Below are 72,089 nucleotides of genomic sequence, written 5' to 3'. Positions count from 1 at the left end.
ATCTTTAGCCGTCTCTCTGTTGGTGATCTTTTCGTATTCGTTGTATGATATAGCATTTAGAAGTATTGTTCTGGCCTTGTGATGATTTTTGAACTCACGTTTCTGATCTTCTGACATTTTGCTTCTGGGAACTTCAGCTCCATTTAAGGTTGGAGGTTTGTATCCATCTGTGACAATGTCCCAGAGGTCAGCATCATAACCCAGAAAGAAACTTTCGATTCTATCTTTCCAGTAATCAAACTTTTCTCCATCAAAAACAGGAGGCTTGGCATTGTAAGAATCTTTCTCATTTGAGTGGGCCATTTGTTTTTCTCGCACTGGATCTCTCTACACGGTTAAGTGTTTGATTTGAAAATCAATAACAGAGCCGGAGCTCTGATACCAATTGAAGGTGAGAAAAACAAGAAAGGGGGGGTTTGAATTGTTTGAAAAATAAGCGCTTTTGCAAAATGAAATCACACAATGATTTTATACTGGTTCGCTTATAACACAAAGCTACTCCAGTCCACCCGGCCAAGGTGATTTCGCCTTCAACAAGGACTTAATCCACTAATCTTGAAAGATTACAAACAACCCCTAAGAGAGAAAAAAATCTCTTAGTCCTCTCAAGTCTACAGACTACAAAGAGTCACTTGAGGAAATCAAATAAAAATTAGATACAAGATGTGTAATCTAGAGTGCTTCTAAGAAAGCAAATATTACAAACTTAAGAACAAATTTTTCACTTGATAAGCAAAAGCTTAGTGAAATTCTTTGAAGAACAAAGATGTTTTTCTTGAGCGTGATATAATTTCAGTATAGTTTTGGCTAGTGATTTCTTGCTGCTGAATGTTGATTTCTTCTCTATTTATAGGAGTTGAAGTAGAGTTGAAGTAGCGTTGAATCTGTTGGATATAGAGATGTAGTTACGCCATTCCATTAATAGCTTCTGCAGTAGACTTTTTCTCTTAGAAGTGACTACTTACCACAATTAGTATCTTCTCTCTTGGAAGTGGAGATTAACGTCTCTTTCTAATTGAGGAAATCCATTTGCAGAACTTTAACTTGGCTTAAACGTTACTTCATCATGATTAACAATTCTGATTAGAGTCTTCGTGTATCTGGAGAAACTTGGGATCTGGCTTCTGATGTTATTTCTTGAGAGTTCAGATAGTGCTGATAACTTCCAGAGTTTACAGAGGGCATTTGTTCAGAGTCAGAGCTTCTAGACTTTACTTCATGTTCAGATGCTTCTGATACTTTGTAGTTTTGTCCAGAGTCAGAGCTTCTTGAAACGAGATTCCTCTTTAGATGCTTCTGATACTTGAGATTTTGCATCTGATCTTGTTTTGCATCTGATGACATCATCAGATTTATTTCTTCTTTCTTTAGAACCCTGCACACTTAGAAACTTTTCGTTAGGGTGCCATTTTTGGTTTCATCCTTTGTTATCATCAAAATCATGGAGTCTGTTGTAGAACACTTTTTGTTCTTACAGTTTGGATATTCAAGAACTCTAGGATCCAAAGCTTTGCACCATTGCTAACCACTCCCTGCAAGCTTCTCAAGTGTGATCAGATCATGTTTGAAGCAAGCAACCTCAAGTTCTGCACAACATTGAAGGTAATTTCAGAAAACTTCATCTCTTCGATTCTCACTCAATTCTCATCAATTCTCTTAGATCTTTGGTTGTCTGAAGTCCTACCAATGTAGGCAAGAAGATTGAGTTGCTTAGAGGTCAAATCAAAGCAACTCAGTTGACACACCTCAAAGTTCAACTCCTCATATCTTTCTATATATGTGGAGTTAGTTAAAATTGAGGTCAGATTCGTGCCCTACGCCATTTTTTCTTTTAGATCATGTCCTCCTTTTTTATTTTGGTGATGGTTGAGGGTGGACCAGTCCAGTGAGGTCCATCGGAGAAGAAGACCGGAGCTCTGGCTCCGACGGTGCATTGGCACGTCTCCCAACCACATGATCCATTCAATTTGTTTTAATCTTAGCATTGGTTTTGATTACCACGCGTGTGGCGCACTGACTAGGTTCCATCATGGATCGCGCGTTTATGTACACTTGATCTGCCACCTCAATTAATGAGGGAGATCAAGCGGCTCACGTTTTTTTTATTTTTTTATTTTTATTTTTATTCTTTTGATTTTCATTAATTCATATTAATTTTAATATTGATCCAAAAAATATGAGAGTTTCACCAAATATTTTCAAATAATTTCCTCTTTCATATTTTGAAATAAAATTAGTTTTTGGATCCTTATTAATATTTTTCATGATTTAATTGATTTTGTGTTTATTTTTAATTGTTTAAAAATACTTTTAAGTCTTTAAAAATTCTGAAATTTTTTCTCCAAGGTCCTTTGACTTTGTTTGACCTATGATAAATCTCATGGCCATTTCTTTGGTGTTTTGATGAGGTTTTAGGAATTTGACAAACCATATTTAATTTAAATGCCTTATTTTAGTATTTTTAATTTGAATAAATGCCAAATAATTGTGTTGACCTATTGTGATGGTTTGTGTAAGTTTGACTCATGTTGTTGGGCCTTGGTCAAGGTTGATTTGACTTTGTTAAGTTAATATCATTGGATTTAGGGGAGTGATGGAATGTACATTCCATCTCCCAAAATGAATGAATGATATTAATTTTGTAAAAGTCCTCCTTTGACCAATTTGAGTTTTGATCCATTCCCTTCCCTCTTCATCTCATTGCCTTTCTTTATGCATTCATCTCATTTGGCCTATGATATCTCTAAGTCCTAAGGCTAGTTGATTGCAAAATCAACATAAGTATGGATGAGATTAGGCCACCTCTTTTGCATATTATTTTTGTGTGTGGTATGTTTCATGAGCATAGTCCATTATACTATGTCTCTAACATGCATTAACACCAAAATTATATTGCCCGACCTCAAATAGTTGTGATTTCTACATAAGTCCAATTACGATTGCTTAACATAGCGCTAAATTTTTGACACAAAAAGGCATATCATTCTAGTTAGTGAGATTGTAAGTCTCCCCTCTTTCATGGTATTGTGTGGAAACTTTGCCTTTTTCCCTTCCTTTGAAAGATGTCTTAGCTCAAGGATCCATGCTTGTGATAAGTGGGTTGAGTGTTCTCCAAAGAATGACTTAAAATGAAAAGCAAAAGCAAAACAATACTAACTCCTAAATCATTAACAACTAACATTTAATTTCAAGTCCTTTATTTTAATGCACTTTAATTTTTAAGTTCTATTCATTTGCCATTATTCATACCATTCTAATTGTTTATGTTAATGTCATTTTCCTTTTGTCCATTTGGACCATATTGTGTGATATATCTTGCTTGTGTATATTTTGTTTGTTTGTGTGGTCTTGGACCATTAATGTACATAATAAAAACAAAAACCCTAAAAAACTTTTGTGTGGACTGTTGACTTGATCTTGGACAAATTGGACTTAGAATTTAGGAAACCTCCCTATGCTAAAGGACTTTGCCAATACCAAATTTTGTGAAACCAAGTGATTGCAATTTGAAACTTCATCTGATACATCATTCAAGATCCCTCTGAGTTCATCTGCAACATGATCATTGTGAAGCTGCTATTTTGAACCTGTGACTTGTGGAATTCATCTGCTACATGGGCTAATTTTGAAGAAGATCATGGAGTGGATAAGCTTGGACGTGGCTATCTTTATTTGATGCCTTGCTCTTCAAGTTAATATTGTATGCATTGTTTGTTGCTTGATTCTAATATCCAAGGGAATTTGGGGTTTCTATAAGACATTCTTGTCTATTGAATTGCTACCCATCGGTCAGATCTTTTCAACTCTTAACTTTTAATTTTGTACATAGGATTAGTCTCTTCATCTCCTCCCCATTTCTTTAATTTCAAAATCTCTCCCTCCTTTTAAAAACTTCTTTGTTTGAACTTGTTATTTTCTAAATTTTGACCATTTTGCAAAAACTAGAAACTATGGCCTTATGCCATTGCATTTTCAAACTTCTTTTCTTAATCAAACTTGTAAATAGACTTAACTATACTTGACCTAAACTTTCAAAAGCCAAAAAAGAACTAACTCATTCAAACCATTTTCAAGCCTTTGTGCCTTTTAAACTTAATTTTGTTAAAAGCAATGCATCCACTTTGAAACTTGTATCACGAACTACGAGGTTTTGATCCCTCATTTTTATGTTGGTATGTAGGCACAAGTCCAAAGGTCTTGTCAAACACAAAAATATAATTAATGAATTATTTTCTCATCCCCTCATTTTATTTGTTTGTAAACATCATTTTGTACAAAATACATATGCACACGAAAAAGGGCTCCCTAGGAGTACCTAGGACACTTTGGGTGCTAACACCTTCCCTCTATGTAACAAACCCCCTTACCTGTAATCTCTGACATTTTATTAGTTTTGATTTGAAAACTTCTTACTTTTGGGTTTTGTTAGTACTTTTTCCCTTTTCTCTTGGAAACAACAAAAGCGCGGTGGCGACTCTTGTTATTTGGTGTCTTGCTTATCCATGGCTTGATGATCATGAATTTACCGCTACAAAAATTAAGTGGCGAATCTGCTGGGGAGTAGTCTCCAGTGGGTTTAGCCTACTTTTTTATGTGTATATAACTGTATATATTTGATGTATGTGTATTTGTTTGTGTGATATAATCTGCTTGCTGTACTTGGTGATCTCTGAGTGGTGAGATAAGTTCTAACCCGAACTTGAGTGCAATTAAGATAGGAGGATGGTATAGTCATGTTCAACTTGTGTGGAGGAGTCCTTAACAAGTTGGCTTGAGATCCATCTGCTCAGTGGAGACCCTTTTTGATTTGGAAATGTCACACAAGTATTAGTGGTTTGGCGTTACTATCTCTAATTTGGGTCCGAGAAGCTGAGGACCGTAGAACATTTACCACTTCTTGGCCTATTTAGGATGTAGTGCGGAGGCTGTTCAAGTGTAGACTTGATAACAATTGTTACACGATACTACACTCAGACGAGTTTCTCTTGAGAATATTATGGGTCGATGAGTCAGTCATCTTAACCTGTAATATCCGATAGATGGAATTAAGACTCTGGGAACTTTTTAGAACATGATCTACAGGTTTTTATCCTTAGTTCACTCCTTTGGGATGGTTCTTACCCAGACTCCATGCTCGTGACTTACAATAAACCCTTGATTCTTGGTTGATCCAATCAAGTCTTGTCAATATCAATGGAACCTGGGTGTTGATAAGGTGTATAATCCACCAAAATGGATGATTGATCTTGACAATAACTTGATTCATCCCTTGACCTTTGTTTGTTGCCTTGTGTGTGATCCCTTATTTGTGATTGTTGCATTCATGCATCCATGCGCATCATAACATTCATCACATTGGTCTTCAAGGGATAACAATTCTCCACGTCATGTCCGGGAGCACCGTAATGATATACGTAGTGAAGCTCAGGCTTGTACCACCACTGGGGGTTGGTAGGTACAGCGGGAGGGTCTCGTGGAGTAATTAACTTTCTATCAATCAGAGACGGATAGAGTTCAGCATAAGTCATCGGAATTGGATCAAAGGTGACCATCTTCCTCTCGTAGCTGGTGCTGGTGTTGTTGTTGTTTCGAGGCTGGTAGGCCTGCTGTTATGGACGCTGTTGTTGTTGCTGATATTGCTGAGATTGTTATTTTTGATAATGTTGGGCTTCTCTGAAAACAGGTGCTATATGAGCCACCTGATGCTGGTTGCTAATGGGGCGGGCAATCTTCCTCTTCACAGAGGGTCTTCTCTTGACATGGGAAGACACAACATGTGCCTCTCCCTCCTTCTTCTTTGCAAAACTTCCATATCTCTTTGCTAAAGAGCCTTCATCTCGAGTCAAACGTCCTTCACGGACCCCCTCTTCCAGTCTCATTCCCATATTCACCATCTCGGTGAAGTCTGAGGGAGCACTGGTTATCATTTTCTCATAGTAGAAGGAACTCAAGGTCTTCAAAAAGATCTTGGTCATCTCTTTCTCCTCAAGGGGTGGCACTATCTGAGCTGCCAACTCGCGCCACCTCTGGGCGTATTCTTTGAAGGTCTCTTTCTCCTTTTGGGACATTGCCCTCAACTGGTCCCTATCAGGAGCCATATCCATATTATATTTATATTGCTTGACGAAGGCCTCGCCAAGATCATTGAAAGAGTGGATGTTCAAACTTTCCAGACCCATGTACCACCGGAGAGCGGCACCGGACAGACTGTCCTGGAAATAATGGATGAGCAGTTGGTCATTATCAGTTTGCGTCGACATCTTGCGAGCATACATCACAAGATGGCTGAGAGGGCATGTGTTTCCCTTATACTTCTCAAAGTCAGGTACTTTGAATTTAATAGGGATCTCCACGTTGGGCATGAGGCACAACTCAGCGGCACTTTTACCAAAAAGGTCTTTCCCCCTCAGAGTCTTCAGTTCCTTGCGAAGCTCAAGGAATTGGTCTTTCATGTCATCCATCTTCTCATAAACATCTGGACCTTCAGATGGTTCAGAATGGTAGATGGTATCTTCAACTCTTGGTAATGTGTGCACAACGGGCGGTGGCACTGAAAGGACCGGGCTAGATGCCGGCAAAGAAGCAAGAGTAGGAGTAAAACCCTCTGGCACAAAATTGGCGGGCATTCCCCACGGGAATCCGGCTGGCATAGATGGCGCAAAGTGGGCTGTTGCAGCAGGCACAATAGAAGTTACGATCTCAGAAATGACCGTCCTCTGGGGAGGAGTTAAGGGTGTCGGAGAAGACTGGCTCTGGGCAGCCATGAATGACTCCATCAGGGCAGTCAATTTGGCTACCTCCTCCTTTAGCTCGCGGTTCTCTTGTTCCAAATGATCCATCAGTTTCGATGCGTTGGCTCTAGTGTAGTACCGGTGAGTCAGCTTGTCTTCAAAATAAATGAAGAACACAGAGTTAGACCATAGGACAAGAAGCCTGGAGCAAAACCTGCTTATGCGTATGATGCATGCAATGCTTATGCATATGATTTGTTTTTATATCAGAGGAACTTTAGGGTTCTATTTGCAAATATTGGAAATATTAAATATTTATCACATATGGAAATATCTCATCAATAATATCTGGAAATATTTTTACACCAAAGAAGTACAGTTCCGGTAACCAAATATAATACAAGAGAGAAGGAAAATGATCATCCTATGGATCCCTAGAAGCAATCATCTAAAGCTCTAGACACAGGAAGATAAGATGCACGAAGCCTCTTCACCTCCTCCTCATAGGCTGCCTCCATATCTGCCTTCTCTTTGGCGAGCCGATCGTACTTCCTCTTCCAAAATTTGGAAGACTGAGGAAGTAGGGAAGTCCATGCATCACCAGGATTATCAATAACCTGATGCTCGAGGAACTCTATCAAAGCATCCTTCTCCTTGATCTGCTGAAGCAAATCCTCTCGTTCACGGATCCAAGCACGTGAACGGTCTTCGTCTCTCAACTCCTCTACTCCTTGGTCAGGGAGGGTTGAAGGCCCAGCCACAACCAAAGGTGTAGGTCTCGGGTACTCGTAAGGCATGAGGTATTCGGAAGCTCTCCTCCTAACCCAAGAAGTATAAGGCTCCAAGGCGATACAGTTCTTCGGACCTAGCTCCTTCCTTCCTTTCTTATGGATCTTGCGCCAAGCGCGGACCATCCTGCCCTTCAAGCCTTGGGGATCTTTACCCTCCTGAAAGAACACACCCTCTAACAGAATGTTATTGGGTTTATCCTTTAGGGGGAACCCAAGCTGACGACGTGCCAAAATAGGGTTGTAGTTAATCCCACCACATGTACCAAGAAGAGGCACATTGGAGAATTCACCACAAGAGTCGATAATCTGCACACCATCATACACACGGTTGTACCAAAAGATATCATCATTGGTGAGAGACATAAGTCTCGTGGACCACCGTAGACATCCTTTGTTCTCCTTGAAAGCGACCGTCTGCGGCAAGTGAGAAATAAAAAACTTGTACAACAGCGGCAAACAGCACACAATGGTACCACCACCCTTTGCATTCCTCATATGCAAAGAAAAGTAAGTGTCACCCAACAGAGTCGGAATGGGATTAAGAGTAGAGAAAATCCTAATAGCGTTCACGTCCACAAACTTGTCGATGTTGGGGAATAACACTAGCCCATAGATGAGAAGTACAAATATGGCCTCAAAGGCGTCCTCACTTATGGCCTTCCCATACATAGTAGCTTGAGCAATGAGGAACTCAGAAGGGAGACCTTGAATTCCACCTTTGGTAGTCATATGAGCACCAACCAAAGATTCATCTATATGCAACATATCAGCTATCTCTCGAGAAGTAGGAATACTCTCTAAGCCACTGAACGACAACTGGTCTAGAATAGGTATACCCACAAGGTAGGCATACTCCTCAAGTGTAGGCAAAAGCTGGAAATCCGGAAAAGTGAAGCAACGGTACAAGGGATCATAAAACTGCACCAATACACTCATCATTCCTTTTTCCACTTGAGTAGTTAGAATGGATAGAAGCTTCCCAAAACGAGCTTTGAAACCCAAGGGTTCTAATACATAGGATGTCAAATTCCTTAGCTCTTTCAAGTCTGGTTGTCTGAAACTGTACTTCTTTGTATTCCTTCTTTGTCTTTCCATGTCTGAAAATTAGCAAATAGACCTCTTAAGTTCCTTGAAAATTTTCTCATTATTTGATGATATGGATGCAAATGGATGCATGAATGCATGGATGCAACAATCACACTCAAGGAGCAAACAAAGCACACCACACAAAGTTCATAGGATGGATCATGTCATCCTTAATATCAATCATCCATTTTGGTGGATTATGGTTTACACCTTATCAACACCCAAGTTCCATTGATATTAAGGATACCCAAGAACGGATCAACCATGAATCAAGGGTTCGTTGCAAGTCACGAGCATGGAGTCTCGGTTAAGAACCACCCAAAGGGAGTGTACTAGGGTTTAAACCTGCCAATCATGTTCTACAAGAGGTTCCCATAGTCATCATCCCATCTTTTGAATATTATCGGATAAACGACTACTCGTATTCCAAAAATATTCTCAAGAGAGACTCTTATGAGTGTAGTATTGCGTAACAATCGTATCAAATCTTACACTTGAACGACTTTCGCACTACATCCTAAGAATAGGCCAAGATGGGCTTGGTAAACTAAGGTCATTGGCTTCTAAGGTCTATATTGGAAAGAGTAATGTCTAACCACAACTACTTGTGTGACAGTATTGATCCCAACATGACCTCCACCAAGTGAATGGGTTTGCAAGTCAACTTGCTGAGGAATAACTCCACACAAGTCAACAAGACTGTGCCATTCTCCTATCTTAAGTGCACTCGAGTTCGGGTATAGAACTCATCTCACAAAGATCACCAAGCATACAAGGAATTAATATTCAAGCAATTCAATCATTACATACAATACAGTAATCCCAAATTGCACAAAAATATGTCACAAAACAATATACAATACAATACAACACAATATGAAAAGTAGGCAAAACCCACTAGGCAAATGATCCCCAGCAGAGTCGCCACTTTTCTGTAGCGGGGTACTCGTTACCATTAGAGATATTGACTAAATCCAAGGTAAACCATACAAGTTGAGTCGCCATCGCACTTCTATTTATCCAAAGAAATGGTTAGAAAGCGAACAAAAACCTAAAAGTTTTATCGAATCAAAAACTAGAAAAAATGTTAGAGATCTGGGTAAGGGGGTTGGTTATGCAATGGGAAGGTTTTAAGCACCCAAAACATCCTAGGTACTCCTAGGGAGCCCTTCTCATATTGGTTGTAAGGTTGGTATTTTGTGAAAAATTATTTGTGCAAACATGATTGAAGAGATGAGGAAAGAATATACAAGTTTATTTACATTTTGTGTTTGGATGGATGAAACACATTGCCTACGTACCATCTTAAAAAAGATTAGGATCAAAACCTCGTAGTTCGGGGTAAAAATCTCAAAATGAGTTGGTGAATTGATTGGTCCAAAAGCCTTAAGGTCTTTTGTTATCCAAGGGAGAAAACTCAACCTAAAACCACAAATGCACCATGTGAGGATAGCTTCAACATGCTAGTGAGGGGTTAACCCTATAATAAGCATGGAAGACTCATTATCCATCACTAAGGATATAGGTGAGTATTACATCTACCTCAAGGATAACTCAAACCTAATAGCTAAAGGTTATGAAAAAGTTTTGATAAGAAAGTGGCCATTGAAACCACAAAAAGACATTTGAATGAGTTACATTTACCAATGAAATGTATGTACAAAATATGGTCAAAGTTGGCTTAGAAGTTCAATTCAAAATACGTGTTATGAAAAGTTTGAAAATCAAAAGCATAAGGCTTAGGTTTCTAATGTTTGAAAACAAATGTTAAATGTTTGCACAAACGTTTGGCTTGGGTTAGAGTGGAGGGAAGAAGAAGAATGGCTAAAATCCTAATCATACAAGAGGTAAGGGATAAGAAACAAGACCACAAATGGACTTCCTCTCTTGAGATCATATTGATGATCTAAGTAGCTCCCATCCTTTGGAATGTGCAAGCAAAATAATAGTAAGCTCAAGCAATCAACATAATCAAACAAACTCTTGGAGAGTTCCTCAATGGCTCTTAGATCTCTCTCTTAGAAGCTCATGGCAATGGTTCCTCACTTAGGCTCAATGTTGGAATCCCTAGCACAAGAACACACACATTAAAAGGTTCTATCAAACAAATCAAGAATGAACAAGCAAGAGTTTAGAAATTGGTCCTTCCAAAGTTCTTTTTAGCATTTATAACATTCTAAAGGCTCAATGCCTAGTTGCTCTTTGACTTCAAATTTGCATAGGGGAAGTCCTAAAGTCTAAGTCCATTTGTTCATTTCTTTGCATTTGGTCCACAACAATCAAAACAAAACACAAGCACAATAATATATACACAATTATGTGCTCAAGTGAGCAAAAGGCAAATTGCATTAACATAAACATGTGCTCAAATGAGCAAAGGGAAAAGCAAATGAATAATATGTACAAGAATAGTAAATTGCATAAATGTAAAGAGCAAAAAGTAAATGTTAATAATTAATGATTAGTGTTAGTGGTTAGTGTGCCATAAGGCAAATTTAGCGCTATGTTAAGCAATCGTAATTGGACTTATGTAGAAGTCACAACTATCTGAGATCGGTCAATAATAATGTAGGCAATAACACAAGTTATAAGTCTTGATTAGTGAACCAAGTTCCAACAACTTGCCATGCCAAAAAGAAGATGACAAATGATCTTGTGTTGGTTTAAGTCCTTTGCATGATTCAAGAAGCAATCTATCCTTAATGCAAATCCATTCACTTGATCAATTGATCAAGATGAATTAGATTTGAATCAAGGAAGATTAAACCTCCCTAATCAATGCTAACTTATCAACCTTTAACTCATTGATCAAAAAAAGAAAAGAAGAAGAAGAAGAAGGATAATGGAAATGAAGAAAATAAAGTGCATTAAGTAAACTGGAATGTACCAATCCACAAATGTTGACCAAATATAGGGAAGATCAAGGTCAAACCATAAAAAACAGAAGTGAGATGAAGATTGGAAGTCAAGAAATAAGCAAAATATTTTTGGCATTTTTAATATTTGAAAATAAACTTGAATTAAAATATTAAAGAAAGGTCAAACTTCAAATTCACTTCAAATCAACTTTGAAAAGTCCAAGTGAATTATCCCAAGTTCAACAAGGTCAAACAAAGTTTGACAAAAAATTTCAGCATTTTTAAAAGTCAGAAACTATTTTTAATCAATTAAAAATGAAGAAAAATAACCTAATTGGACTAAAATCTCAAATAAATCTCAAATCAATTAATAAATTGATGAGAATATTTTTCATAGATCTATCATCATTCAAAGAGGTTGAGAAAATATTTTTTGTATTTTTTGAATATCAAAAACTATTTAAAATGAATTAAAAATAACCAGAAAAGAGAAAATTATTAAAAAAAAAGCAAATGATAAAATAAAAAATATTAAAAATCATTTTTAGAAACTAGAAATTAAAAGAGAAATAATGCAATTGGTCCCATATTTTTTGGACCTATAATAAAAGAGATATGAATTTTTGAAAATGAGATGGAATTAAAAAATAAAATGGAAAATTCAGAAATTAGAAAAAACCACGTGCGTTGGATGGATCCTCATTAATTGACGTGGAGGATCTAATGGCAATGAGCTGCGCGCGTACCATATTTCAAGGTCAATGAGAAACATAATGAATTAAATAAAGTCATAAGATCTGATGGCTAAGATATAAACTGGAGATCAGATCCAAGGGCTCACAATTGATCTGGCAATGAGACGGTGGCCAGCGCCACCGTCTTCTCCGGTGAAAATCAAAAAACACAGAGTTTCAAATGCTAACTAAAATGAACGATCCAGGCACCATTCGAAAGGTGAAGTGATGTATATCACTCCTATGCCACTCACTTCCACTCTAGATTCCTATTAAGAGAGAAATCAGAGATGGAAGTTTGGTGGTGTTCAACTGAACTTGCTCGATTCCAACAATTAAACACACAATAATGATGCCTCTATAGAGAGGACTTCAGACAACACAATATCAAGGCAAATAGAGCAATGTATAAGGAGATTCGAAGCAAAATTCAGTGGAGCAAAACCTTTGGATTGTGAAGAATTGAGTCACTCTCTTTGGTTCCTTTTGCAAACAGAAACTTCAATAGATCAAATGATGAAGGTCTAGGAACTTCAGATCTGAAAATTCAACCAAATGCAATTGAATTTCAGATCTGAATTTTTGGAGAAAAATGAACTTGTTCCTTTAGGTGTATGGCTAGGGATTCAATTTTGCAGCATTTCAGGCGCCTTCAGGTTGGAGAATTGTGAAGGTAAGGCATGGTATTTATAGATGGAGAGAGCTGAATGCATGTCAAATGGATTTTGCATTGCATGGGCTTGTGTGATCATGTGGAAGGCCCAATGAAGGCTGAAACAACCTACTGAGTTCATGTGAAATGCAAATGGACGTGTACATCAAGTGTAATCAGCTCATGCATGGCAATTGAATTGAATTTCACAAAATGCACTGAATTTTTCATGTCTTCAAAAATCATACTTCCAAACTCCAAATGCAACCTTATGAGTAATGGTTAGAAAGCTTGTTGCATAAGGAACAAATGATATGTTGATCAAAATTCCAATTGGGCCTTGAAAATTAGTGAAATTTAAGCTTGAAGTGTAGGGTGCAAAACATGCATAAGTGAAGTTTCCAAATTTGGCCAATGTTCAAGCCCTTATGTCTCAATAATGCAAGCTCCAAATGATAAAATATTCAACATGAAAATTGGAGATCTTTTCAAGAAAATCAATTTGGACTTAAATTTTGCATCATTTGGATTTTTAATGAAGAAGTTATGGGGACTTGAAGTTGGACTTTTTTACATTTCAATGCATTTGGCCCAAAGTGACCTATAATCTTTTGCATTATCACATGTATTTATTTTGATATTTTGAAACTTCGCTCAACATAACATTTGAATTAGACACAATAATATTTCCAATGCATTTGGTCCCACCTCAAAATCATGAAAAATGAATGAGTTATGTGCTTGGGAAGTTGACCCAAAATTAGGGTTTCAGTCAAAATGACCTATAATGTCTTGGAATGGATGATGATCTTCCAAGCTTCAAATAAAATTTTGATGAACATGAAAATTATTCAAGTTGTCCTTAAGAACATTTTTTCTCTTGGGATCATCTCCATTTGACCAACACATAAAAAGTTAGGTCTCAGGGAATTTCAAGATAGTCAGATAAATTGACTGATCAACTTCTCAAGTCCACAACTCATACCTTGATGAAATGATGATTGAGGGCACTCAAATAAGTTCAAATATTCATGGAATGATAACTATAGAACTTCCCTTGATTGTATTTGACCATGGGTTGAGGTTGCTTCAAGAGTAAGGCACAGTTGATGATCAAATGAATTAGGGTTTCCTTGGGAAACAAACCTCAAACCGCTTGACTTGCTTTGATCAAAATGACGAATTGAGATACTTGGGAGACATATTTGATGGATGAGAGCTTTGGGAACCATTGCCATGCTTGCTTTCATCTTCTCCTGACCATATAAATGCCCATAAGATCTCCTAGAAACTTTTAGACCTTGTGATTGCTCAAGCTACAAACAAGAAATGTTGGTGACATATTTTGTGCTTTTGGTTAGTAAATACAATGAGAAAAGAAATGATATACAATTCAAGCATGCTTGGTGATCTCAAACCACTCACAAGAGGTCCCACCCAAAGGCAAAGGGAACCAAGATGCTCATGATCCTTGAGGCTTTGCAAATGCAATGTTATGATGCTATGAGGGATCTTAGGGCCAAAATTGGGGTCTTACAGATACATCATTCAAGATCCATCTGAGTTCATCTGCAACATGATCATTGTGAAGCTGTTATTTTGAACCTGTGACTTGTGGAATTCATCTACTACATGGGATAATTTTGAAGAAGATCATGGAGTGGCTAAGCTTGGATGTGGCTATCTTTATTTGATGCCTTGCTCTTTAAGTTAATATTGTATGCATTGTTTTTTGCTTGATTCGAATATCCAAGGGAATTTGGGGTTTCTATAAGACATTCTTGTCTATTGGATTGCTACCCATCGGTCAGATCTTTTCAACTCTTAACTTTTAATTTTGTACATAGGATTAGTCTCTTTATCTCCTCCCCATTTCTTTAATTTCAAAATCTCTCCCTCCTTTTAAAAATTTCTTTGTTTGAGCTTGTTATTTTCTAAATTTTGACCACTTTGCAAAAACTAGAAACTTTGGCCTTATGCCATTGCATTTTCAAACTTTTTTCTTAATCAAACTTGTAAATAGACTTAACTATACTTGACCTAAACTTTCAAAAGCCAAAAAAAACTAACTCATTCAAACCATTTTCAGGCCTTTGTGCCTTTCAAACTTAATTTTGTTAAAAGCAATGCATCCACTTTGAAATTTGTATCACGAACTACGAGGTTTTGACCCCTCATTTTTATGTTGGTGCGTAGGCACAAGTCCGAAGGTCTTGTCAAACACAAAAATATAATTAATGAATTATTTTCTCATCCCCTCATTCTATTTGTTTGTAAACATCATTTTGTACAAAATACATATGCAGACAAAATAGGGCTCCCTAGGAGTACCTAAGACACTTTGGGTGCTAACACCTTCCCTCTGTGTAACCAACTCCCTTACTTGTAATCTCTGACATTTTATTAGTTTTGATTTGAAAACTTCTTACTTTTGGGTTTTGTTCGTACTTTTTCCCTTTTTCCCTTGGAAACAATAAAAGCGCGTTGGCGACTCTTGTTATTTGATGTCTTGCTTATCCATAGCTTGATGATCATGAATTTACCACTACACACTGCCTTTTAAAAAAATTCAATGAGAAGTTTTGTTAACTACCAATTACTGGGTAGATAACAGAAAAATGACCAGCTGGGAAAAAGGATAAACAATTACCAGTTACTGGGCAATTGAGCAATGATAATTTGCTGGAGAAAATAAAAGATAACCCGTCGGGGAAACGAAAGTAAATTCGCTGGGGAAATCAAAAACTTAAATTACCTTTTACCGATTACTGGGTAAATTAAGATAGGTAAAATACTCAACATAAAGAAGAATATTACCAGTTACTGGGTAATAAACTCTTGAAGGTCCAAAAGATCTATCTAGGTAAGAACTAGAAAGAAACGATCAAACAAGACTCAACCCAATGAGGATATAACTCAAGCGGAAGAAGGAATGACAAACTCTTTCTACTTAAGGGGTTGACACTCTACATTGAAGAAGGACAGACACACCACATATGCATGGGGAAATGACATCACCAAAGTTGGGGATCATAAAAATCAGGTCAATACGTAAAAATGCACAATGAAATATCTGATTCTACGCTTATGCATGTATATGCATGAGTATGTATATAATTATGCTGACAAACGAGCACAAAGGATACAAACATGAAGATCCAATCATGACAAATAGATACTCGGCTAATCTCAACAAGATGGGAACACCAACTAGAGAACCTGCTAGGGATGAAAATAAATCCTTGAGGATATAAATCCTATCTTCAAATATGGAATGCCTTGGCGATGGTACATAATCATGTACTCAAGGAACATTGGGGATATCATAATTCAAATTCAATGCTCAACTCTGGTTGGGGAAAAACATAGAGAACATGCATCCGACCAAAACCTGTTGAAGACTTAGCACTCAGAGGAAATAAAGAATATATATATATATATATATATATATATATATATATATATATATATATATATATATATATATATATATATATATATATATATATATATATATATATATATATATATATATATATATATAGTAGTCACAAGGATTAAAACAAATCCAACTTCAATACTCGACTCTCAGGAGATAAGGAATAACTACTAGGGGATAAGCAATGATTGACAAAGATCTTGCTTAAAGCTCAAACTCTCTGAGAGAGGAGAAAATATAGCTTGGGAATTCGCATGAAACGAAAGCATTGTTGAAGATATCAACTAACATGCTAAGGATAAGAGAGATATGTTGAGGCCTCACATCTCAAGTTGAGGGATATATATATATATATATATATATATATATATATATATATATATATATATATATATATATATATATATATATATATATATATATATATATATATATATATATATAATTCATAGCTACAAGTCAATGCTGCGGGGGATTTTAGGTCAATACCATATCAAATGGGAGACAACCCTACAGGGGACGGTTACACCAATACTGCTCAGAATCAAATATTGTCTGAATGAGGAGATCTTTCACCAAAAGAGGAAACTCTGTGAGGAATCCATGTCACAACAAGAGGCAATACTCTGAGTGGGGAACCGGTGAGAAGACAAACTCCAACTGGATATTTCATCAATCAAGATCAACTTTGTGGGGAATAAAATTCGTCAAGACAAATCATGCATGGGGATTATCTCTAACAAAGAAATAAACGCCACACGGGGATGCAAAATGCAAACATATTCCTCAAAAATAAAATTATCAGTTAAGACTCTTCTTGGGGATTGAGAAATAAACCAATTCCAAGGTACCAAATATCAACCAGGCTTTACAGGAACTCGCTAAGGGAGAAACAAATCCACGACTATGCAACAACCAAATAAAGGTGTGATGGGGATCTGAAAACCAAATAAAGGTTTTACTAGAGATCCATGATTCAATCGCAAAATATGCAAGCCGAGGATGAAAATCCATAAAGGCTCTCAGCTGGAGAAAGATTATGAACTATAAGGATAACAACACATCATCTCTACTAGGGAAAAACAAAAAATTGTTTAGGGAGAAATCACCTTCAAACATTGCTTGGAGAAGGCAACAATGCTTCACACGTCAAGACTTACCGTTCTCAGATTGCTGTTGACATTCCTTTTTCGAATTCAATGTTCTTAAAGTAAATGCCTTATTATTTAATAAAAAAATTATTATTCATTGATTTATTTATTTCAAAAATTATCATCATAAAAATACAATTTTATTAAACAGAAACAAATAAGAATATCAAATAATTGGATAAAGGCTCAACTTTATTTAATAGAATGGTAGTCCGCAAATGGCAGGACTCCATGGATCTTTACAAAGTTTGAAAATGGTAATATACATGGAAAAAGGATACATTGAACACAATGACCATTACTCTCCCTACCGACTTTGGCATCCACTAGTGTTTTGTCCTTGGTTGAGAATGATGAATCAGAACCAACTAACTGACAATGTTGCTTCAATGTAGGGAGAAAAATTATGATGTGCTATTTTGAAATCTTTGTAAAGCTCTTTCATTATATTGTTATTCAAGTTCGATCCATTATCAGTAATGATCTTACTTGGCATACCATATTGGCATATGATATGATTCTTGATAAACCTCATAACAACTTGCTTAGTTAAACTAGCATACGATGCCGCTTCAGCCCACTTCGTGAAGTAGTCAATAGCCACTAAAATGAACCAATGTACATTTGATGCCTTGGGCTCTATCATGCAAATCATATCAATTCTCCACATGGAGAAGGGCCATGGAGAGGAAATGACATTAAAAAGTGTCAGAGGAACATGAATTTTATCCGCATAGATTTGACACTTGTGGGATTTCTTCACGTATTTGCAACAATCAGATTCCACTGTCAACCAATAGTAAAATGCTTTCAACATCTTCTTTGCCATAGCATGTCCATTGGAATTAGTACCAAAGGAACCTTCATGGACTTCAGTCATCAATAGGTACGCTTCGTGTCTATCCATGCATTTGAGCAAAACCATATCAAAATTTCTCTTGTAAAACACATCACCATCCAGGTAGAAGTTGCCAGCCAGTCTTCTCAAAGTCTTCTTATCTTTCAAAGATGCCTCAAGCGAGTAAGTTTGACTTTGGAGGAAACACTTAATATCATGGTACCATGGCTTATCATCTTTGATCCCTTCAATAGTAAATACATGAGTTGGCCTATCAAGGCGCATTACAGTCAGCTTAGGAACTTCATTCCAAAAATTCACAACAATCATGTAATCTAACGTTGCAAGAGCATCTGCCATCCGGTTTTCAACTCGAAGGATATGGTGAAACTCAACCTTTGAGAATAAGGTTGATATCCTCCTTGCTTAATCTCTATATGGTATCAAACCTGCTTGGTTTGTCTCCCAATCACCTTTAATCTGGTTAACAACCAAAGTTAGATCTCCATAGATGTCGAGATATTTGATTCTAAGATCAATGCCTTCTTCAAGCCCCATAATGCAGGCTTCGTACTCAGCCATATTATTCTTACATTTGAAGGTTAATCTAGTTGTAAATGGAAAGTGAGTGCCTTGAGGAGTAATAATCACTGCCCCAATTCCATTACCATATGAATTAACAACTCCATCAAATACCATGCCCCAACAAGAACCAGGTTTTGGCCCTTCTTCAAGCAATGGTTCATCATAATCTTTCATCTTCAAATACAATATCTCTTCATCCGAGAAATCAAATTGTACTAACTGATAATCATCAATATGTTGGTCAGCCAAATGGTCAGCCAAGACACTACCTTTAATCTCTTTCTGAGCTCGGTATTCAATATCATACTCAGATAACAACATCTTCCAACGGGAAATCCTCCCAGTCAAAGCAGGCTTTTCAAATACGTACTTGATAGGATCCACCTTGGATATCAACCAAGTAGTATGATTCAACATATACTGGCACAAACGCTTAGCATCCCAAGCCAAAGCACATCATGTCTTCTCAAGCATAGAATATCGAGACTCACAATCAGTGAACTTCTTACTGAGATAGTAAATAGAATATTCTTTCTTACCAGATTCATCTTGCTGACCAATAACACATCCCATACTCTCTTCAAGCACAGTCAAATACATGATCAACGGTCTTCCTTCAACAGGCAGAGATAGAATCAGAGGCTCAAGCAGATATTCTTTAATACTATCAAAATATTTCTGGCAATCTTCAGTCCAATCACAAGATTGATCTTTCTGAATGAGCTTGAATATAGGCGCACATACGACAGTCATATGCGATATAAATCTTGAAATATAGTTCAAGCGGCCGAGAAAACCTCTGACTTACTTCTTAGTTTTAGGCACAAGAATTTCTTGTATTGCTTTGACCTTGGCAAGATCAACTTCAATACCCTTCTCACTGACAATAAAGCCCAACAACTTACCAAAGAGGACACCAAATGTACACTTATTGGGATTCAAGCGTAGTTTGTACTTCCTCAAACACTGGAGTAACTTCAATAAGTGCTCAATATGCTCATCTTCATACCTTGATTTGGAAATCATATCATCAACATAAACCTCAATCTCTTTATGCATCATATCATGGAAAAGAGTGGTCATGGATCCTTGGTATGTTGCACCAACATTCTTCAAACCGAAAGGCAACACTCAATAACAAAATATCCCCCAAGGTGTAATAAATGTGGTTTTCTCCATATCTTCGGGTGCCATTTTTATCTGATTATAACTGGAAAGTCCACCCATAAAAGAGAAGACATTGAACTTAGTTGTATTATCTACCAACATATCAATGTGTGGCAGAGGAAAATCATCTTTAGGACTAACTTTGTTCAAGTCTCTGTAATCGACGCACATGCGGACTTTTCCATCCTTCTTTGGAACAGGCACAATATTGGCCACCCACTGAGGATATTCGGAGGTAACAAGGAAACCAGAATCAATCTACTTTTAGATTTCTTCTTTGATCTTCACTGCCATGTCAAGATGAGTTCTTCTTAACTTTTGCTTGACTGGCAGACATTCTGGCTTCAATGGCAATCTATGGTCCACAATATCGGTATCAAGACCTGGCATGTCTTGATAAGACCAAGCAAACACCTAAGATTACTCTCAGAGAAGCTCAATTAACCCCTTCTTAACCTCTGGATAAAGCTGTGACCAAATCTTGACCTTCTTGATATCATCTTCGGAGCCCAGGTTGACCAACTCAATTTGTTCTTCAAACGGATGAATGGTTCTTTCCTCATGCTCAAGCAAGCGAGATAACTCATCAGAAATGTCTTCATCATCACTCTCTTCCTCAGCTTCGAACACAGGGAAATCAAAGTTCGGAGAGGGAGTAAGGTCATTATTTTCAATGGGTTTGAGAAGCAACTTGTATAATGATTTGATATTTTGATTTTAGAAATATGAAGTGTAAATAGATATTATGCAGATATGGGAAAAATTATTGTCTGTTTATGTTTTTTGTGATTATTGTTTTCAGAAAAAAGCAAAAAGTAAAAACAACATAAATATGGATGAATAAAATCACATTTTATTGATGATAATTGAAAATGCCTGACAATGTTTTCACTTCTCTCTTAGGCATAGGAGAAGGATTTTTCTTTAAACAATAAGGTATATTACTTTGAAAGATGAATTATAACAGGAACATCAACAACAACCCAATTGTTGCAAATCTGTCCATGCGTTACAAAGGTGGCACCATCTTCTTCTTCATCTTCATCTTCATGAACGATCGCAGCTGAGTGTTATTCTTCCTTAAGGATGAACCCTCCGCTATGGAAAATCGGTTGCATAACCTTGACTTCTTTCTTGAACAACCCTTGCTCGAATCCCAAATCGGCCCGATTCTTATTCTCAACCACTTCCACGACACGACCCCAATTGTCTGTGTCACCAGCCTGAACAATCTCTTGCACATCTTTCAAAGAAGACATGGATGCCCCAGTCTTCTGGGTCACATTAGCCACAAACAAAGCTTGGAATGGAGTTCCAACAACTTCCTCGACTTCAACATACATGAAATATGATAAGTGGATCACCAACAATGCCTTCTTACCTACAACAATAACAAGCTTCCCATTCTTAACAAATTTGAGCTTTTGGTGTAGAGTTGACATGAGAGCACCTGCTTCATGAATCCATGGCCTACCCAATAAGAAGCTATAGGCCGGGTGGATATCCATTACTTGGAAAGTAATTTGGAAATCGCTCAGACCAAACTTAATTGGGAGGTCAACTTATCTAACGACGGTTTTGTGAGAACCATCAAACGCCTTCACAACGCACCATTATATCTCATGGGTTCTCCTTGATAATATAGCCTAGTCAAGGTAGACTTGGGTAGAACGTCCAAAGATGAACCAGTGTCTACCAAGATGTTGGACAAGGCATCCTCCTTACAGTTCATAGATATGTGGAGATCTAGATTATGATTCCTTCCTTCTTCTGGAAGCTCCTCATCACAAAAACTCAAATTGTTGCACGCAGTAATGTTAGCAATGATGTGATCAAATTGATCAACCATAACATCATATTTAACGTAGGCTTGCTCAAGTACTTTTGGAAAGCCTCGCGGTGTGCTTCAAAATTCATCAATAGAGATAAAAAAAGAAATCTTGGAGGGCGTCTGGAGTAGCTGCTCCACGATGTTAAACTCACCCTTCTTTATCAGACGAAGTACTTCATCATTATCATCCTTAATCTTCAAACCGCTGGACTCACAAACTGACAGATTGGAGTGTTAATAGGATCACACAAAGGAACAACCACCTCGGCCTTCTTTCCAACTACGACATTCCCAACAGCCTTCGAGATTACCAGACTGAACACTCGACCACTTTGGGTCACCTTGACAACATCAGCAATGCTAACTACTGAAGTAGCTATGGGAAGAGGAACCTCTTGCCCATCCTTGGTCATAGTAGCATTGTACTTGTAAGGCACATCTTTATCAGATTTGTACGGGACTAGGCCCACCAACCGTATTACCAACGATGATACCGATTTATTGCTTCTCTTACTACTTATACTGAGTCACCATTTGTTCAGGAGTTTTGAAAACTGGAACAATCACATTCACATCATTACCCATACGTCTAGCTTGGTTAATGTGAAGCATACCTTCATCCATTAACTTTTGAATATACCTCTTCACAATCATGCACCCACGTGAATTAACACTACAAATGATGCAACTGTCATGATCATGCTTGCATTCACTAATCTGACACAAAGTCCTGTGAAGCTCTACCAAGGATCTTCAGATACGTTGGACATCATAAGTTTTGTACTCACCGGGATAACCATCCACCATATTTACAGAGGAGTCACCATGAGCGGGTAACAAATTGGCTTTAACATTCGGTGCACAATGCTCAAAGGACACCATCCCATTTCTTACCAATCGTTGAACCTCGTATGTCAACGAATTACAATTTTCAATATCATGGCCTGGTGCCCCTTGATGATAGGCACAATGCTGATCAGGCTTATACCACCACGACAGAGGTTCAGGCATAGATGAAGGACTTTTTGGCTGAACCAGATTTTTGACAATAAGAGACGAATTTAATTCGGCATAGGACATCGAAATAGGGTCAAACGTGAGCTTCTTCATCTCATAGTTGTTGTGCTGGTTATTGTTGTGATTGTTGTTATGAGTATGTTATTGTTGTTGTTGTTGATGTTGAACTGTTGCCGATTGAACGACAGCATTATTGGCGAGCATTGGAATAACAGAAGACACTTGATGATGTTGTTTATGAGATCTGGAACTCTGCTTCACATAAGGCTTCCTTCGCCTCTCCATAGTCATTGGATTAGTTTATCCATCCTTATTTTTTGAGAAACCACTCCCATACTTCTTACCAGTTGACGCTTCTTCTCTAGACAATCTCCCCTCACGGACACCTTCCTCTATACACATCCCCATGTTCACCATCTCGGTGAAATCATTGGGAGCGCTAGCAATCATACACTCATAGTAAAATGAACTCAAAGTCTTGAGAAATATCTTTGTCATTTATTTTTCTTCCAACAGAGGACTGATCTGAGCAGCTAGCTCTCTCCATCTTTGTGCATATTCTTTAAATGTCTCTTTGTCCCTCTGAGACGTAGATCGAAGTTGGTCATGATCAGGTGCCATATCCATATTATACTTATACAACTTGAAAAAGGCCTCGCTTAAGTCATTGAAAGTACGAATATTACCACTGTATAAACCCATGTACCAACAAAGAGCAACACCGTTCAAGCTATCCTGAAAATACTGAATGAGCAACTTATCGTTGTCTGTTTGGGTTGACATCTTGAGGGCATACATCACAAGATGTATTATAGGGCAAGTGTTCCCCTTGTATTTCTCAAAAACAAGGACCTTGAACTTAACAGCGCTCTTCCCAAACAAATCTTTTCCTCTCAGGGTCTTCATTTCCTTCTTCAGTTCTTGAAACTGATCCTTCATTTCATCCATCTTTTCATACATATTTGGGCCTTCAAACGGCTCAGAATGGTAGATAGTCTCTTCAACACGAGGCATGACATATACAATAGGAGAAGGAGTAGACATGATCGGGTGAGATGTCGACATATGGCAATGGTAGGAGCATAACCTTCAAGCACATAATTTTGAGGCATTCCCCAAGGGAATCCAGCATGCATAGAGTGCGCAGGCTGGTTGACTAGAGCTACAGACACGGGCTCTTCTTTGAGTTCACAATTTTCTTGTTCCAATTTATCCATCTTGCGATGATGATTAGCATGGGTGTTATATTGATGCGTCAACTTGACTAATACAAAGATGAAGATCATGAGACACTTGACCGAAGGGATAGAATGCAAGAAACCTGTGATGCAAATGATGCATGAAATGCAATGTTCTTTTTTTGTTATTTTCAAGGAATATACATTGTCTTATTTGAAAATATTTCAACAGTAATGATCAATAATAACAATTTGAATTGACCATAAAATCTCATTTTCATTCATAATATTTGGAAGGATTACATTGAGTACAATTTCAAAAACCAAAATACAAATACAATAGAAAAGGAAAATAGCATCCTAAGGATCCCTAACAATTGCATCAGATGAACTAGCTATGGGCATCTACTTACTTCAAATGCGTCTGATCTCTGACTCGTAAGCGGTCTTCATATGAGCTTTCTCGATGATGAGTTGATCAACAATCTTCTTCCAAGCACCTGAATACTAAGGGATACCAGAGGAAAATAAATCATATTGTCCTCTCTCTCTCTCTCTCTCTCTCTCTCTCTCTCTCTCTTAACTGCACGATCTTCGAGAATCTCAATGAGTGCACCATTTTCTTTCATCTCAAGTTGCAACTCCTCTTACTTTCGATTCAAAGCATGGAACCATTCTTCCCAAAGGTCCTTCTCTTGATTCATCTTAGTTAGTGCGTCTTCCAACTCCTCTACGTCTTGGTTAAGGAGAGGTGATGGCTCAACCACAACCATAGACATAGGTCTTTCACAGGCATATGACATCTTAAGCTCTAAGGCTTTCTTCTTCACCCAACTAGTGTAAGGTTCCAAAGCTACACAATTGCGCTGTCCAAGATCGGCTTTTCCCTTCCTATGAACATTATGCCAAGAATGCACCATCCTACCCTTCAAGTTTTGGGGATCTTTACCCTCTTGATAGAACATACCTTCTAACTGAATGTTATCAGGTTTATCCTTCAAGGGGAACCCTAGTTGACGACGAGCCAAAGCAAGGTTGTAGTTGATTCCTGCATGTGTACCAATGAGAGGCACATTAGAATATTCACCATAACTATCAATAATCTTCAAGCCATCATATACAGAATTATACCAAGTAATATCATGATTAGCAAGAGACATAAGTCTCTGAGACCACCGTAGACATTGTTTGTTCTCTAGGAAGACTGATGTCTGAGGAAAGTGCGAAATAAACCACTTGCACAAAAGAGGGATGCAACACACAACGATTCCACTACCCTTAGAATTCCTTAGATGTAGGGAGAAGTACATGTCACCCAACAGAGTTGGAACATGAATCCCAATCAAGAAGATTCTAATGGCATTAACATCAATAAAGTTGTCAATGTTGGGGAACAATGATAGACCATAGATAAGCAATACAAAAATAGCCTCAAAGGTGTCCATACTACCGGCATGAGAAAAAGTGGTAGCTCTCCCAATCAGAAACTCAGAATCCAGACCTCATATACCTCCTTTCTTCGTCATATTTGCATCAATCTCAAACTTCTTTAAATGAAGGGAATCAGATATGACGTGAGATTTTGGAATCTCCTCTAATCCACTAAAAGGAACCTTGTCAGATACGGTTATACCCAAGAGATAGGCATACTCCTCCAACATAGGCATAAGATGATAATCAGGAAAGGTGAAGCACTGGTAGAGAGGATCATAGAACTGAACCAACACACTCAAGAGTCCTTCAACAACCTCAATATACAGCACAGACAGAAGCTTCCCATGATGTTCTTTGAAATCCAAGGAATCAACTACAAAGGATGCTAGCTTCCTTAACTCTTTCAAATATGGACATCTGAAACCGTATTTCTTAGTTTTCCTGCGCCCATAATCCATGGTCTAGAAATATTTGCAAACACGACCTTAGTTCCTTGAAATTTATTTTTTATGATGAATGTTATGATATGCATGTATGCATGAATACAAAAATCACACACAAGGGATCACACACAAGGCAAACACAAAAAAAGGTTAAGGGATGGATCAAGTCATCGTCAAGATCAATCATCCATTTTGGTGGATTAGGACTCCCAGGTCAGAGAAAGTAATGTCTATCCACGACTTACTCGTGTGACACCAGTAACTCCAAAGGGGTCTCCACTGAATGGATGGATTCTCAAGCCAACTCGCTAAGGACTACTCCACACGAGTCGAACATGACTATACCATCCTCCTATCTTAGATTGCACTCAAGTTCGGGTATAAAACTTATCTCACCACACATAGATCACCAAGCATAACAAACAGAAAATATCATACATACAATATATACAAATATACAAACATCAATAATCAACAAATATAATACACACAAAAAGTAGGCTAAACCCACTGAGGACTACTCCCCACCAGAGTCGCCACTTTTTTTCTGTAGCGGTAAATTCATGACCATTGAGCTATTGGTTAACTCAACGTCAATAAAACCAGAGTCGTCGTCGCACTTTTATTATTTCCAAAGGAAAAGGGAGAAAGTACGAACAAAACCCAAAGATAAGAAGCTTTCAAATCAAAACTAATAAAATGTGAGAGATTACAGGTAAGGGGGTTGGTTACACAGAGGGAAGGTATTAGCACCCAAAGTGTCCTAGGTACTCCTAGGGAGCCCTTTTTGTGTGTACTTGTTTTGGTTAAAAAGATGTTTGTTTTAAAATAGAATAAGGGGATGAGAAAAGAATTCATTATTTACATTTTTGTGTTTGATAAGACTTTTGGTCTCATGCCTACATACCAACATAAATGAGGAATCAAAACCTCGTAGTTTGTGGTAAAAATTTCAAATATGGGTGGATTGATTTTAACAAAAGTTTAAAGATATTTTGTTATCAATAGGAGAATACTCAATCAAATATCCATCAATAATGAGGGCTTTATAACATTTAAGAGGGAGGGCTCCAACTCGGATTAAATCAATAAGTATGCCTCTAACCCCTAGTAAATGGAAAGTCTTACACTCAACATATCATGGAATGGGAGAATTACACCTAAACCAAGGATAACTCAAATCTAAATGCTTTCTTTTTGAAAAGTTTAAAAGGAAAAAGGCACCAAATGGCCAAAATGATTAGATGAGGTTATTAGTTCTTTTTTGGTCTTTTTGAAAATAAGGTCAATGTGATTAAGTCTTTTTACAAGTTTGATTAAGAAAATGGTTTGAAAATCAATGGCATAAGGCCAAGGTTTCTACTCATTAAAACAATTCTAAGTTGAAAAACAACAAGCAAAGAAGTTTTGAAAATGAGAGGGGGATTTTGAAATTAAAGAAGAAGTAGGTGGATATGAAGAGGCTATCTAAGACAAGATTTAAAAGTTTTGAGTTGATAAGATCTAACCCATGGGGAGCATCCACACGACAAGAGTGTCAGATAGAAACACATTTCCTTTGGATTGTCAAGCAAACAAAAAAGTCATAATCATCCAAGCAATTAATAAGAAACCTCATGGTATCAAATAAAGGTAACCAAACATCCAAGCTAGCACTCCAAATCAAGGAATCTCCAATGTCCTTTATGTGTATCAGATGAAATATCGCTTGAAACATACTCAAGGAGAGAACATCAAATAATAACAATAAGATCAAGATAACAATTTAGACAAAGAGAAAGAGTGTATCAGATAAACCAAATGGAGTCTCTCAAGCTTGTGTCATATGAATGACATTGACCATGTTCTTGGTCTCAAATTAATGGCATTGGCCAAGTTTTCCTCCATAGCTTAGGAATGTTGCATACTCTAAGTCTATAGGTCCAAATCAAGTCACAGACAAAGATTCAACAGTCCAACAATGTGTTTTTTAGTGTTTTTGTTTTTATTAAGTGTTTACATGTCCTAATACCTTAAACAAAATATTATCACAAGCACAAATATATTACAAGCACAAATATATCACAAGCACACAATATAGTGGCTCAAGTGAGCAAAAAAATGAAAATGGCTGAAGCATAAACAATTTTCATGAATGTAAATGACAAGATATGATAAAGTGCAAGAATTTAAATTTGCATTAAAGTAAATGACAAGAAAATTAAATGTTAGTTGTCAAGTTAGTTTAATTGGTGCCTTGAGGCAAATTTAGCGCTATGTTAAGCAATCATAAGTCGGTTTATGTAAAAGTCATACCTATCTGAGGCCAGTTAATAATAATATTGGTGTTAATGCATGCTAGAGACAAGGTATCCAAGACCAATCTACTAAAGCATACCACACACAAAAACAATAGGGGATGGGCCTATCTCAATCAAGCCTATGTTGATTCATCTGACACAAGGTCATTGATGAATCAACTAGCTAATGATCTATGAGAAGTCATTGGCTAAGAGATGATTGGGGAAGAAATGACATGAAGATGGAGAGGTGAAATGAAGAGGATCCCAAATTGGTCAAGGGATGAACCTTACTTAATCAGTATCATTCATTAATCTTGAGGGATGCAGTTTTAAACTTCATCAACCTCTTAAATCCAATGGTATTGACCAAGTTAAAGTCCAATTGAACCAAGACCAAGGTCAAACAGAAGTATGGTCAACACAAAGTCAATACAAAAGCTCATGAAAGCATTAAATCAATTAAACAATTTTAAAACAATTTTAAAAATGAAGAAAATAAGTTTTCAAATATCAAAAACCTAAAACCCCTTCAAAACACCAAAGAAATGGCCAAGGAATTTATAATAGGTCAAGCAAGGTCAAAGGATCATTGACTAATTTTTTTGGCATTTTTCAAAAGTCATAAGTAATTAAAAACTAATTAAAATAAGTTAAAAATCACAAAATTCACCAAAAATATCAAACTTAATCCAAAAATTAATTTTAAATCATAAATGGTAAGAAAAAAATATTTGTGAATTTTTGGTGTTGTTCCCATAAATTTTGGATCAAAAATGAATTTATAGTGAATTTTGGGAGAAAAGGCTATTTAAAAATCATTTTAGAAAAATAAAATAAAAAGGAAAAACGAGGGCCATCAGATCTCCCTCATTAATTGAGGTGGCAAATTTGATGGTCAAAAGTGCGCGTTGCACATGTGCCACAATCAATGAAATCACACACGTGGTAATCATATCGAAAGGCCCTGATTAGAAGATGGAAGATAGATCCAAGGGTGAGAGCAATGCCCCGCCACCACCGGAGCCCTAGCTTCGGTCATCTTCTCCGGTGAGGGTCACTGGACTGACAAGATCAAACTTATCCAGAATTGATGGATCTAACAACATTTTAAAGTAAAAATTGCAAGGATCACGAATATCACCTCCATTTGTTCCATCTCTCACTCTATAGTTAGAATAGTGAAGATCAAATTGGAGGTGTCCAACTTGGGTTGCTTCGAATAAAGTCCAAAACAACTCAGTCATGTTGCCTACATTGGTGGAACTTCAACCAACACAAAATTCAATTCAGATCTAGAGTATGTATGGAGAATCGAAGAGATGAAGTTTGATCAAATTCACCTTCTGTGAGCAGCTTCTGAGCTTGGTTCTGGATGCAATTCTTAGTGCTTTCTCTTCCTCTTGCTTGCAAAACCTTAATGGAGTGGAAAAGGGGATGAAGCTTTGGAGTTTCTGTTCACAAACTTGAGTTGAACAAAAACTCGATTTTAAATAAATCTTCAAAGGGTTCTATGGAGTGAGGCTATGGCAATGGCTAGCAAAGCTTGGGCAGTGTTCTCCTTCAATTTGGAGCAAATGAGCTTTGATTTATAGGCCAAGGAAATGATATGTGCACCTTCCCAAATTTGAATAAAAATGAGTAATTCTTGGTGCATGGCTGCATGGGCAGGCCCAATTCATGATGGGAATCCACTCTAAATCGTGCAAGAATGTTGTTGAAGTCATCACACAAGGCCATACAAAGTTGTTTAATGTTTGGAGTTCAAAACTTGCCAAATCAAGCCATGGAAATACCTCATGCGCAAGTCCCTAATTTCTCATCCAAATCATGTAATATTGGACTCTTTGGAAATCTCTCATCATAAGGAACAACTTTTATGTTGTGACTTTTTCAATTCGAGTCTTGGAGAATGAAGAAAACTGGCCTTGAAGATGAAGGTATCAAACATACTTAAAAACATTTCTAAGTTATAAGCCAAATGACCTCTCTTTCCACCTTGAATAACTTATGATATGAGCTTCAAATGAACTTTTCTCCTTCCACAAAGTTTTATCCCTTTCAATTATCTTCAATTTTATCATAAATTTTGCATCATTTGGAGTTTGGATGATGAAGTTATGGATTTTAGAAGTTGAGGCAATTTGCTTGTTCAATGATGAGGACCAAAATGGACGTATAATGTTTCCTCTTTCCACATGAATTTATCAAATAAGAAAATTTGAAGAAGACATATTTAAATTAATCATTAAACCTTGATCATATTCATATCATAAAAATGAGGAAGTTATGGTTCTTGGAAGTTGACCTTCTATCTAGGGCACAAACAAAATGACCTATAATCTTTCACCATAAAAATTGAATTTCCAAGTAAAATTAGATCTTGAGGACAACATGAAAGATGCTTTTAATGTCATAAAGAGTAACTTTTATCTTAGAATAATTTTCATATGACAAAAAATGTAGAAGATAGGGTCTAGGAAACCCTAGATTTGACCAGTTGACTTTTCTGGTCAACTTCCTTGAATCAACTTGCATACTTGAAGTTCCTTTGCTCTTAGAGGATCATGGAATATCAAATATGGTTATGATGATGTAAAATGAAGTACCACTTAATATCTTTGACCAACTGTTGAAGAAACTTGTTGAGGAAGGCACACAAGATAGCTAGATGAATTAGGGTTTCCTTGACAAACAAGCTTCAAACTCTTGATGAAATCTTGATCAAAATGAAAAATAAATAACATGAGGATCCATATATGATGTTTATAACCAATATGGGACTTTGATTTCTTGACCTCTTTCACTGAGGGTCTCAAACTCTAGTTGTGGGCTTGGTGGGGCACAAATTGACACACACTACCTACAAAAGAAACAAAGTTATACTAGACATATTTTTGTATTTTGGTTTGTAAAAAAGAAAATAAAGTATGATATAATCATATATTCTTGAAAGAATACAAAGACTATTTTTCCTGGAACTATGGCGAAATGCCTGGTCTGGATCGAAGTGTGGTGGTTCACTGATTGCCTATTTAACCAGGAAAATGGCCAGTAAAGAAACATCCTCGACGGTTTGCTCCAGAAGTCATAATAAAGATTAAGAAAGAGATCGAAAGACTCCTCAAAAGTTGGTTCGTCAGAACTGCAAGGTATGTCGAATGGTTAGCTAATATAGTACATGTTATTAAGAAAAATGGAACTCTCAGAGTCTGTATAGATTTTAGAGATTTAAACAATGCTACTCCAAAAGATGAGTATTCGATGCCTGTGGCAGAAAGTCGATTCAGCCGCAGGCTTCAAATGCTTGAGTATGCTTGATGGTTATTCTGGCTATAATCAAATTCTCATAGCGGAAGATGATGTTCCCAAGACGGTGTTTCGATGCCCTGGAGCTTTGGGAACATACAAATGGGTTGTGATTCTGTTTGGTTTAAAAAATGCTGGAGCAACCTATCAAAGATCCATGAATGTGATATTCCATGATTTTATTGAAAAGTTTATGCAGGTATACATTGATGATATTATGATAAAATCGTCATCTGAAAATGATCATCTGGATCATCGACGCTCATTTGAGAGGATGAGAAAATATGGATTGAAAATGAATCCATTAAAATGTTCTTTTGGTGTACATGCATGGGACTTTTTAGGTTTCGTGGTACACAAGAAAGGCATCGGGATCAACCAAAACAAGACAAAAGCAATTATGGATCTCAAGCCTCCGTTGATAAAGAAACAACTCCGGTCTTTGTTAGGGAAGATAAACTTCTTGAGAAGATTTATATCGAATCTAAGTGGCTAGACGAAGGTTTTTTCACCACTAATCAAGATTAAGTAGGAGAGTGATTTTCATTGGGGGAAAGAGAAGTAGGAGGCTTTCGACGCCATCAAGGAGTACCTCATAAAGCCTCTCATTTTGTTACCACCTAGTAGTAATAAGAATATGAGTTTGTACATTGTCGCGTTGGATACAACCATAGGTAGTATGTTATCTCAAGAGGATGACAGTGGTGTCGAAAGACCCATCTATTAACTCAGTCGAACTTTGATAGATGCTGAAACTAGGTACAATGTGATTGAAAAATTGTGCATTTGCCTGTACTTCTCATGTATGAAATTAAAACAATATATAAAACCAGTTGATGTTTATGTTTCATCTCATTGTGATGTTATTGAAAATATGTTGTCTAAACCCATTTTACATAGTCGAATTGGGAAATATGCGCTAGCATTAACAAAAGTTTCTTTAACATATAAGCCTTTGAGGGCTATGAAAGGCCAGATAGTGGCATATTTTATTGTGGATCACGCCATAGTCGAACATTCACTAAACATGGTTGACACGAACCCTTGGAGGTTATACTTCTACGGATCAAGTCACAGAAAAGGAACATGAGTTGGGATCTTAATATTGTCCCCACAAGACATTCCAACGAAGTTCAAATGTAGATTCGACGGAAAGTGTTCCAATAAAGAAGCAGAGTACGAAGCCCTAATAACTGGTCTCAAAATCTTAAGGGACTTAGGGGACAAGAAGGTCGAAATAAAAGGAGATTTGAAGTTAGTGATTAGACAAATAACACAAGAATACAAGTGATTTAAAGAAAATATGTTGATGTATTTCACAATGGCGATGCAACTATTAGAGTGCTTCGAGGTTGTCAGCATCACGCATGTGCCCAAAATGGAGAATTAAGAAGCCAACGAATTAACACGAATTGCCTCTGGTTACAAGGTATCGAAAGAAAATCTCAAGGATTTTATTGAGGAAAGGAAAAGATGGTGTCGAACGTCTCGACGTCACCCATTATGGAAATCCCAAAAACTAGGGGGGGGGGGGTAGAGGTCTTCAGCGTCTCCAACAAATTTCTTCAAAATTTTGAAATTTTTGCAAGGCACAAAGGTTTTTCCATGACAAGTTGTCACAATCAGATTGGAGAAAACCAATCATGGAGTACTTGGAAAATCCAGTTGGGAACATTGACAGGAAAATCAAGTATATAGCTTTAAGTTACGTACGCCTGGGAAATGAGTTGTTGAAGAAAAGTTCAGAAGATGTATTTCTCAAGTTCCTTCGGGATACATAAGCCTACTTGGAAATATCTGAGGTACACAATGGAACCTGTGGGGAACACCAAGCGGGAAATAAAATGAAATGGCTATTATTTCGACAAGGTGTTTATTGGCCAAGTATGTTAAAAGATTGTATTGATTTCGCCAAAGGGTGCCAAGAATGTCAGATGCACGCAAGCATCCAACATGTACCAGCAAGTGAGTTGCACGAAATTATCAAGCCTTGGCCCTTTCAAGAGTTGGCATTAGATGTCATTAGTGAGATTCGACCAGCCTTGTCGAAATAACAAAAGTTTATCCTAGTCGGAATAGACTACGTTACAAAATGGATAGAAGCTATCCCTTTGGTAAAATTAGATCAAGAGGTTGTGATCGAATTCATTTAAAAACACATCTTGTATAGGTTTGGGATTCCTGAAACCATTGCTATAAATTAAGGCTCAGTTTTTATAGGTCAAAAGATGCAAGAGTTCGTCGCTAAAACATGATTCAAGTTGGTTACTTTCACACCTTACTACGCCTAAGAAAATGGCCAAATCGAGGCAGCCATTAAAGTGATAATTCGTTTAATCAAAAAACACGTTGCCAAGAAACCTAAGAATTGGCACAAAACATTGGACCAAATTTTATGGGCTTGTCGAACATCCCCAAAAGAGGCAACAAATTCAACGCCTTTCTGTTTGACATTTGGGCACGATGTTGTGTTGTCAATAGAGATTTGTTTGCAATCAGTTAGGGTGCAGCGGCAAAACAACATCCCATCGGAGCAGTATTGGAGATTGATGTTCGATGAACTGACTAATTTAGACGAAGAAAGATTGGTTACAATAGACGTGTTGATACGACAAAAGGTGTGTGTGGCTAAAGTATACAATATAAGGATTAAGACGAAAACCTTTGCAACAAATGATTATTGGAAGGTAATTTTACCTATGGAGAAAAGAGATCTAACTTTAGGAAAATGTTCACCAAAGTGGGAAGGACCATTTCAAATAATCCAAACATTTACGAACAATGACTACGAAATTCAAGAGTTGGGTATTGATCGAAGAATCTTAAGATTAAATGGGAAATATTTGAAAAAATATAAACCTATGCTACAAGAGATTCAAATTAAAATATAGTGAGAATAATCATTAATTGTTTAAAGCCAAGATAGCATACAAAATTGCCAGCTAACACTACAATTGCCTCGACAAAAGAAATACATCAAGTAGGAAACCTAGACTTAAAGTCTTCGAAAAGGGTCTTCTCATGACCAATTCTGCTGTGAAGAAGGTTTTTCTTCTCCTGTAGCTGGTTAATCCTCTCTTCGATTTCAAAGGCCTTTTGCGCCGTGTGCAATCCCTTTAAGAACCTCTCGATCGACCACACCCTGAGCAGGAAGAGGTTCAGCTGTATCCAAATAGGCTTTTTGTGCCTCAACCTCAACAATCTTCTTAGTGAGTTCAGCTATTTGAGCTTGATAATCTGAGATTTGTTGATCGAAGACTTGCTGTTTGCTGACACATTCCTGTTTCATGGCCTCGAAGTCATTGAGTTTTTTCTCACAAACTTCACTAAAATCCCACTCCAGTCTCATCTCGTTGATCTTCATTTTAATTTGAAAATCAGCATTCCGACGGAGAGCGAGATCTTTGACCAATTGGGTGAAGAAAGCTTCAAACTCAATCAAGTATCTAGCAACCAGAGCAGGAAGTTCGTGTAGGGCAACTTCGTCCAGCAATTTGAGAATGTCGCGTGTCAAGCCTTCTTCTTCCTCAACGACAATTAGAATCTTGCGCTCAAACATATAATCTTTTAACTATTGAAGTTTGAGAGAGACAATGTCATCCATTCTTGGAGCAGGTATAACAATCGAAGAATAAGGTTGAACATTAGTCGATGTTTGACAAAGTTGTTGTAGCTTCCTCAAGGCCTCTGCCAGATTTTGTCACTTCATGGTCAAAACTTCTTCCGGAGTAAGAGTGCTGAAATAAGTGCCTTCTCCAACAACGATCAAAGGGGCCTGAGTTTGCTGAGTATTAAGATTTTGTAGAGCATCAGGCGACACACTCTGGAACTTGTCTTGTCTTTGAGGACTCAATAGAGTTTCAGCTGCTTGACTTTTGAACCTCACGTCGACTATGGGTTCAGCAGGAGTTAAATCAGCCGCATGTCCCTATAACAAAAATGTCAGGATCCACGTTGGAGAATAATTCAAGAATTGGTAAAATAAGGGGAGTCAAATACCTGGGAAGCCACGTGTTGTGGGGAAGTTGGAGTATTTCTTTCTTGACCATGGGGCACAAAGACCTCAGTGAGATCATCAGGAACTGAGGTCTTTTCGATCGAAGAAGCGGCTCTTGAAGGCGGGGTTTTGGCCTGAACTTTCTTTTTTCGGGCCGGAGTAGGCGGAGTAGCTGATGGCACCTTTGATGTTGGAAATATGTGTGAATGCATGTTGCCATCAAAGTTTTCACTATCGACTGAAGGCACCTCTTCAGGAACCTAAGTTACAAGATAGGTGAGAGGGTGACTGGATTTTAAAACCTCATAAAACGCTAAGACACGAAATACCTTTGGTTTCAAATTCGATGGTGCCTTTTGTCTTTTTGAAGGTTTGCTAGGGGCTGGCGCAGTAATTGGAACCCTCTTTCGATCCTATAAGATAGAAACATAGAAAAGAAGTTGTTATTTTTTCTTCTCAAAGAAGGAAAAGGCGAAGGAATAGTGGTTACCTTCTTTGTTTGGGCCTCGTCAACATTGGTAATTTAGACTGTTGCATCGGGAGCATCAGTAGTCGGTTGGAGTCGACATTTCGCCAGTGAGAATGGAGAAAGCGTTGATCATATGTTGAAGAAAAATGCACTCAGAAAACATTGATGTTGGTAGTCGAATCACCACTCGTCGAAGTCTTTGGTTGTCAAAAAGGATTGCTGAAATTTGAAAACTGGTAGTTCGAGGCGTTGAGTAGACTTGTGAAATCTTAGGCAAGCTTTATGGACTTCAACGTTTAGTGGTCGACCAACCCATATGATGTATGTCGAATGTGACACCAAAGATTTCGGTAACATCTGGCTAAGGCCAAATTGGCGAGCCATCAAGTTGGGTTGGTAGCTCATGAAATCGTACCCCTTTTGCCCTGCCTCTATCCTAAATGACAACAACGTAATAGTAAAAAACGCCCTCCACACAACATTCGACTGTGATGCAGCTTGAGGGGAATCACATGGGAAAAGAATTTTAAAACATTTTGGGCTAAAGCTTCGATCCACAAATGGGGATATACCTGGAACAAAGGAGTCGGCCTCGATAAACATATTGAGATACTTCATAAATAGATGTATGTTGGGTGCTTCTAGACATGTCATTAAGGCGAGTCTTGCGCCTTTGGCTGGTCGATCCTCGTTCAAAGGCATTATGTGCTCCGACACCGGATAGCCCAACTAGTACTCGAAGGCGGCGTTTAACTAGTGTTGAACAACCACATAGGGCCTGATAAATTCAGGGCCTTTGAAGTAGAGTGAAGATATTTCAATTTTAGGGTTGCAATCCCCAGAGAGTGGTACAAGGAAGCTAGCAAAAGCTTACCTAAAAAAACCTGTCGACCTTCGTGGATTTAGATCGTCGGGCTTATGTAACTCTTGGCTATTTGTAAAGAGTCAGGATAAAAGACATAGTATGAAAGCCAAAGGGTTAGAAAAGCAATATGCTTTTCATCAAATACTTCGACAAAATCTTTATTATGATGGTCTTCGATATAATTTTGAAAGTTTGTGCGATTGAACGAAAAGGTGGCTTCTGTCGGAAGCGTAGGGTCGAAAGTTTTGCCCAGAGGTGATAAACCATTAATAGACGCCACGTCAAAAAGAGTTGGCATCAGCATACCACAAGGAAGCTGGAAGGTATTGGTCGAACCCTCCCAGAGATACATCAAAGCCAGTAGCATGCATGGGTTGATTCGATGGGCGTGCCTCGAGATCTAGATAGCGTCGAAGATACCAGCACTTCTCCATTGGTCTTGGCGTTTACGTTAAACTTTGTTAAGCCAAGCCACATACTCCTTATTGCCAGGAGTAGGCATCAATCTAAAAACTATATCCTTTGGGTCCATGAACTTTACGTCGATGGTACCGTCCTTTTCAAAAGCTAGAGGGAGAGCAGGAGTAAAACCAGGAAAATGGGATTGAACATTTTTTGGTTGAGTTTTGGTATCTGGAAAAGGCCCATGGAAGGCAATGAGTTTGTCAACAACGACAAATGGAATGAGCATTTGGCTTTGTCATATTTTCACCATAGCCTCATCATTAGAGGTGGGTTGAGGAATAGGTTTCATGCTTTCTGCTTCAGTAAGTTGAAATGCAATAGGATTGTTGTCAGCATTGAAGGTTGCTACGTTCTTGGTGTGAGTAGAGGAAGCCATTGCAGTGAAAGAAGGAGAAAAATGAGGAGAGTAATATCGCTTTGAAGGATTGCAGATAAAATGTGCAGATGAAGAAGTAGAAATAAAAATGTTGAACATGAAAAATTGGTATTTATAGGCAAACAGAATGGCAACCAAGGGTCAGTAAATCGACGTCAACTGTCAGACTAAGTGGTAGTGGGAAAATTAGTTGTGTTAGTTGAAAGCCCACGACCTAGGAAGTAGCTTCTAATGATGTCATTTTTCTGGGAAATCGTGGTGCAGAAAAAATCATCATTGTGTAGAGCATCATTAATGATTCGACATCCAACCATAATTTGGAAAGTGAAAAAGCCAAGTTTCTCGGTCGAAGAGTCTCTCGGTCGAAACGGGCCTTTTATGGGGGCAATTTGTTAGCTGGAAAATTTCAACCACGTTAAAGGGAAATCAGGACAACTAAGATACGGTCGAAAGTGAAGTCGACCGACGGAGAAATCAGGAAAGCGAAGTCGACGGAAGGGGTGATCCTGTCGAAGTCGAAGTGAAACGTGCCATGATAGACACCGATCGTTGGAAACAGAATGTGAGAAGTTACTAGAGACGTGGGTTGACAGGCTCCGACACGAGACACATCATGAATGGGTCACAACCTTCTAGCAGTTATTTTTTATTACTATTTAAGTATATATGATTTTCATTTCTAGAGGTGGCATTGGTAACATTGCAATAGGAAAACACTTGAAGTATCAAGCATCTAAGAGAAAAGAGTTAACTTCCTACAAAATGTACACCTGCTTCCACATTTACTTCCAAACCATTTAACTTATTAAGTTATTTCATTTGTTTTGTTCATTTACATCTTTATCTTGCTTTTATCCTTTTACTTTTACTACACTTTTCTTGCAAATGTTTTACTTATTGTTGTATTGTTCCAAACACTTTACCAACAAACACACCATATACCTAACACATATTAGTCTAGAACTTTGTAGCCGGTCCTGCAAGTAAACCTCGATAGGGAGGCAAGAGATTGTTGCGAACATGGCCTGAAAGTGAGACCCAATGCAATGAAGCTAGGTCCAAGAGGGGGTTCAGAGTGAACTCAGGGGTGTAGGCTGCGTAAACATTGGGTCTGAGGCCCAAGCAAATCCAAGCCAAAACAATCAGCATACACGTTCAAGTTCCATATTCTTTCAAATTTCAAACTCAAGAACACCTTGCACATGAAATCTCCGTCTCCTCCGCGTCGGGATTCACCACCGGCGGAGGAGAATGTCTGAACCTTCGAACCCTTACATCAGAACATTGTATCCTTTCCCTCTATCACAATATCCTATCAACTTCCCTTGATTTTTCCTAGAACCCAAATTGAATGCAACAATCTATAAACCCTAAAAGAAAGAAACAGAAATTAAACAATGCAGAGGCTTTGAAAGGGATCCAAACCTTAGGGGTTTGGTCCCTATGGTAAAAGGCTACATCAAGGTTAAGAGAAAGGAGAAAGAGGAAGATCAATGCAGAGCCTACCATTGAGGCGGAGGCTGCCCCAGTTGTTGTTGTACTGAAGAAGTGAAAATCAGAGAGAAATCCAGAGAAAACTTCTAAGAGGTAATTCGATTCTCCTTTCCCTTTACGTTGTTGTTTTCTTCTTCTTCTTCTCTCGCTCTCCTTAGTCTGTAGGAAATTTGTTATGCTTGCTTTGCTATTGTGTGTGTGCGTGAAGGAATATGAATATAGAGTTTGGAGAGTTGATGAGAGATTGGTGAGGGTTGAGATGAACAGAGAGTGAATATGGGAGAATGAGAGAGTGATGATGAAGATGAAGTTTTTTCTAATGATTGGAGAGTGGTTAATTTGTGATCGAATGACTGCTGAATGATTGTGTGTGAATAATGATTGTAGCACACCTATAAATGATTGGTGAGTGATAGATTATATGTATGTGAGGTTGTAACTGAACTGATAGTGTTAGATTATTCATGTATAAGTTAGTTAGAAGTTAACATCCGTTAGAAAAGTCTATTAAAAAGTCATTTATATGCAGTTATGTGATAATTTGAGAGTTTTCCATTATGTTTCTTCAACTACAGTTAGTTGGGTTTGAAGTTAATGGATTTCTGTTAGTTACAAGTTAGTTAGTTAGTTAGATGGATGAGTTAGTTAGGTTTTGTTAATTAACTGTTAGGTATTTCAGTTGGTTGGAAGTTATCCCCTCTGTTAGAATCTGTCAAGTAATCAGTTTTAGTTAGTTAATGGATTCAGTTGTTGTGGTGTTAATGATGTCATGAATCGTTAAGTGTTGCTAATGAATATTTTGTAAAACCTGCTATGCATAAAAAAAAGAAATGTCATTTGTTAGTTAAAATTGAATTAGTTACGATTAGGATGGGAAGTGCGCTTTAATTCAGTTAGCTAAATATTCTAACTCTGTTAGAATTTTTTATTAGTAGTTAAATTGAATTTCTATTATAGGTGTTTGAATTCAGTTAGGGTTGTGAAAATAGTTGGTTATTAGTTATTAGTTAACAAGGTTAGTATGTTAGCAGACTGAGCTTAATTGAAATCTGATATTATGATGGATATTAGAATGCTATGTTAAGGTTTGTAACATTTTGAAATCAGCTACAAAACTCACTAGCTGTTGTGATTGGCCTGTTGATCTTGAGCATTAATGGATATGCTTGCTGTTTTATGCAAATGGTTTATGCTAGTAATGGTTAACTTGAATTAGAATTTAGCGAATTAGATGAACTGTTTTGGGCTTGGAAGCTATTAAAAATGGTTGTAAGCTAGTGAAATGTAAATGTTAGTCATTTATTTTTGAATTGTTATCGTGGAGTTAGTTGGGATAAATGGTAATATACTCCAATTATGCATGCTTAACTATTGTACTAGTTGTTTACCCTTTGTAGAAATTTTAGCCTGCATTTGAACTTTGAATTGCTTTTCTAGGGCTTGTGGAAATTGTGATGTGATTAAAAGAAATTACACCTGTTAATGGTGTATTTGTGTGACTTGCAGGAATGTATATGTATGAGAAAACTTGGCATTTATATCATGAACGCATGGGCAATACTTGGTGACTTGGAAATCAAATTGAAGATGAAGAAAGACACATGGTTTAGGGATTAAACCTAGGCCGTTGACTTTGGTCAACAGTTTGATCGAAAAGTCAACAGTTGACCTAAAGTCAACATAGGTCAAAATTAAGGTTTCCTTGATGTAATTTTGCATGAACATTGAAATTGATATTTGAAGTGTAATTGGATGATTTGTAATGAAATAGATCTTTTGAAATGAATACGTAACTTTTGCTTCAAGTAATATGCTTCTTCCTCATAATTTTGAACTTTGAAATGTTTAGAATTTGAACCTTGCATGCTATATTTGAAATGAAACATGAATCAAAATGGCCTTGAATCCCAATCAAACCAACTAATGGACTAATGCACAAAACCCAACAAGATCAATTGAATTCTAACCATCATAAACCAAGCTAATTCCTTAATGCAATACCCATCTAACCATTTGCAGTAAAACTTAAGAATTAGGGTCTTATGTGTAAGTTATAACTTATCCAAAACTTTGAATCCATGATGCTCAAAAATGAAATGTAATGACGACCTATATGTGTAAGAGGATGCAGATGAATCACTATCATAAGTCATATGAAAAAGTGAAAAAGGGAGAGAAAATTTTAGGTTATTACAGCTGCCCCTATTTGATCTTCTTGAACCTAGATGTTCGAATTGCGACAACTTTTCAAGTATTCAAAGTAGAAGAGGATTAAATCCAAGAATATCCAAAAATTTGTCCATTGAGAATTGAGCAGGTGTAATGTAAGGAAAGTAAGTGTATTGGGGATATGGAATGACAGGTACACGTTTGTTAGGCCATATGCTAGGGATTGACTGAAACATTATGTTGAGAAAATATATCAGTCGTCAAAGAAACTCTTGATGATGTATGTAGTGGATGTTGATTTTTTTTCATGTTGCATGAAATTATGCATACTATACAGCAAAATGGGTCACTTGGTGGAAGGAGTGACGTGTATTGACAGAGGTAGACTCTGATTCTGGTTTTTAGTGAATTGAATCGAGGAACCCATAAGTTAAATAAGAAAGTTTCAAGATGCCCTTGCAGTCAGAGGTTTCAATTGAATCCTTTCTAATAGGGATGTCAAATAAAAATATGATTGTCATCAAATCGTTGTTTGGAAATAAATCATCAACACAGAGGTTGGAAACAAATCATCAACCATAGAGGTTGGAAAAGGTCATCAACCCGAAGATAGCAAAAAAAATTGACAACCTGAAGGTTCGAAAAAGGATCATCAACCATGGAGGTTGAAAAAAGGTTATAAACCGTGGAGGTTGGAAACAGGATCATCAACTATACAGGTTGGAAACAGGATCATCAACCATGGAGGTTGGAAATAAGATCATCAACCATGGAGGTTGGAAACAGGATCATCAACCATGGAGGTTGGAAACAGGATCATCAACCATGGAGGTTGAAAATAGATCAACAACCTGAAGGTTGGAAAAAGATCAACAACCATAGAGGTCGGAAAAAGGGATGCCAAGCAAGTTGGGCTTTCGGGGTGCGATTAAATATTGGGCTTTGGCTTTTCTAGTTTGTTCCACAAGGCTTTATGCTATGCTAGATGAATGATATGCATGAATGAAGAGATATGATTACTACATGATGATTATTTGTGCAATGCTTAGCCAGATGATCATGTGGAGGGAGGTGGGAGATTTGAGGCTAGGATAAGGGTGATGAAGACGTTATTCTCCAACACCTGCTTTAGGCTCAATAGTTATTGATACTCCTTTACGCTTGATTTAAAAATAGGGAGAGAACTTGTACCTTCACAGTCTGCCTCTTCCCCAGTCCATTGGGTATCTACATGGATTGCTCCAGTCACAAGTTATGAAGCAGCCTTGTCATAGGATGAGCTTGATCTGACCTACCACAGTTGTCATACTCTAAAATTTTCCCTCCCCTTTTCATTTTTCATTAACCTATGACTTAAGATTCATCTGTACTCATTCATGCCTCATTCATGTGCATCATTAATTCATGTTAACACTTGTTAATAATCATCATGGATTCAAAGGTCGTGGTTAACAAAATAGGGTTTTCTTGTGGATCAAGCACTCAAGGTGTGGTATGGCTATTCATATGGGATCATTGGGGGTGAAACCCTAATTTCATGATCTTTAGGACCTTGGTTCATGGAGATCACAACTTGGAATTCATATGTGCATAAAAACCCTAATTTTGGACTATGCTACTAAGGGATCTTGTAATTAATCTTTTGAGCATTAATTTAATCACTAAACCCTAATTGTGGTCCCATATGGTGGGAGATTGATTGTGGAGCTTTATGCTTGGTTTGAAGACCTTGATTATAGGGTGTGCATCATGAAACCCTAATTAGGGAACCTTGGTACTTGTGTGCCATTTTGATTTGATTTTTGACTATGGGATTGACTTAAACCTTAGTTCACGGGGTCGAGGTTCTTCACCATCTTGCCGTGCATCATCAACCATTAGACTTACTATTGTGCATGAGATTCATTCATCTAACCTACATTTCCATATGTTTGGGATTTCATCTAGTTTAAGATTTTGTTCAAACATCCATGCATATGCATTTTGCTTGGTCATTCTTAGTTCATTGATTCTAAGCCCATGGTACTTTCAAATTCCTAAGTCTTTGGTCATTCATTCATGTTTTCATTGATGCATTGATCTTTTGGTCCATTATTTTTTTTATCCCTTGTGATTCATTGGGGTATTCATTATTGTTTCATCCATGTAGCTTGATCCATTTGGTTCATGCCTTATCATGTTATCATGTTTCAATTGGTTAAAAGTATTGGATTCATGTATAAATCAATTTTTTTTTTGTTAAAGGTCATTCAAAAGTCAAAATTTTAATTCACATATATATATATATATATATATATATATATATATATATATATATATATATATATATATATATATATATATATATATATATATATATATATATATATATATATATATATATATATATATATATATATATATATATATATATATATATATATATATATATATATATATATATATATATATATATATATATATATATATATATATATATATATATATATATATATATATATATATATATATATATATTGACTTTTTAGTCAAATAGTTGACCAAAGTCAACCTTTGCATTTCTCCATCCTAAACCTAATGTTGAGTACATCTCCATCCATGCTTGATTCCATAAGCTCCCATGTTACTTCACAACGAAGAAAATTCCATTTTTGCAACTTTGGTCATTATGCTTTGAATTTAGGCAATTCTTGCATCTTGCCTTGTCTTGCCAACTATAAGTCCACGTCATGACTTGCTTAAGACCTACAAACCAACACACAAAATCAGAATACATGCAGAGTCCCTACACAATTCCAATAAATCAATTTTTTTTTTGTTAATGGTCATTCAAAAGTCAAAAATTTTAATTCACATACATTCATGATCATTCCATTCAAATCATTGGTTTTTATATATATATATATATATATATATATATATATATATATATATATATATATATATATATATATATTATATATATATATATATATATATATATATATATATATATATATATATATATATTTCAAAAGATGATTTTTTGGGTAAACTATTGACTTTTTAGTCAAATAGTTGATCAAAGTCAACCTTTGCATTTCTCCATCCTAAACCTAATGTTGAGTACATCTCCATCCATGCTTGATTCCATAAGCTCCCATGTTACTTCACAACGAAGAAAATTCCATTTTTGCAACTTTGGTCATTATGCTTTGAATTTAGGCAATTCTTGCGTCTTGCCTTGCCAACTATAAGTCCACGTCATGACTTGCTTAAGACCTACAAACCAACACACAAAATCAGAATACATGCAGAGTCCATACACAATTCCAATCCAATTCAACATAGATCCAAACAAGTCCAAATAGCATGCCATGCACACTTCAAGTACAAACAAGTCAAACTTTCCACATCAAATCCCAATTCCATAACAATTCATTACTTGCCATTAATCCAAACACTCAAAGAAAATAGTATCCTTCATAGTCCAACTATTCAAAAGAACCAAACAATTCAATAACACAATTGCACATATCATTACAATTCAACACCTTCTATAACTCAGTCCCATATATGCCTAAGTTTCTAATAGCAGCCAAATGACCTTTGTCAATGCATACCAATTTGGAAGCGCATAACAAAGTTCACAACACACAACCTGCAGTGCGTAGCAAACTCACCAAACCATTGAACCTACATTTGCTAACAGGGTAAAGACATAACCCCGTTAATAACAGAACTCGGGAAAAGGTTTCATAACATTTTTTGCAAAATTGGACCAACTTATTCTCAAAGAGGAAGCCTAACAGAAATCAATACAAATCAACATATTGAAACTTCTGATTTAACACCCTAATAGAAATTTTGAATTTCTAACCAACTTACTAATTCCAAGGATTTCAGTTACATTTGAGATGAGTTTCGATTGCATTTCTAACTGAATCTCAGGGGCTATAAAATCAAAGCATCACAATTCAATCAGTTTTTCCAATCATGAATCACACATTCACTCTCCATTTCTTCTCACATTCAACGCTCATTTCTCTCTCACGATCCATTACTCACATTAGCGTTTGTTGAGAAGAGGAGGAAGTAAAACAAAGTGTTGCAAGGGGAAAGAAGAGGATAAATTCATTACCTGCGATTCGCCGGAGAGCCACCGCATCGGAGCTTCAATCTGGTAAATCTTCCATTTCTTGCTTCAATCAACGTGCATTAACAAAATCCACCATTCATCTATGATTCTCTTCGATTTTGCGTGCAAAACACGATTTGGTTACAACTCGTCTTCGGTTTGCAACTCGATTCGATGACGATGAATTCAGTTTATAAGATTTCGAGGATAATGATTATTCTAGATTTGAGATTTTTCATAGCTTCTGTTTGATTTCGTGTTGTTTGTTCTTAGTTTTCAGTTTTTCAAAGTAAGAATTGAGGTTGAAGGAATCAAAGGGTGTTCGTTTGTTCATGCTGATGTGCGTTGCTGAGTTGTTCTTGTTTGAACTTGTTGACCTAGATTTGTGTTTGAATCATGGACGTGGACCTAGACCCGTGTATTTTGTCGTGTAGACCTTGGGCTTGAGGCCCAAGCTTGCTACCCACACCTCACTATAGGATCTCATACCCCTGCCTCCCTTTTTCATATTAATTCTTGTTTTATTTAATTATGTTAATTTATTTGTTACATTTTTTTAGTTTCTGATTTTTTAAAAATATTTTTATACATAAAACACATTGTTAGAATTAGGTTAAATTTAGGTTAGGTTGAATTTTTTATCATGAAATATAGTTAGTATCAATTAGGTTTAATTATATTTTAATTAGAATTTTGATTGTTAGAAATACCTAATTTGTTTAATCATTGGATATTGATTATTTTACCCTTAGGGTTTAGAAAATTCATGAAATTCATGTTCCTCTAGTTTAGGGTTTGTATAAAATCAACTAGTATAGTTTGCTTGATTAATCCTTTAGGTTGCATCTTTTTAATGACTTTACATTTTGATCTTTAATTGTAATTTTTTTTATCATGTCTGAAGCCGAACAAAGTGTATCCGAACCCGTCGCACGATCGAACACGCAATAGAGTCGCCATTGAACTTTATTTATCCCAAAAGAGGGAAGAGAAAATATTCATAAACCTAAGGGGAACAGAGAAACGGGTAAGGAAGTCGGTTATGCAAGGGGAAAGTATTAGCACCCCTCACATCCATGGTACTCCATGGGAACCGTTTTGATTGCCCTTTCTCAGATGGATGTTGATATCTTCATTTACTTGCAGAATATAAAAATAGGTTAGAAAAAGAGTGCTCGAGAAGGATGAGGCCCCTCATGCCTACGTATCCTTATAGTGCAATGAGAAAGTCAGAGCCTCGTATTTCGTGGAACCAGAGAGAGAGAGAGAAATAAAAGTGCTCGCCAAGGATTCACATCCTTGTGCCTACGTGTCCTCATAGTGCAATGAGGAAGTCTGAGCTCCATAGTTTGGAGGACTAAGACTGAAAGAAAGATGATTGAGGGTGGTGTTAAGCCAAAAAGAAAAGGGATTACCAAAGCATTGAGACTGACATTGTAAGGGAGGATAAAGCAGGAACTTGTCAAAGCACTGAGACTGACATGACAAGGATCTTACCAAAGCACTGGGACTGATATGGTAAGGGAGTGGTGTTAAAACCAAGAGAGGAAGGGGTTAATCATATAGATGTGTCCCAAAAAAGAGAGGTATATAAACAAGAAGGTGTCAACCTAAATTGTGTGTCAAAACCAAGAAAGAATGGGGTTAACTATAGAGGTGTGTCCCAAAAGAGAGGTATATAACCAATGAAGGTGTCAACCTGAATTGTGGTGTCAAAACCAAGAAAGAATGGGCTTAACCATAGAGGTGTTTCCCAAAAGAGGTATATAACCATGAAGGTGCCAACTCCAAAGATAAGGAAATTGCAATGGTATTTAAACTAAAAGGAGTTTAAAAGAGGAGCCATCGGGGCTAGTTATAGACTTGATAGTGAATTGACTGGAATTGCACTAAAGTCTATGAATAAAGATGAATACTATGAGCAACTCGATCATTTGTCCTATACCCAAAATATTCAGAATGGGGATAGGAATGCTCCCTCTCATCCCTTATTTATTGTTTAAGGCTCATGTCATGCAATCCTTTTCAATGTCTGATAAGTGGTTGAAATAGGTTCACAGAGATGCTTCTGTGGGAATGAGGCAGATGACTAAGGCCTGAATGGTGCTTGAGGTCTTATACATGTTGAGAGGCTGAAGCTCCAAAGTAATAGAGACAAGTCCCATCAAGTGACCAAGGGACTTATGGTCACTTGACAAAGACAAAGGGAATGTGAAAAGTTATAGGATCTAGTTAATCAAATGGAATTTGATCAAGCTAAATCAGAGGGAATGAGATGGATAGGAAAACACAATGCATGGTTAGACAGAGACTAATATATGGTCTCATTGTTAGGTATCCCAAGAGAAAGCCATGTGGATGCAAGAGTATATTGAGCCTAGTCTCATTGTTAGGTAGCCCAAGATAAAGCCATGTGTGTGACAAATGTGCTAACCTAAACATATGAATGTGTGAAGCAGAGGCATAAAGCAAATGAACAGAAAAAAGTCATGAGTTCAAGCACTCAACAAGTGAACAAAGTGCATAGTCAAAGTGTCCACAAGGTCCATGAGTCCAAGGTCACTCCAAGTCAAGCAAAGGGTCTAAGGCCTCTGTCTAGAGGTCCAAAATCCAAGATGAAGGCATCATCACTCCAAGTTAAGCTTAGGTCTTAAAGATCAAGTCAATTCATTTTATCATGTTTTGATTCATTGAGATGGTGGCAAGCAGAATAAACACAATATAAGAATTATAAGATGAATAAGTCAAGATAATCAATAAAAAATGAATAATGCATGAATTAAGATAATGAATAAGACATAAAAGTAAATTTCATAAAGTAAATGCATAAAAGTAAATGACTTGAATTAAAATGACAAAAATTAAATTATAATAAAGTAAAGTCAATGGTTAATGGTGAGAGTTAGTGGTTAATTGATTGTGTCATGATAATTTAGCGCTATGTTAAGCAACCGTAAGTAGGCTTATGTAGAAGCCATACCTATTTGAGGCCGACCAATAACAATTTATGTGTCAGACATGTTAGAGAATTAACACATGTTAATCTCCTAAAACATGTAACGTAATGATCAAAGTAAAAGAAGAAGGTAGATGAATAAATTCAAAGTGAGAACTAACTTAAGTGTTTGACTTAGGATCTACTATCAATAAAATCAAGGGACCCAAACATATGGCTCAATAAGGAATAACTTATCATCGACTCAAAGTGTCAAAAATGATCCCCTGATCATTTATCAACATGTTTGAAACAAAGAAGATTGAATCAACCTCAAGTCCATCTATGGATGACTTGAAATGTACAAGCATTGGTCAAACAAGTCAACTCAAGTCAAAAGCATCAAGTGTATCAAAAGTCAAACAAAATGCATTTAAAAATGATTAAAAAGGGAAATCAAAGAGAAAATCTCAAACTATGATCAAAATGATTCAAAAATGGTAGCAAAAATTACACAAAGTCCCAAATATTATGCATGAATAGATCTCAAAAGTTGGATGCGTAAAGGTTTTGAAATGCTTAAAAATAAATTGGAAAAGGAAATTAAAAATAAAAATAAATGCAAAAATAATTTAAAAAATAAAGAGAAAATGTATGTGATGCAAAATATTTGTAAAGACTTTGTGTAAAAAAATTGGATCAAAATGAATTAAAATGAGTAAGAAATTAAATTGAAAAAGAAAATGAATAAAAGAAAAGAAAATAAAATGAAAATAAGAATGAAATATGGTGCCAGCGTCAGGAGATTCAAAAAAATGTGTTGGCGCAATGTGATTGGATATAATTTGAATTCTAGCACCAAAATGTGTGCAGGTTCGCATCACTTTCAACCTTGGATTCGAATTCTGCAATTCATAAACTCGTTTTTTAGCAACACCTAAGCATGACATTAGCTTCACAACATTTCATCATTCATGCCTCCCTGCATCAGAGCCATTAATTAGGTCTGAGCAGCGAGAGTTTTCTCAAGAAGACGAAGAATCCTAGTTCTTCAAAATAAAATTAAATAATGAATATGAAAGATAAATTCTGGGTAAGTGAGGGCTTTTGATCAGTGGAGTAAGGTGAAATGTGTGGTAACTTGTTTGCTCAAGGATTTAACTCGTAACTACCTTTCCAGTTGGAGCTTCAAAGGTCAACAATGGTGGATTTGAGACATGGTTCCAAGGAGTTCCAAGCCAAAGCAATGCTTCAGTTAGATTCAGAAGGTGTCGATGAGTGATTCCGGGTGAATATTTGAAGTTAAAAGAGCTTGAATCGAAGAAATGGTTAACTGGTTTTTTGAGGTATCGGGTTCAAATGGTTTCAGAGTTCCTTTGGTTCTTAGAGCTTGCAAATGAAGAAAAAAGTTTCCTTTATTTATAGGGTAAGTGTTGAGAAACTCACACATGTGAAATGGATCTAAAATCGTGTGAATGGAAATGGAATTTTGTGTTTTGCAATCCGTGTGAAGTGAGACATGAAATGCGTGAATTCGCACTTGAAACCAGTCATTTGAGTTTGTTTGCACATGTTTTGGCGTCACAAAAGGTTTGCACATGTGCAGTTGGTCTCAAGATGCAAAATGGATTGTAATTGCAACTTCTAGGCATCAGGAAAAACAGAGTTCAACATGCCAGGTTTAAATCTAGGTGAAATGGAATCCACTTGTGCGTTTTGTGATTTACTTCGTGCCAAATGTTCATTTCATTTCAATGAATTGAATGCAAAAATAACCAACTCAAAAGGAGGCTTGAGGTGAAAATGGCAAGTGTTAAAAGTTGAGGTTGTGATATGCATTCTAGGTCAGGTATTTGGTAAAGCAGTCTTGGCACATTTTGGGCATCTTGGGGTCCCAAGTTCATGACACCTTATGTTTTGATTCCCTCATGCATTTTGAGCCAAACTTAGGCCAAATGATATTTGACATAATCTTAACAAGATGCAAAAATAATCGGATCAAAATGACACTCGAGTTGAAAATGGCATGGTTGAAACAAGGTTTTGACCTAGTTTGGCAACTTTGCCCCTTTCCAAAATTGAGGTCCTTAGAGGTTGAATTTATGCTTGAGCCTTGAACCAAAGTTGTAGAGGAACTCATTAATAACATTTTGCTCAAAGAATCTTGTCAATTGGTTGACAACCGAAGAAGATATGGGGTTTGGACCAAAAGTAAGTCATACTTGCAAATTAGGTCAACCAAACTTATGCCAACTTGTGCAAACATAAAGTTTTCTTGCATCCCAAGCCAAAGTTATGATGGAAAGAGCATCCCTTGGAGAGATCTTGATTAAATCTTGAATGATCTTTAGGATGGCTTGAATAATGAGTGAAATGGTATGGAAATAAACACATGAACCACTCTTGAATTAATGAAACACAACTTGCATCTTCCTTGACCACAATGACCATTATTTTGTCTTAATTTGGGGCATGATCACCTATATGAACAAATTAATAAACAAGTACCATCTCTCATGATGCTTTGGTTAGTTAGCAAGTAAACAAAAGTGAAAACCCCAATGTTAATATCAAACCAAAGAATGTGGCCATGCTTGTGGATCTAATGACCAAAAGAAATGATCATGATGATGCCATGTATGAAAATAATGCAAAGAAAAAGGTAAGAAAGGGAGGGTAAATTTTGGGGTATGACACTTTCCCCTATTTAATCATCTTAAACTTGAAGGTGTGAATTATGTTAGCTTTTGGGGTGTTGAAGGTATAAGAGTGATTAAATATAGAAATGTACGAAAAATTTGCCCGTTGAGAAGGAGTTGTGTTGAAAGGTGTGGAAGATAAACTTATTGGTTTGGTATGTTGGGGGTTGATTGAAATATTTTGCCGGGGAGATAGATCAGCTGCAAAAAGAATGCTTGATGTGCATGACGTATGCAATGTATGATTGTTTTTTCATGATGTGTATGTAATGTGAATTATTGGGTAGTAAGGTGAGGCTTTTCTGGTGGGAGGTAGACGTCAACTCGTCGGTATCCACACCAGAGAACCTACAATGAAAAACTTCTTAGTGCTTTTGTTGTTGGGGAAATTCCAACTGGCTAAGGACTTCCACCTGACTCTGCTTGGGGATAAAGATGCTTGATCCAATCGAGCAATCTTGATTTGTTCGGTAAGTGCTTACTGTAGATTATCGATCTTCCATTGGGGAGATTTTCAATAATTAAAGCAATGCATAAAGTGTTCCTTAGGATTTAGCTTTTATTATTCTCAATGTTTTATAACATTATGCAATCAAGATTGACAGATATTTTGCAAACAAAATGCGGAAAAACAAAAAGAAGTTACTGAAGAACAACTGAATTTTATTGTTTGTGGAAATTTTGTACATATGAAGGGTGTACAAGGATGCAAACATCCTTAAAGAGGAGTTTGCAAAAAATTGAGAAACAAAGTAAATGGCAATGGGAAATTTGTTTAATTTTCCACTGAATACAACACTGGTTGTTATTAACTGTAGCACTCGACTCCAACACTTCGCTTCTAATGACGATGATTGGACTGATCTAATACCGTCTAAGGTCAAGATGAAGGTAAGATAGGCTCAAGAGATACAATCAAATGCCTTTATCTCTAACTTTTGTGTGGAATTTTTATTCTTTTGTCCATTGGGATACCCATTTTTGCCTAAGTCGCCATTTCAGGTTTATCCCTAACTTTTGCATGGTAATTTCTTTTTTTGTGTCCATCGGGATAACCATATTTGCCTAGATTGGTTATGAGCATATTCCAATCTAGCAGGCTTTGTATTCATCCTTTTTTCTAGGCATAATATTTTTTGACTGTATATGAGTTCACCGGCATCGACAAGTCATCCCCATCCATGGTGGTGAGAACGAGAGCCCCTCCTGAGAAGACCTTTTTGACAATGAAGGGTCCTTCATAGTTGGGAGTCCATTTTCCTCGAGGATCCGAGTGAATATGAGAGTATCTATTGAGCACGACTTCACCTTCCTGGTACATGCGAGGAAGAACCTTTTTATCAAAATCTCTTTTGAGGCGTCTTTGGTATATATGACCATGGCAGACGACCGTCAAATGCTTCTCTTCAATGAGATTCAGCTTATCATATCTGGATTGTGCCCATTCCGCTTCGTCGGGATTTTTTCCCCATGATGACTCTTAGAGAGGAAATTTCAACTTCAATAGGTATAACAACCTCCATTCCATATACAAGCGAATTAGGAGTTGCCCCAGTAGAAGTGAGAACTGAAGTTCTATAACCATGCAATGCAAAAGGAAGCATCTCGTGCCAATCCTTATACGTCTTGACCATCTTCTAGATAATTCTCTTGTTGTTCTTGTTAGCTGCTTCAAGGGCGCCATTCATCTTGGGCCGGTATGGGGACGAGTTATGATTCTCGATCTTGAATTCTAGGCACAACTCACTCATCACTTTGTTGTTGAGGTTACTGGCATTGTCAGTAATAATCTTGCTAGGAACACTGTAGCGATATATTATCTCTTTCTTTATGAATCGTGTAACCACTTGTCTTGTAACATTCGCATAGGAAACAACTTCAACCCATTTTGTGAAGTAGTCAATGGAAACTAGGATGAAACGATGACCGTTAGAAGATTTAAGTTCAATCACGCCAATCATGTTAATACCCCACATGGAGAAGGTCCAAGGAGAAGTCAAAAGATTCAATGGAGTCGGAGGAACATGGATCTTGTCACCAAATATTCGACATTTGTGACATCTCTTGACAAAGTTGTAATAGTTGACCGCCATGGTTGTCCAATAATAACCATCTCGAATGATCTTCTTGGCCATGGCAGGGCCCTTTGCATGTACACCTTCACAACCCTCGTGGATGAACCTTATGGTTGTGCTTGCTTCGTGTCTATCCACGCATCTAAGCAGCATATAATCATAATTCCTCTTGTACCGAACTTCCCAATTCAGTAATAACTTAGTAGAAAATCTCCTCAAAGCCTTCTTATCAGTGATGTATGCTTTCTAGGGATACTCTTATTTTTCCAAATATCTCTTAATGTTATATAACCAAGGCTTATCATTAGATTTGACCTCCATTGCTAGGCAATGTGCTAGTTCACCCAAGTGGTCAATGCGGATGACAGGTGCTTCATTCTTCCACTTGACTTTAAACATGGATGCCATAGTAGCTAGAGCATTGACTAACTGATTTTATTCCCTTGGGATGAAATGAAAAGTGACTTCATCAAAATAGGGAATCAACTTCACAACGTGTTCTTTTTACGGAATTAACTTCTTATCCCAAGTTTCCCACTCTCCTCGAACTTGACTGATCACTAAAGCATAGTCTACATACACCTCAAGAACCTTGATTCTTAAGTCAATAGCTGCTTCAATACCGTAGATACACGCCTCATATTCTGCCATGTTGTTGGTGCCGTCAAAGCATAATCTAGCGTTGGACGGGATGTGGAAACCAATCTAAGATGTGATAACTGCTCTTATCCTATGACCTTTTGCATTAAAGGCATCGCAGAACACGAGTGTCCACCGCGATCCTGGTTCGGGTCCTTCGTTAGGGCTTGGGGTATTGCAATCTCGAATGAACATGATGTCATCATTAGGAAAGTCAAACTTCATCGACTGGTAACCTTCCATGGGTTGATGGGCAAGGTAGTTAGATAAAATGCTCCCCTTGATATCTTTTTGTGTTACATATTGAATTTCATACTCGGTTAGTAGCATTTTCCACCGGGAAATTCTTCCACTGACAGCGGGCTTCTCAAAAATTACTTTATTTGATTGCTTTCGGCATTATATTTGTATTGGCGAACAAAAGCCTCACCTAGGTCAATGAACCTTCGGATCTGAGTACTGTTGAGCCCCACCATTTCAGAGTAGCCCAAAATTAAATTATCTTGAAAGTAGTGGATCAACAATTGATGGTCCCAGTAGAGTCTCCACTTTTCTATAGCGGTAAAAGTTTTGAGATTAGTCTATTGATTAAATTAACTTGCAAAGCAAGAGTCACCATCGCGCTTTTATTGTTTCCAAAGGAAAAAGGGAAAAAGTACAAACAAAACCCAAAGAAGTTTTAAAACAAAACTAATAAAAAGAGAACAAGGGTTTGGGGGTTAGTTATACAAATGGAAGGTATTAGCACCGGTAGACAGGATCATAGAACTGAACGAAAGTAAAGAGAAGACCATCCTCAACATTGGTAGGTAGAACAAATAAAAGCCTTCCAAAACGGTATTTCCGAAAGATGCTAGCTTCTTAGTTCCATAAGATCGGGACATATGAAATTGTATTTCCGAGTATTCCTCTTTCCAATATCCATGATCAAAATATCTGTGATGTTTGCAACAAGAGTCTCTAAGTTCTTTGAAAATTGAGTAAATTTTTTATGAATGTCATGAGTGCATGGTGCAACAATCATAAACAAGATCACATAAAGCACACAAACAAGGTCCAAAGGTTCGGAGTCACGAGCATGTAGACAAGGGTAAGAACCAACCCATAATGTATATACTAAGGGTATAATCACCTGTAGAACAAGGTTATAAAAAGTTCCAAGAGTCATAATTCCAACTTTTGGATATTATCGGTTTATATGACTACTCGTCCACCAATAATATTCTCAAGAGAGACTCGTCAGAGTGTAGTATCGCGTAACAACTAATTCAAGTCTACACCTGAATAACCACCACACTACATCCTAAAAGGCCAAGATAGGTTAAGGGTTCTAAGGTCTACAGCTTCTCGGGCTCCCAGGTTGGAAAAAGTAATGCCAACTACGACTACTCGTGTGACATTAGTAATCCCAAAGGGACCTCCGCTGAGTGGGGATCTCAAGTCAAATTATTAAGGATTAACTCCACATAAGCCAAACATGACTATACTACCCTCCTATCATAAGAGCTCTCAAGTCCTGGTATATGACTTATCTCACCATACAAAGATCACCAAGCACCAAACAGAATAAGTAATAACAAACAATAGCAAACACAACATATACACAAAACCAAAGACGCGCTTAACCCACTAGGGACTAGTCCCCATCAGAGTCTCCACTTTTCTGTAGCGATAAAAATTTTGAGATTAAGATATTGATTAACTTAACTCACAAAGCAAGAGTCACCATCGCGCATTTATTGTTTCCAAAGGAAAAGGGAAAAAGTACGAACAAAACCTAAAGAAGTTTTAAAACAAAACTAATAAAAAAAGAACAAGGGTCTGGGGGTTAGTTATGCAAAGGGAAGATATTAGCACCCTAAACATCCTTGGTACTCCATGGGAACCTCTTTGAAAATATGTACATTTTGGTTTGAAAAAGGGTTTTGTTTGCTAAAAGATTGGAGAGATGGGAAAAGAAGCAATTTCTTTATTTTTATGTTTGCTGAGACTTTTAAAGCCTCACGCCTACATACCAACAAAGTGCAATGGAGGATCAAAACCTCGTAGTTCGTGGTAAAAATAACAAAGGGAGTTTATTTTGATTCATTTTTTATGGAAAAGACATTTTGTCATTTAAAGAAGAATACTCAACTAGTCACCCACAAGTATGAGAACTTTGCATCATCATGAAAAGGGCTCCAACTTGGATAAGGATCAACAAGTATTCCACTAGCTCCCATAGATGGAAAAGAATTTTCATCAACACTACTGAGATAGGAGAATTATAACTCAACTATGGAAATGACTCATGTATAATGCCTTTGAGAAAAGTTTTTAAAAGAAAAAGTCCACAAAGGGCACAAAATGTTTTAAATGGGTTATGCATTTTTTAGTCTTTTGAAATTGGTCTGAGTATGCTTAAGATGGATTCGAATTTATTAAGAAAAAGGGATTGAAAATCACTTTACAAAAGTCAAGGTTTATTGAGAAAAATGATTCAAGTTTGAAAAATAAGAAGGTTTTGAAAAAGAGTGAAGATTTTGAAAATTGAAGAAGCGGGAGGAGAAGAAGAGACTATCCTAGAGCACAATGTAAGAGCTAAAGAGGAGAGATCTAACCAAGAGATAGCAAGATTTATGACACAAGTCAAGAAAGAATTCCTTCATTTGGATTAAGCCTAAAACAAGCCAAAATAAGCAAATAATAATCCATGCATCAGATGAAACCAAAGTAACCAAGCCAAGTCTTCACAAAGATGTCCAAAGTCGTAGGTATCAGATGAATTCCAAGGTCTCAAGTCACAATTCCCAAAGCAAGGGTCAAGATCCTAATCCTAAGTCCATAACTCCACAATTATGCAAAGGATAGTAACCACAAGTCCATGAGTTAGGAGAAATAAGATTCTTTTTAGGGCTTTCTTATTAGTATCTTCTTTATAATGATATAAAGGAAATGTCTAACAAAGAACAAAATGACATAATCACAAACAATATGATATGAAATGCTAAACATAAATTATAATTAAATGACATAAAATGAAGGCATTAAGTAAATTAATTGAAAATAAAAGTTAATACAAGTGAAGAGTTAGTATATGATGAAAAGATGTTTTAGTCATTTTTTGGAGAACACTCAATTATCCACTCACAAGCATGAAAATATGAACCTATACATCATTTGTAAGAAGGGATTCAACTTGGATAAAATCAACAAGTATGCCACTAGCTCTCACAAATGGAAAAGGAGCAACACTTTCATACAATACCATGAGGAATAGGAGACTTAAATCTCACTTATAAAAATGACATTGGCTTTGGGATAAATTTAGCGCTATGTTAAGCAACCGTAATTGGAATTATGTAGAAGTCACAACTATCTAAGGCCGGTCAATAATAATGTTTGTATTAATACAAGCTAGAGAAATGATATGTAAATCATTCTCCTAAAGCCATGCCAAACCAAAAAAAGAATGAAAGGGGATGATTAAGCACAAAGGCTAGGAGGATGGTCCATTACTTCAATCCGTACTTCATGACACTTAGGAAAAACTTATGTATCAATCCAAAGTACCTTAAATGTAGAAGTTAGATTTGAAATGATGAAAGTTCATCAAGTACCAATCCACACATCATGAACAAGATGGACACAAGCCATCCAATTGATCAAAGTGAAAAGAAAGAGATGAAGAAGAGGGACATAAGAGAAGTCATACTCAAATTGGATCAAAATATTGATCAGGTCATCATCAAAATCAATCATCCATTTTGGCGGATTAGGTTTTTCACCCCATCAACACCCAAGATCCATTGAGTTTGATGAAACTTGAAGTCCAAACCATCATGATCCAAGGCCAACAGAAGTTCACAAGTTCACTCAAATATAAAATGCAATTAAATGAAATAAAAATGCATTAAAGGTATTTTTAAAATAGAAATAAAATAGAAAAATCTATAAAGTCCTTCAAAACACCAAATAAATGGCCAAGAAAATTATGGAAAGTTTGAAATAAAATAAGAAACCTATAATAAAATTTTCAAAATTTTAAAATGCAGAAAAGTATTTTTAAACCAATTAAAACAAAGGAGAAAAGATAAAATTCATACAAAAATAGAAAATCAGTGAAATGAAATGTGAAAAAATAAAAATCAGATGAAGAAAAATAAAAGAGAATTTTAGAAGTTATTTTGGGATTTTTTGGATAAAAACGAAATTACTATGAATTTTTAAAGAAAAAATAATTTAAAATAATAAAAGAAAAAGAATTAAAATTAAAAAAACACAGAGCGTTGGATCACGCCTCATTGATTGACATGGCATATCCAACACTCCAAAGGTTAGGATGCATGATGGAATACGATGCAAGCCAAACAGAGGATCCAATTTAAAACTAACCAATTAAAACATTTCAAAATGCCATCGTGTCTGGTTTAAACTTAGACCACCAGAGTTTCATCATTTGGTAAATTCAAGACACGAGACCATCACCATTGTGATCCCCTTCTCATCCTGAATTCAACCTCATACTCCCAATTCATTTATGTGAACTGAGCAAAGCGAATTTCAGAGGAGTTTCAGAAACAACCAAGCCACAAAAATAAAACTAAATGATGAACACGATCAATCAACGCCAGATAAGTTAGGGGAAAGCATCACAGAGTGAAGGACTACATTGTGGTAACTTGTTTGAGTTTAAATGATGCTCAGAACTACCTTGTCTAGATGGTGATAAGAAGTTGATGAAGCTCGATCTAGTTAGAGCACTTTAGAAGGTCTTAGAGCTTGGGAATTGTTGCAAAAGTTTCAGAGGATGTCGATGGAGCTAATGGAATCAAGAAATTGGATTGAAATAAGCTGAAACTCAAAACACGATAGTTGAATTTTCTGGAAAAATTTCAAGTTGCAGCAAGGGTTTCTTGGCTCTCCAAAGCTTGCAAATGAAGAAAATAGCTTCCTATATTTATAGGAGATGTGTTTGGATCCAAATATGTGTGGAATGATGCATAATTCTTGAAAAACAAATTTGATCCAAGTGTGTGAAAAATGTGACTTGAAACTCTTCAAAACTCAGCAAAATGATGCATTTTAAGTGTCAATTGACTTCTGGAGACTTGGTTAAACATGTTTAGGACCAAAAAACTTGCTGATTTGGCTTGGAATTGAGATTAGACATGATCAAATTTCGGGCAATGGTGATTTCTTCAGTTCTAAGTCACCATGTTCAGCTCAATGGGGCATCCTGCTCAAGAGGCTTTTTGATCCCATTCTTGTTGCAATGTGTTAACATCATGGCCAAGATTACAATGTGCCAAGAAAGGTTGTATTTGGATGTTAGAGAACAAAGTTATGGCATGTTGAAGTTGGCATGAAAAACTGGTTATGTAACTTAGAAAAGTTTGAGTGCTTCATCATTGAAAATGACCTATAATGTCCCAATGAATTCCATGTCCTTCAAAGCACATTTTGACCTTGGTCCTTGAAGAAAACCTGCAGAGGGTATCACCAATGGCATTGTGCAAAAAGAATAAGCTTCATATGTTGAAAATTGAAGAAGTTATGATCCTTGAAAGTTGGGAAAGAGTCACTTGAAAATAGGTAAAAAATGACCTATAATGTCTCCAAACTTTTGATGTTCCTCCAAGAATAATTGGCTCTTGTCATGTAAAGAGAAATTATAGAGGATTTTGAGAAGAGTCATATCAAAAGAGGGGCATTCAAAAATGTTGAGAGTTGAAGGAGTTATGATCCTTGGAACTTTGACTTTCAAAATATTGAATTTTTGGTCAAACCCCTTGGAACAAGCTTGTACACTTGGATTTTTCTTGCATTCCAACGCACATGGGTGATCATATGAACTCACAATAATGTGTCCTTTATTACCTCTTGGTTAAATTGCTTAAATCTTGAATTTGCTTGTTGAAGAAGGCATGGAAATAAACACATGAACCTTTTGACTTTCCTTGAGAAGTAAGCCACAAAACATTGAGATGCTCTTGATTTAAGGAGCCTTATATTTCATAATAAACTTAAGAGAAACAAGACATATTTTTGATATTTTGATTAGTGGTTAGATAATAAATTAATCATATAAGCACAAAGGTAAAAACATCAACAAAGAAGTGTTTGGTGATCCCTGTAAAAGCAAACCCATAGATGGATAAGGGGAGGGACCAAAATGTGACTTTGCTTGTATGCAAAAGTTAAAATGATATGTGGGATCTTAAGGTTAAGAATCAGGGTATGACAGGATCCATTTTGGATATCAATAAAGTTGTATGGCAAATCTAATATTGTCTTAGGTGTCGAGCTGCCCAAGCTAAAACACAACAAGTCTTCTCCAATAGTGAGTATTTAGTCTCAAACTCAGTGAACTTCTTGCTCAAGCAATAGATTGCATGCTCTTCTCGGCCCGTGTAATCATGTTTACCCAATACACAACCCATTGATTCATCTAACACAGTAAGATACATGATTAGTGGTTGTCGCTACCACGAAAAAACTAGCTGACTGAAAAAATGCTTTGACGAAAAGCACACATAGTCACCACCAGATTTTATTTATTCCTCATAAGAGGAAAGGGAAAATAGTCGATAAAACCCTATAAATAAACAAAATAAAATGGAAAGGGATTGGTTGCAACCAAATTATGGGTTTGGAAGTCGGTTATGCAAGGGAAATGTATTAGCACCCCTCACATCCATGGTACTCCATGGGAACCATCTATGTTGTCTACTTGCGTTGGTATTTATCATAATGTTTCTTATTTATTAGAAAAAGGAAGGAAAGAATGAGATTGGGTTTTTTAATATTGTGTTCGCCAAGGATTGGGGCCCTTGTGCCTGCATATCATGCATCTTTAGATGAAGAATCAGAGCTCCGTAGTTCGGATTAGAAAATGATTGTGTGTTGGTTAACTTTACCTTGAAAAAGGGTTTTAGGAGTGATGCCCTAAGGCGCAAAAATAAGGTTTGATGAGTGTTGTACCCCAAAATTTACCCACTTATTTTCAACCCTAATTGGCTTATCTTTCTTTATCATACATATTCATGCATATCATTGGTTATATGATCATGGGATCAAGGTATCTTATTCTATTGGCTCATCTCAAGCAAGAAAGAAGAAAGACATGTATTCAAGTCGATGGTGAGGGGAAGTCCTCAATCTTTTGGTTCACTCAAGCCACAAGGTTTCCATATGCCTCAAGAAGTTTCAACAAGTTCAATACATCCTCAGATGATTGAGATTGGCAAGGGATTTGAAGATGATCATCATTCTCTTATCATTTGGTTATCAACTAGGGTTTTGGTCAAAGTCAGTCTATGACTGACTTTTTGAGCAAAACTTGTTTCCATGATCTTATATATGTCTCAAAGCATTCACGAGTGAAGTATTGGCCATTGGATTTAATCAGAAGAAGTTCAATTGATTAAGAGGGAAGAGGAATTAACTGTGTAGAACAAAAGTCAACTGTGCAACCAAAAAGTTAACTCTTGACTTTTTAAGGTCAAACTAGTGTCTCATGAGTCAAATATGTATAATGGTTGAGATTTAACCAAGTGGAATCAGAAGAATCAAGAAAATCAAAAGATTTACCAAAATTGCCTAATTTGGGAATTAGGGTTTTATGGAAACTTACTATTTTTGGCCAGTTTGGTGTTAAGAATCAGTTGTCTTCATGGACAATTATCCCTATGACCAAGGTTTGAAATCAATTTGGCCTTAACATGAAAGTAGTTCTCATTTATCCTAACTGTAAGGAAATACCAAGTTTGTAGCATTTGGAGCGTCATGGTTCAAGTTTTGATCATTGGAAGATTGGAATTTGGAGCATCATGGTTCAAGTTATGATCATTTTTCAAGTTTGTAGCTGAACACTTAGAAAATTTTCTAAGTGTTTCAAGTTAGGATTTTCAAGCAACTTCATGGAAATTTTAAGGAGTGTTAGAGGTTTCATTTGAATTTTCTTTCAACATGAAAAATGTTACTTGATCCCCCATCTTTCCATTGGTATCAAGTTTGTGAGTTTTGGTTGAGCATACATCAAGTTGTATTCGTGCCAAGTTAGTTGCATGGTCATGTTTAAGCTTGAGGTAAAAGCATGAATTAGCCAAATTATGCACATATTTTGCTCCAAATGACCAAGCATGCTGTATTTCCACCATGCATACCATTCTGATCTTTCCTCAAACGGCCCAAACAAGCAATTTCAATGCATAGCTTGGTTCCCATGAATTTGGCAAAAAGAAGAAATGTTCAAGTGTGCAAAATGTGAGCAAATTCTTTACTTTGAATAAGTTTTGAATGATAGCAAATTGTGTGATCATTGTCTAATTGTTGGTTGTGCATTATTTTACATGTTTCATGTGTTTTTAGCCTATACTATTGTTTCGTGTCTATACATAAAGATCCACATTGATACATTTCTTAAAAGAACTCATAAAAACTGTTTTGTGTCAGTATGTATCGATACATGTTCATCTGCATCGATACATAAATTTGTTTTAAATCACAAAACGTTTTTGCTTCAGTATGTATCGATACATACGAGCTTTGTATCGATACATGCTTAGTTAAAATATTCTATGTATCGATACATACGAGCTTTGTATCGATACATGCTTAGTTAAAATGTTCTATGTATCGATACATACGAGCTTTGTATCGATACATGCTTGTATTAATTCTCTAAAATTAATCAAAGCTACAGTATGTATCGATGCATAATCTTTTGTATCAATACATAATTCTGTTTTGTCTACTAACAGCTTCTGTCTTTCACATATAAGAAGTATTTTGACAGCTCAGTTAAGTGTACGAATTCAGAAGTGAAAAACAGTTGTAACACAAATCAAAGGAGTGTGTAGCAACAATTGTTTTGAGAAGTTAGAAACCTGAAAGAGACTTCATCTTCTTCATCTTCTCAATCTCTTTTCTTCAAGAACATTAACATATAATCATTCTTGTTCTTTGGATTAAAGGATCAACGAGATAACGTTCAGTGGAACGATCGAGGATCTAGCTGAGTTGAAGGTTGAAGGGGGTTTCGAGGAAAAACCAAATGGTTTGTCCTTCAAGAACTGGAGTGTTCTTGCGGGTTTGTTAGTCACGTTTGCAGAACAGATTCAGTCGTAGCGTAGGGTTTGGAAATTGGGTAATTTCGCAAACAGGTCGTGGAACCGGTGAATTGTTTGCAATTTCTTGCAGGAAATTCTTGATCGAGCTCAGATCAAGTGGAGGTTTTATACAAGAAGAAGATCTTGGGATTTAGATTTCTGTCTTTGTATTGAAACCTTGTATCAAAAAATTCGGCATTATTGATAATTACATTTCTCAATTTCATTTGAAATTGAGAGGGAGACGTACCCACACGCGAGGACTACAGTGGGGAACTTCCTTACCAAATCTCTGCGTATCATATTCTTTCCTTATCTATCTTTACGTTTTCAACAGTTTTGTGATTTCAGTTGGTGTATTGTGGCTATACATTTCGTGATACAATAGTGGCAAGAAAACTTCTTTATCTAAACTCCACCATTGTTCATCATTGATCACATACACACCAAATGTTTGACAAAACTGTCAGCTGAGTTTTATTCATTGGAATTAGAATTTAGTGATAAGTGCATTTGATTTGATAATATTCTGGTGTTAATAATCGCTATCGTTCTAATTCAAATCCAGCAATAAATTCGCGTGTCCGGTTTTCTAGTAGCGGTTCAGATTAGACGGAAGTCGATTCGGGACTGTAATTTTCCGCTAAGTTTCAATAACTCTGATAAGATTTTTTAAATCCGTTTATTTAAAAGAGGTGATCTATTCACCCCCCCTCTCGATCACTAGCCACACCGTCTAACACAAAATTACTGATCTTTCTCTCCCTTACGTGCCATCCTACACTAATGTTTTCCACCTCATCTCTCATGGCAAAAATGCACCAAGCATGCCATCTAAACAACATAAAATGAAGCTTATGACCTCACTCTCATTTTGCACTCAACTTCCAATCATGCCCCTCAATGGTTTTTTTTTCACCTTGGCCAGAACTGCACCTCATTACATACACCATATATAAGACCTTCATGACCTGATTTCACAGAGACACGTCATAGAAGAGAGAGAATTTGGATCTGCATTATTGGAGCTTGCAAGAACTTTTCCTCCATTTGAAGCTCTTCCCTCTTCATTTCTCCTGCTCCCTTAGTCTCATTTGAAGGCCACAAAGCATTTTTGGTGGGGTTTGTGAAGCTCAAACAAACTCAAGAGGCAGTGGACCTTCTCCACTAGGTAAGCTTCTCCTCTCTTCATCTTTACCATTTTGGATCTACACATGCCATAAATGACTTTCTTACATTGTATATAGTTGGTTTAACATGATAGTTCTACTTGAATGTTTGAATGTTTGAATGTTGGATGTTTGAATTGCTGAAACTTTTTGAAAACAATGTATTTTATTTGACTTTTGTGCTAACTTTCTCCATGATTAATCCATCCTTTTGAGATTTGCTTGACATGGTTGTGTTCTACTCCATGAGATCTGCATTTTTTATTTTGATTTCATTTAATTTCATGGATTATGGATGAAGTTATGCATGTGTGAAGTTGATGTATGGGATTGCATGGGATTAGGGTTTAATTCGTTTTTGAGTTTTGGATTGAGGTTGAAGACGATGCATGGCGTGTTTTGATTGGATGGCGTTTATTTTTGTCGTTTCAGACTTAAGAGGGTGTGACAGGTTGATACCGAGTCACATGTTTTTTTGTTTTATTTAAATTTCATGCCCTTTTAATTCCAATTAATTGGTGTGGATCACGGGCTTTGCAATTTCTCTTTTCCCACCCCTAGTCTTTTGGTCCATGAGCGTGTTTAAACCGTTGTCCAGTTATTTCCCATTTTGCTCTTGCACCCCCATTTGCCATTTAGCTGCATTTTTTTTCTTTTATTCTATAATTCTATTCTGATTTTATTTTAATATTTTCAATGCTCCTAAAATTCTACAACAATACATGATTATATTTTAGCATGTTATTTAATTTTCTATATTTTTTTATTTAATTTTTCTAATTGTTTTAATATTTTATTTTAATTATATCATAAAATGTGTTTAGCTTGACCTAGTTTTTTATTTAGTGTTTGATTCTTGGTGCTTCCTTTTGACTTTTAACCCCAATTTTTATACACACTTAAGAACATGTATGTATGACATTTGGGTATTATTTTGATGATTTAATCTTTCATTTTGGTTCACTTTTGAGTTTGTTTTTGATGTTTAACTTGTATGATCAATGATGGATTATAATGCTTGATGATTGATGTCGTATTGAACTTGTTCTTGAGCCAATGTTTTGGGAATTTTTAGACACCTATATAGTTAGGGTTTGAGTGTGTATTTAAGGAATTTTGATGTCAAATTGATGCATGTCTATTGTGTTTTTATGAGACTTAATTGCATGCTTATTTGTTAAGATGCTTGTGGATAATTGTTGATTGCTTGAGTGGCTTCTTGACCACACTCTTAGACACATGTTAGAAGACTTATGATTTGCTGACTTCTTGGTGTTTTGTTACTTTTTCACTTATTTTTTGAGTCTCCTAAATATTTATTTTGAGTGATATAATGCATGTCTATTTGATTGGCTTTTGCTTGCTTTGCTTGTTTGTTTAGGGAATGCACTTGTGAAACCATTTATGGTTTGTTGTCCTATCTTATTATTGATTGAGATACTATGAGGTAGAGCCCCTTTACTCGTTTTAATTGGTCATTCCATGCCTTTTGTTTTTAATTACAATTGAGTTTTGCTCATGATGTTTGTTTGCCCACTTTGTGATCCTTCCTTAAGTATACCTTGAGCCATGACTTCTCAATGTTTGGTCGGATTACATGATTAATATAGCATGTCATTTACTTCTGAAATGTGGGTTTTGATACCTAATTTCCATGTTCCATCCTCACTTTTTCTTAACATGTTGTCTGCTTCCATTTATAGGCATGCTTAGGTTTCACCATGTTCACCTTTTAATTCCCTCCTTGAGTGTGGTTTGATATGTTAATTCGGTGATGATTATAGGTATCTCATGTGTGATTATGCCATGATTAAGCTATTGACTTATCTTGTCTAAATTTCCTTGTGCACATCCTTCTTTGTTAAGAATTGTTGATTTCTCTTGTTGATTTGAGTGAATGTTTCCTTACTTGAATGCTTATGCTTTTGAACTCAATTCTTGTTTGAATATTTGTATGCTATAGATACATGTTTGAATTGATGTCTTGTTCATGTTTGTCCCTTTTTTTATTCATCATGTCCCTTCTCTTCCGTCTTTGCTTGTTAGCACCTAGATTAGAGGACTAGTTTCCAATTAGGATTGTTTGTGACCTTACCTTTGTGCATGTTTGTGACACCTCTTTTCCAAAGCATGATTAATTGATGATAATTAGTTTATTGTGCCTTAGTTTCTGACTTGTATGTATTCTCATCTCCTTCACTTCAAATTCACTTTCTTATACCATGCTAAGCTAAGCACTCCACACTTGTAACCTTGCATGCTAACTTGTTTAAATGTTTTCTTTCTTTTGGGTTTTCTAATGCCAAAACCTCTTGTGCATGACCCTTAGGGATTTGATTAACATGTATAAATGCTTACTTTAATGATAAGTTGTTACCCCATGATTGTTTGATAACATGCTTTTTGGTTGGTTAACCTTTGTTTGTGTGCTTTGCTTCCTTACTTGTTCAAGTATGATAGTTCTAAGGTTAAGAGATGTTCATCTCTTCCATGCCTTGACTCTTTCTCCTTATGGTTTGATGTATGATTATTCAATTGACATCTTTCCTTCTACCTTGTTACTTGCTTGGGTGTTCACCTAATTGCATGTTCTTTCATCTTTGATGCTTTCTTGTTTAAGTAAGTATTGTTTTAGGTATCTTGTTTAAGTGCATATATGTGAGTAATTGTTCACTTCTCATTTGGTACGTGATTGTTTAATTTTCATCTCTTCTCTTATTTTTCTTTGATGACATGAATGTTACTTGTTTAAGTTCTCTTTATGTTATCTATGGTTTTTTTTTGTTACTTACCTAGGTGTTTACCTAATTACATGTTCATGTGATACTTGCTTGATTTCATTGCCTTATTTAAGTGTTTGATTGCATGCTCACCATAGGACCCTTTAGTTTTTTATTGATCAAGATTGAACTAAGTAGACCTTAGGTTAGTACCCATGTATGACAACATTAGATAGAAGTTTCCTTGATCCTAACATTAGGGCCACATTGCATGACAACAAGTAGGATATAGTCTTCCCTTTTGATTAGTCTCTTCTCTCTTGCATCCATTCTAAAACTAAAACCTTCTTTAATCAAATTCAAAACACTCTAATACTATTGAATCTCTTTCATAATTAAGAGACAAATACACTGATACTCCCACATTCTGAGGGACCATCTGATGTATTCTTTCAATAAAAACACTCAACAAATCAAAAATCCTTTTGCCACTTGGCTTTTCTTATGAAAAATTTCAGTAAGGGTTGTTACCCATAAAAAACACCAACACACCAAAGTTTTTGAGAATAACTACAATGCTCTGATTCTTTTTTTGATACGTAGGCATTGGGTTGAAAAACCTAAGCGAGCGCAATGATAAAAACATTTTCTTTTTCTCTGTTAATAATTCATTTTCATGCATTCCCTTTGCAACCTGGTTTTAGACTTGACACACCCTTTGATTAGAACAACAAGAGTGGATCCTGTAGAGTACTATAAATGTGAGGGGTGCTAATACCTTCTCCTTGTGTAATTGAATCCCTTACCCATCTCTTAGTTATGAGACCATAAGATTCACCCTTTTGTAGGTTTACTTAGTGTTTCATTTCCTCCTCTTGGGATAAATAACATTGGTGGTGACTCTGTTTTCGTTTGCGTGTTTCTCCGAGATGCGACAACTGGCGCAAGTCAATCCTAGCTCTTATTTGTCTGATTTTATTGGGTTTTTTTGTCTATTACTTTGTTGCTATTACTCTTTGCATGCATCTACATTTGGATGATTGGTTTTATTATGTCGTGCTACTGCTATGTTGTTGTTTCTTTGGAGGATGGGTGCTAAATTGAGGTAAAAGGCCCATTACCCATTCCAGTGTATACATAGGATTAGAGTGGATACTCATGCCAACTATCATGGCCCTTGACATGTATGAGAAGGCATGAGATACCACACCCAAATAAGGTTTTCTTGAGAATGCTTTTGTCCTACACCCTTTGTGCATAAGACAAGGTGTTGTTCATAGAGGACTCACGACTTTGGTGGCCATTAGGAACCTCCGTTTTGTCCAAGACTAGAATCTACCTGTGAGTTAGGGTGGGGTTTACAGGAAAACAAGCCTTCATCATACCTGGTTTTCTCATAATCAGAAATGATGTCGAACCTTTGACCCTGTTCTGTTGTCAACACAACAGTTATTCAGTTTTATGGAAACCTTGATCCCATTGCATTCATGAGCATTTGTTGATATCATTTTGAATCTTGTTGTTAAGTTATCTTTGAAGATGAAAACTGTTAAGAAGGTCAACTACAAATACAACATCATCTACAAGTTCCCAAGCCCATTTCTGGATGATTCTCTCAAGCTAGCTAAGAGGTCTCCCCCTGACAACCTTGATGTCTTTAGAAAGGATTATGGAAGGATTTTGGGTTACCTGGAAGCTTATGATAATGAATACCAGAGGGATGCCATTCATACCTTGCTACAGTTTTATGACCGCACTTTGAGATGTTTCGTTTTCCCAGATTATCTGTTAGCTCCTACTTTAGAAGAGTATTCCAGCATCTTGGACATCCCTATCTTGCACCAAGTACCTTTTCATGCTTCCATGAAGAAACTTGATGCTACTCGGGTTGCTGTTGCTCTTTATTTGAGCGAATCTATTGTGAAAGCTAACTTTAAGAAGAAAGGAAGTGTTTGTGGGTATCCTTTGGGTTTTCTCTTAAAAGAAGCTGGTGGTATGGATGAAAAGGAAGATTGGAGGCCTTTAAATGTTTTTCTAGCTTGTTGTATTTATGGGATTGTGTTATTTTCTAATGAAGTGAAGTTTGTTGATGAGAATGTTGTTGCTATCTTCATTCAAAGGAATCATGTGCCAACTCTCTTAAGAGATGTTTACCATTTCATATACTCTAGGAGTTTTAAAGGGAATGGTGTTGTTGTTCATTATTATGCACCACTGTTATACCAATGGTTTAGAAGTCAACTCCCTTGCCAACGTGCTTTTCTTGATACCCAAGACACCTTGAAATTGTCCCAAAGGATGAAGGGACTCACATCAAAGGACATTGACTGGTACAACCATAGTTTGAACAAATTGGAAAATAAAGAAGTGATCTTTAGCTATGGGGAGTTTCCCAATGTACCTCTCATGGGGATGAGGAGTGGCATTAATTACAACCCAAGTCTTTCTCTAAGAAAATTAGGGTATGCTTTAAAGATCCCCCTGAGGACAAAGACGTGCAAGAATCCCTGTTTTATGATGTGCCTGATAGTACTAGATGGACGGAAAGAGCTTCCAAGGCATGGGGGAACATTCATCTGAAAGGATGGACATATTTTGGGAAGAAATATTTTGCAGTCTATTCACCTTATTTAAGTGTATTGAGGGGAGGAACAAAGATCGTCACTGGCCTTTCTCTCTAGAGGCTCATTTGTACCCACAAGAGCCTGATCAGCCAGATGACGTGCCTAAAGGATCCTATGACCAGATTCAAGCTCAAAATCTCCGACTACTTGCAAAGAATGTAGAGTTGGGGGATAAGGCTTCTTGTGGCCAGTCAAGGAAAAGCTCAATTGTCTCACAAGCTCAAGAAGGTTCAAAGAGAAATGGACGGGGTTGTGAAAGTTAAGAAGAGACCAAGGTTTAAAGATGGTAGAGAAAGCACGTAAGTTTATGTTGGAGTTCATAAAAGAATTCTTGAAGAAACTGAAGAGAAGATCAAGCAAAAGCGCCGAGATTATGAAGTCTTTAAAGCATCCAAAGCTAAGATGGAGAAAAGATACAGAACCAAGATTGAAGAGTTAGATAAGCAACTTTGAGCTAAAGATGTCCAGTTTGAAGAGGAGAACACTCAGAGGCTAGGAGTGGAGACTCAACTCAAAGGAAGCAACATTCAGTTGGGAAAAGTTATAGAAGAGGTGGCAAGTCTCAAGGTTCAGTTGGAGGGTAAAATATGATGATCCTGCACAAATTCCGCTTCCAGAATGAAACGAGTGTGAGAAGTTGATTGAGAAATGTCAATACTTGGATGGCATGATTTTCTGAAAGGATGTGTCTATTCAAATTTTTGTTCTAAGGCGTGATTGTAGCGGTAAACTCATGACCGTTGGGCTATTGGTTAGCTTAACATCAATAAAACCAAAGTCGCCACCACACTTTTATTGTTTCCAAAGGAAAAGGAAAAAGTACGAACAAAACCCAAAGATAAGAAGTTTTCAAATCAAAACTAATAAAATGTCAGAGATTATAGGTAAGGGGGTTGGTTACACAGAGGGAAGGTATTAGTACCCAAAGTATCCTAGGTAATCCTAGGGAGCCCTTTTTTGTGTGCAAGTGTTTTAGTTGAAAATATGTTTGTTGAAAATTGAATGTGGGGATGAGAAAATAATTCATTTATTATATTTTTGTGTTTGCCAAGACCTTCGGTCTTGTGCCTACGGACCGACATAAAAATGAGGGATCAAAACCTCGTAGTTCATGGTAAAAATTTCAAAGATGGGTGGATTGATTTTAACAAAAGCTTAAAGATCTTTTGTTATCACAGGGAGAATACTCAACCAAACATCCACCGGTAATGAGGGCTTTACAACATTTAAAAGGGAGGGCCCCTGCTTGGATTCAATCAACAAGTATGTCACTAAACTCTAATAAATGGAAAGACTTATAATCAATATATCATGGAATGGGAGAATTATATCTCAACCAAAGATAACTTAAATCTAAATGCTCCCTTTTGAAAAGTTTAAAAGAAAAGGCACAAAGTTGACAAAAAGATTAGATGAGGTTGTTAGTTCTTTTCGTCTTCTTGAAATTAAAGTCAATATGATTAAGTTTATTCTCAAGTTTGATTTAAGAAAATGTTTGAAAATTGATGGCATAGGTTTCTACTCATTAAAACAAGTCTAGGTTGAAAACACAAACAAATAAGGTTTTGAAATGAGGGAGATATTTTGAAATTAAAGAAGTGGGAGGAGATGAATGGACTATCTTAGACAAAAATTTAAAAGTTTAGCATTGAAAATATCTGACCAATGGGATGCATCCACAAGACAAGAATGTCAGATAGAAACTCATTCCTTTAGACTTTTAAGAAAGCAACAAGTATAACCATCCAAGAAATTAATAAGAATACCAAATGACATCAAATAATGATAGCCAAACATCCAAGCAAGCAGTCTTCAATGTCTTCAAATGTATCAGATGAAATATTCCTTATAGTAAACTCACAGAGACAATCATTAGATAGAAACAATAAGATCAAGATAACAACTTAAGCAAAACAACAAAGTAACAGATAAACCAATGGAGCTATCAAGGCTTGAATAATATGAATGCCATTGGCCAAGATAACTCAGATAATGGCATTGGCCAAGTTTCCTTCAAATCATAGGGATGTTTCCTACTCTAGGTCCAAAAGTTCAAACTACGTCTCACACAGAGGTCCAACAATCCACCAATATAGTTTTTAGGGTTTTTGTTTTTATTAAGTATTTTAAGGTCCTAAGACCACAAACAAAATAAAATCACAAGCAGAATATGATACAAGCACAAACTATGGCTCAAGTGAGCAAAATGAAAATGACTAAAACAATAAACAAGTTGCATGAATGTAAATGACAATGAATAATAAAGTGCTAGAATTTAAATTGCATTAAAGGTAAATGACATTGAAAGCAAAGCAATAATAAAGAGATGTTAGTGAAATGTTAGTGAAGAATACATTTGTTTAAGTAATTCTTTGGAGAACACTCAACCATCCACTCACAAGCATTAAGATATGAACCAAGACATCATCCATGAGAAGGGCTCCAACTTGGATAAATCAAAAAGTATGCCACTAGCTCTCACAAATGGAAAAAAGGTTAAATCTTCACACAATATCATGAGGAATGGGAGACTTACAATCTCACTTACAAAAATGTTATGCCTTTGGGGCAAATTTAGCTCTATGTTAAGCAATCGTAATTGGACTTATGTAGAAGTCACAACTATCTGAGGTCGGGAAATAATAATATTGGTGTTAATGC

The 72,089-nt window shown here is 36.5% G+C and overlaps 1 protein-coding gene and 2 long non-coding RNA genes across 4 annotated transcripts; 2 read left to right on the top strand and 1 right to left on the bottom strand.

Moving 5' to 3' along the window:
• Positions 1-38,647: 38,647 nt before the first annotated feature.
• LOC127119039 (uncharacterized) lies at positions 38,648-40,994 on the top strand. Its single transcript, XR_007802563.1, has 2 exons — positions 38,648-39,282; positions 40,696-40,994. It is a non-coding gene; the product is annotated as an uncharacterized LOC127119039 (long non-coding RNA).
• Positions 40,995-43,878: 2,884 nt separating this feature from the next.
• On the bottom strand, positions 43,879-45,825 carry LOC127119038 (uncharacterized). Of its 2 annotated transcripts, none has more exons than XR_007802561.1 (3): positions 45,479-45,825; positions 44,401-44,619; positions 43,879-44,103 (listed from the first exon to the last, which is right to left on the bottom strand). It is a non-coding gene; the product is annotated as an uncharacterized LOC127119038 (long non-coding RNA). The 2 variants fall into 2 exon arrangements; XR_007802562.1 differs by having other exon boundaries at positions 44,431-44,619; positions 45,479-45,824.
• Positions 45,826-68,343: 22,518 nt separating this feature from the next.
• LOC127122765 (uncharacterized) lies at positions 68,344-69,384 on the top strand. The gene has a single exon (XM_051053051.1). It carries the CDS (start codon positions 68,344-68,346, stop codon positions 69,382-69,384), a length of 1,041 nt encoding a protein of 346 aa, XP_050909008.1.
• The last annotated feature ends 2,705 nt before the right edge of the window (positions 69,385-72,089 follow it).

This window comes from Lathyrus oleraceus, chromosome 2, assembly GCF_024323335.1.
Source record: "Lathyrus oleraceus cultivar Zhongwan6 chromosome 2, CAAS_Psat_ZW6_1.0, whole genome shotgun sequence".
NCBI classification, from domain to species: domain Eukaryota; kingdom Viridiplantae; phylum Streptophyta; class Magnoliopsida; order Fabales; family Fabaceae; genus Lathyrus; species Lathyrus oleraceus.
This window is presented reverse-complemented; position numbering and strand designations above follow the sequence as displayed.

Coding starts and splice junctions, on each gene's coding strand:
- LOC127122765 (XM_051053051.1), top strand. CDS start 68,344: ATGAAAACTGTTAAGAAGGTCAACTACAAATACAACATCATCTACAAG.